This window comes from Rutidosis leptorrhynchoides, chromosome 4 (genome assembly GCF_046630445.1).
Source record: "Rutidosis leptorrhynchoides isolate AG116_Rl617_1_P2 chromosome 4, CSIRO_AGI_Rlap_v1, whole genome shotgun sequence".
NCBI lineage: Eukaryota > Viridiplantae > Streptophyta > Magnoliopsida > Asterales > Asteraceae > Rutidosis > Rutidosis leptorrhynchoides.
The window spans coordinates 296,188,829-296,260,917 of NC_092336.1; positions in this window are offsets into that span (position 1 = coordinate 296,188,829).

The following is a 72,089-nucleotide window of genomic DNA, read 5'->3' on the forward strand; positions in this document are numbered from 1 at the left end:
ACTTATTAAATATAAACGAATATTACTTGAAAATGGAACAATTGCAACTAAAATCTTATCTTTCTTGGGGGATTTTGCTATGAAATATATGTTCCTTTTTAGCCTTATCAATATCCCCACACTTGAGCGTTGCTTGTCCTCAAGCAATACAGTCTTGAAATAATATAATACATCACACGAATCACTTCTTTATTCTTCACACTTTGTACATCAGTGATTTTGATAGAGCGGTATAAACAATGATAGTAACGATATGGTTAAAGGTGGGTGTGTCATCCACAGTTGCCTTGGGTTTAGGACAACGACACTTGCAATCAAATAGCCGATTTACTTTCGGTTTCCAAAGCAAAGTGCACATTTGAAAGGCGGTTTACAGTCCCACATGACTATAAAAATTTAGATCCTTTAAGGAAATTGGATCTTTATGAAAACATTTGATCTTTTGAAAATTCAAGCTAGATTTTACCCTAGACAAGTTTTCTGATTTGATCCATCATCGGTGTTGCAAAATATATTTGTGGATCAATATTTTGGCTAAAACTTTTAGGTTCGTGTAATCCACTGCTATCCCGGTATCGGAAAGTACACATCCAGTTTACTTGTTCCGTATATTACCTTTCGGTAAACTACCGTCCGGTTGTAAAGGAAAGCGATGAACAAGAAACTGTTAAGGCAATGTCCCGTGACATGCAGATGATTATGGTCTTTTAACGTGTCGGATGCTAGAACTATCCTTGGTAGGAGCGATAGTAAAGATCATCCTATGATTTTTCGGTCTGGCACAAGGTCCTGTCTCTGACCATGCTATGCAACCACCGTTCTTACGGTTGACACCCGATTTGGTTCAGGTGACCTAATGAATTCCAGGTGAATTCCTAGGATTTTACGTTCAATGGTAATGAATGCATTGAAAATGGATTTTCAGAAAATAAATCGGTTTGTATTTTTGATCAAAATATTTTCTCGTTCAAGCTCGAGTTTAGATATCATTGAATTCCATGAGTTTGAATTCTCAATCTTTAAGGTCAATTTCAAGGATTGAGTAATATCAGTCTTAAAAGCTGATTTTTAATCTTTAAGGAGATTATCCTTTCTGGGGATCTGATTCATTAGTCTTATCAAGCTAATTTGCACGGTGCCTCCCCATTGTACGAGATAAATCCTTCTCATGGTTAGGATAAATCTGACCACATGGCGACCCTGTTTGATGCTGAGGTCCGTGGATTTCCTGCTGATTTTAGTGATGACTTTTCTAGATTTTTCGTCAACCTACAGCTGGTCTGGACGACAACTTCATGACCTAAATCAAGAAGCGCGTGTCTTTTTCGGAAGACTTTACTTCCTTTTAATGATGGAATTGATTCATCGTGTAGATCCATCTCTTTTTTCAAAAGTATTACAATAAATCGGGTAAAACAGTTAATTTAGTCCAAAACAAAAGCACATGCAATAAACTTTACACAAACATGTGATAGATAGTTTTTAATTGAATAACTTGGTATATTCTCCCCACACTTAGTTTCTTTCTTTGCCTTTTTATTCTCCTTTATTCTATTTTAAATGAATTCAAGCGTTTTGGGTTGTTTCTCAATTTATGTCCTTTTTGAGGTAACAATAATTTCAGTATTAACACCTAGTTTTCATCGTTCATAAATATATATAAACATGATTTTGATTTCATTTAGTTGAAAATTTTTCAAATTTTCGCAAAATTTGGCAAATAAACCAAGTGTAAACCCGAGAGAATTTATAACCCTTCCCCACACTTAAGATCATGCAATGCCCTCATTTGCATGAAATCAGACTCTAATTATAAATTCATGAGGGTGATTAGTGTAGAAAAGTTATTGGAAATACCGAGTTTGCAAACATGTTGTTTTATATCACATTTGATATTTTGCGTCTTGTCGTCAAAATTAGAAGCTTTTGCTGAACTTAATGACATTCTTTGAAAGTGCGCTGTTTTACCCTATTTTGTACATAACATAAAATACAAACATATATATACATATTTTTAAAGTTTGATATATTATCCCACGTTAAAAAATTTATAAAATATAATATATATATATATATATATATATTTTTTTTGCATACTTTAGATCAATAAAATTAAAAAAATAATGATAACAAAATTTATCGCCCCGTCCTCGGGTAAAGTAATTTCGGCTCAACGACCTAGTCTTCAACTCACGACGAATTTTAAAAATCATATTTTTAACTTAATGAAATAAAGTAAATTTTGTTTTTTAAAATCACAATAAAACATAAATTAAAATGCATATTAATTTCAAATAAAACCTAAAAAAAATAAAAATTCAGAATGGAGGGAGAAAACTAGTTCTTTAGTGTCTGCTAGCGGAAAAGACCAATCGGATTCCATTCTCGGAACTACACGAGAACAGAACAAATAACTTTAGACAGCATTATCTTTTTAGAACATTCGAATCTCCCCACACTTAGGTAGCCGTGGTGTCAAAATTGTGATTAACTTCATCGTTAATTTCTCTTGGTCCATAATCAACTTGCATATCTGTGACTTTTTCTTTAAGCCATTGACTAGCTTCTCCAGTAATATCCATAATTTCAACTAGTTTCGCCTTTTCTTTAGGTGACAGATTGGATACTAACCGGTTACATAACTTAAAGTTCCCCTTACTTCTAGCATCAATAGCCCGTTTAAAAAGTTTCTTCATTGAACTGTTAATAACGGGGTCATTTAATTTCGTATCAATAACGGGGTTCTTTGTTATTGGGTTATCATTAGGTGTTACTTCATTTTTCCCACACTTAGGCGTTTCATTATTGCTAAGCACTGCCGTTGGAGTTGGTAAAACAACATGGTTATTACCAATCGTTTTTATTGGTTCAACGGTTTTGGTTGGTGGAGGTTTAGATTTTCGAATCATAAAGGTGATCGATTTGTCACCACTTTTAAGTGTCATTCTTCCATTTCCTACATCAAATAACGCCCCGGTGAACGCAAAGAATGGCCGACCTAAAATTAGAGGAATGTTTGGGTCCTCTTCTATGTCAATGACAATAAATTCGACTAGAAAGGTTAAATTGCCTACTTGAACGGGTAGGTTGTCAGCAATTCCAACTGGGTGCTTAATGGTTTGATCAAAGAGTCGAACACTCATATCCGTTGGACTTAACTTACCTACACCTAATCTCTTATATAATGAAAGAGGCATAACACTCACACTTGAACCTAAATCTGCTAGTGCATCATACATGACACAGTCACTAAGTAGACAAGGAACAATAAATTCACCCGGATCACCTACCCTAGGTGGAGGATTTGGTGGAACTGTCTTCACCGGGTTTACTTCTACTGTTTTTGTTTCTTGCACTTTTTTATTCTTCTTCTTCTTCTTTCCAGAGGTATCACAAACTTTATTACCTATTACTTGCTCATACTCAACTCCTTTTCTTGGAAACGGGATGGGTGGTCTGTATGGTGCCACCACTGGCTTTACATACTCGGGTGGTGGTGGTGTAACTTCTTCATTGTTACTCTCATCTAAAACCTTCCCATCTTCTGGTGCTGGTTTTTCAGAATTCGTTGAAACCATATTAACATTCTCATTCCGAGGATTTACTTCAGTATTACTCGGTAGCTTTCCTTGTTCCCTCTCACTCATCATGCTAGCAAGAGTACCTACTTGTTTTTCTAGATTCAAAATGGAAGCTTGTTGAGTTCTAAATGACTGCTCAAACCTCTCATTCGTTTGGGTTTGAGTTTCAATAAATTGTGTTTGAGATTCAACTAGCTTAAATACCACTTCTTCCAGATTTGACTTCTTCTCGTCGGTTTGTTGTGGTGGTTTATACAAGCCAGGTCTTTGTTGATTGAAAGTGTTGTTTTGAGTTGGTTGGTTATTCGGACCTTGTTGGTTATACGAGTTATTGTCGGGTCCTTTTGGATTGTAAAGAATGTTTTGATTTCGATTGAAGTTTGGCCTTGGCGGTTGATAATTATTCTGATAACTATTTTCCAGCCTTTGGTTCATGTAGACAACATTCTCACGTTGTTCCATCGTTTGTTCAATGTGACAATCTTTCAATAAGTGTGGTCCACCGCATAGCTCACAACTGATTCGTATTGCGTGAATATCTTTATTCATCTTTTCCATTCGTCTTTCGAAAGCATCTATTTTTACGGAAACGGAATCAAAGTCATGGCTAGAATCGGCTCTAGCCGCTTTAGATGATCTAACGATATCTTTTTCTTGGTGCCACTCATGTGAGTGGGATGCGGTGTTATCAATAATTTTGTAAGCTTCGGTTGCGGTTTTCTTCATAATGGAACCACCAGCTGTTATGTCGATGTCTTTTCGTGTAGCAACGTTGACACCTTGGTAGAATATTTGTACTATTTGGTAAGTGTCTAAACCGTGTTGAGGACATCCTCTCAACATCCTTCCGAATCTTGTCCACGCCTCATATAATGTTTCATTTGGCCTTTGCGCGAACGTAACAATTTCTCCTTGAAGTCTCACGGCTTTAGATGCCGGAAAGAATTGTTTAAGAAATTTTTCAACTAAAACATCCCATGTGTCAATCGCCCCTTCAGGTAACGATTCTAACCAATCTTTGGCTTCTCCCTTTAAAGTCCAGGGAAACAACATGAGATAGATCTGCTCATCTTCCACTTCTCGGATTTTGAATAGTGTACAAATTCTTTTAAACGTACGAAGGTGTTCGTTAGGATCTTCATTCGGCGCACCACTGAATTGGCTTTGGTTAGTTACCATGTGTAGAATTTGTCCTTTGATTTCATAATCTGGCGCATTAACTTCTGGCTTAATAATGGCGTGACCTTGGCCCGTGCGTGTGGCTCTCATTCGATCTTCCATACTTAGAGGTTCCGTTACTTCCATAATTGAATTCGTTGAATCGGTATCACTAGATGATTCTGATTTAATGGTTCGTTCCTCAACAATCTCTGTTTGAATGATTGGTGGCTCCGGAGGAAAGTTTAGTGGTTCAGGATCTACGAACCGTTCCTGAATATTCTCTGGATTCTCAATTGTGAGGTTGGGTTCAAAAAATGGATTATCGGAAATTTGAACTGAAGTACTTGGTCGACTGGATGACGATTCTAAAGAAAAATCAACGGCGGTTATATTTGCTAAATGTCCTGATCTAGTTACAGGTGGTGAACGTACAAAAGGTGGTGAACGTCTTGCTCGGTGCATTCACTGAATATCCTATTAGTTTTTAAAAAGAAAGAAAAATTATAATAAGTTATCCAATCAATAGACTTTTCTGATTTTGCCCACGTTTCGAATAGCCAAAAGATGCAGCAGAGGGGCAGGATTCGTTTGGTCTCAATATAATTGAGTACTGTTTGGCTCCAATAACCCGGTCCACGTACAAATCCAACTATTACTACGAACCAGAAAATTTTGATGTCTATCAATTTAACCACTTAAAATAAATTTTCGTAATTTTAAGAAATTTAGAGAAGAAGTAGAAAAAAATTCTAAGTCCTAAAAACTAGAATGGCGAGAAATAAGAGAGAAAAAGATTGCGCGTCGAAAAGTGTCGAAAAATAAAAAGACGAAGAGTGGTTTGTAAACACGCGGTTAATCCAACCTTATAACGATCACTATCTTAAAATTAAAACTACAAATAGAGATTACTAATTGGAATTGTAATTGATACATAGGTAAAAGGCGTCGAAAAATAAAAATAAGAAAATAACTATGGCAAAACTAAACTTAATACTAAAAGTTGCGACTATAGTCTAAAAATCTAAAGGTAATAAAACTAAAAAAAACATTTTTTTTTATAGACAAAATTTTAAAAATATATATATATTTTTTTAATAATTTTTTTTTTTTTTTACGTTTTTTTTTTTACGTTTTTGTTTTTTTTTTTTACGTTTTTTTTTTTTTTTTTTTTCGTTTTTTTTTTAAATTTTTAAAAAAAAACGATTTTTTTTTTACAAATTTTTTTTTTAAAACGAATTTTTTTTTTTAAAAAAAAGATTTTTTTTTTTACACAAATTTTTTTTTTTTTTTTTTTTTTTAAAAAACGAAATTTTTTTTTTTAAAAAAAAACGATTTTTTTTTATTTTTAAAAAAAAACGATTTTTTTTACAAATTAATAATTTTTTTATAATTATAATTTTTTTTTCAAAACTTTTTTTTTTTTAATTCACTTACTATTCATAAATAGTAAATGAAAATAAATTAATTAATTTACTATTCACATGAAAGCGACATGATAGCAATTATTAATTATAAGTTACATAATATACCCCTGAAGTATTTAATAAATACGACTTTTTTTAAAATTTACGTATAAATTTTTGATTCTTAAATATTATTATATTATTATATTCTATTTCAATATTATTATATTATTATATTCTATTTCAATATTATTATATTATTATATTTTATTTCAATATTATTATAATTAAAAATATAGCGTTTTAGCGCTCCCCGGCAGCGGCGCCAAAAACTTGATGATGTAGCGTGAGGGTACGAAATAGTATTATTTTTAATACAAAATACTACAAAATATGACACAAGTTTTATTAATTTACGGATGGGATATACCTAAACCTTGCTACAACACTATAGGCAGTGTACCTAATCGTAGAGTAGTGTAGTTTTTAGTAAGTCCGGTTCGTTCCACAGGGAGCTGGTGAAGTTAACGCTATATTATTAAGTTTATTTGTAAAAATATATATATAAATAAGTAGTAGTATTATTATAAAATGGGGGTTTTACCGTTTAATGACCGGTTTGTCGATTTTAAGCGTAAAAATAAATGACAAAAATTAAAGTGCGTAAAATAAATTGCGATAAATAAAATGACAGTAAATAAAGATACGATGAGAAATATAATAAAAGAATTATGCTTATTTAAACTTCCGTAATCATGATGTTTGACGTGTTGATTTTAATTTATTACCATGGGTTAATTGTCCTTTGTCCTGGTTTATTTGATACATCTATCTGGTTTTTGTCCATAATAGTCCATCGGTCATAAATATAAAGTGCGAGTATCCTCGTCAAATTACCCTTATACCCGAAGTCAAATATTCCAACTGATTAAGGATTTAAACTGTGACGCAGTTATCACTTCTGTCAACAATTACACCAGTTATCACTGTATGTAATCCACCCCTGTTTTAATTAGTTTATGAATATTAATTCATCCACTTGATCAGAATGAATAATCAATTACCCAACCCAATTGATTAATTAAATTATTATAACAGATTCCATATGAACATCACTAAATAGGACAACCATAATCATTATTAATTATTAGGTTAATTAATTTGAAGATAGGTTCGACATACTCCAATGAGTTGTCACTCAATTAGACAATACCCCCCATCTATTAATAGTCAATAGTTCAATTTCCACAAGTGTCGGTCTTTTGCCCAAACCTTAATTATGGTACAAAGCCCAATTACCTAATTTTAGTAATTAGCCCAACATCATGATTACTTCGTTTTAAATAAGCATAATAATAACTTAGCTACGAGACATTAATGTAAAAAGGTTGAACATAACTTACAATGATTAAAAATAGCGTAGCGTTACACGGACAGAATTTCGACTTACACACTCAAACGATCTCTATCATAAATCTTATTATTATCATAATTTAAAATTAAAATTAAGATTATTGTTATATCTTATTAAGTTAACATTATGATAGAGATATAGAATATAGATATTGATAATAGATAGATGGATCGATATATAGATTTAGGATAGAAAAATGTATATTTCAATTGATCGTTACATAGCCTTTTATAGGCGAAATTAGAAATTGAATTTTCATTTACGACCCCTGAACTATGCTCAATTAACAACTTTTTATTATTTAATATTATTCTTATTATGAATTATTTAAATATTATATTTTATTCTTGTGCATAGTTGACTCGTAATTTTTACACCGTTGCGTCGAGCGTTGAGAGTTGGTTCATGTCCTGGTTCCGGATTTTCGAACGTCCTTTCGTACAATTTTATATCGTGTACTTTGCGTTTTGTAACTTGTACTCTTGTCATTTTTAGACGTTCTTCATCAATAATTTGAACCTTTTTGATTGTATCTTGTACTTTTGAGCTTTTTGGACCTTTGCGTCTTCAAATCTTCGTTTTCGCCTTTTGTCTTCGCACTTATTAAATATAAACGAATATTACTTGAAAATGGAACAATTGCAACTAAAATCTTATCTTTCTTGGGGGATTTTGCTATGAAATATATGTTCCTTTTTAGCCTTATCAAGTTGCTTCTGATTAAATATATGTTGGAGACTTTTGTGGTCTGTATATATAATACTTTTTACCCCATATAAATAATGCCTCCAAGTCTTTAATGCAAAAACAACAGCACCCAATTCCAAATCGTGAGTCGTATAATTTTGCTCGTGAATCTTCAATTGTCTAGACGCATAAGCAATCACCTTTGTTCGTTGCATTAATACACAACTGAGACCTTGCTTTGATGCGTCACAATAAATCACAAAATCATCATTCCCTTCAAGCAATGGCAATATAGGTGCCGTAGTTAGTTTTTTTTTTCCAATAACTGAAACGCCTTCTCTTGTTCATCCTTCCATTCAAATTTCTTCCCTTTATGCATTAATGCAGTCAAGGGTTTTGCTATTTTGGAGAAATCTTGGATGAATCTTCTATAGTAACCAGCCAATTCTAAAAATTGACGTATATGCTTCGGATTTTTTGGAGTTTCGCACTTTTCAACGGTTTCGATCTTTGCCGGGTCCACCTGGATACCTTCTTTGTTCACTATGTGACCGAGGATTTGAACTTCTTCCAACCAAAATGCACACTTTGAAAACTTAGCGTACAGTTTTTCTTTCCTCAATACTTCTAGCACTTTTCTTAATTGTTCTTCGTGCTCTTGATCATTCTTTGAGTAAATAAGTATGTCATCGATGAAAACAATGACAAACTTATCAAGATATAGCCCACACACTCGGTTTATAAGGTCCATGAACACAGTTGGTACGTTAGTCAATCCAAATGGCATAACCATAAAATCGTAATGACCATAACGCATCCTAAAAGCAGTTTTTGGAATATCATCCTCCTTTACTCGCATTTGATGATATCTAGAACGTAAATCAATTTTCGAATAAACCGACGAGCCTTGTAGTTGATCAAATAAGTCGTCAATTCTCGGCAGTGGATAGGGGTTCCATTTATATATATATATATATATATATATATATATATATATATATATATATATATATATATATATATATATATATATATATATATATATATATATATATATTTTGATGGTAAGTTTATTCAACTCTCTGTAGTCAATACACAACCTAAATGTACCATCCTTCTTCTTAACAAATAAAACAGGAGCTCCCCACGGTGATGTGCTTGGTCGAATGAAACCACGCTCTAAAAGTTCTTGTAATTGGCTCTGAAGTTCCTTCATTTCGCTGGGTGCGAATCTGTAAGGAGCACGAGCTATTGGTGCAGCTCCCGGTACAAGGTCTATTTGAAATTCAACGGATCGATGTGGGTGTAATTCCGGTAATTCTTTGGGAAATACATCGGAAAATTCTTTTGCGACGGGAACATCATTGATGTTCTTTTCTTCAGGTTTAACTTCCTCGACGTGTGCTAGAATGACGTAACAACCTTTTCTTATTAGTTTTTTACGCCTTCAAACTACTAATAAGATTTAATTTCGCGTTGTTCTTTTCTCCGTACACCATTAAAGGTTTTCCTTTTTCACGCATAATGCGAATCGCATTTTTGTAACAAACAACCTCTACTCTCACCTTTTTCAACCAGTCCATGCCAATTATTACATCAAAACTTCCTAACTCGACTGATATTAAATCAATTTTAAACGTTTCATCCCCCAGTTTAATTTCTCTCTCCCGACATATATTATCTGCTGAAATTAATTTACCGTTTGCTAATTCGAGTAAAAATTTGCTATCCAACGTCGTCAATGGACAACTTAATTTAGCACAAAAATCTCTACTCATATAGCTTCTATCCGCACCCGAATCAAATAAAACGTAAGCAGATTTATTGTCAATAAGAAACGTACCTGTAACAAGCTCCGGGTCTTCCTGTGCCTCTGCCGCATTAATATTGAACACTCTTCCACGACCTTGTCCATTCGTGTTCTCCTGGTTCGGGTAATTCCTAATAATGTGGCCCGGTTTTCCACATTTATAACAAACTACATTGGCATAACTTGTTCCGACACTAATTGCTCCGCCATTACTCGTTCCGACACCATTTATTCCTTTCGTTCTGTTAACCCCTGGTCCGTAAACCTCACACTTCGCCGCGCTATGACCATTTCCTTTACACTTGTTGCAAAATTTGGTGCAGAACCCCGAGTGATACTTTTCAAACCTTTGGCATAGCTGCTTCTGATTGTTGTTGTTGTTACGGTTGTTATTGTTGTTGGGATGATTGTTGTAGTTGATGTTGTTGTTGTTGTTGTTGTTATGCCATTTTGTTGTAGTTGCGATTGATGTTGCGATTGTTGGGATAGTTGTTGTTTTATTGGTGACTCTTATCACCGTTTTCCTCCCACTTTCTTTTGACTAGCTTCACGTTGGCCTCTTCGGCCGCCTGTTCTTTAATTCTTCCCTCAATCTGGTTCACTAGTTTGTGAGCCATTCTATTTGCCTTTTGTATGGAGGCAGGCTCGTGTGAACTTTTATCTTCTTGGATTCTCTCCGGTAACCCTTTCACAAACGCATCGATCTTCTCTTCCTCATCTTCGAACGCTCTCGGACACAATAGGTACAATTCTGTGAATCGTCTTTCGTACGAATTAATATCGAATCCCTGTGTTCATAACCCTCTAAGTTCTGACTTGAGCTTATTGACCTCGGTTCTGGGATGGTACTTCTCGTTCATCAAGTGCTTGAATGCTGACCATGGTAGCGCGTAAGCAGCATCTTGTCCCACTTGCTCTAGATAGGTATTCCACCATGTTAACGCAATACCTATAAAGGTATGCGTAGCGAACTTCACTTTATCTCCTTCAGCACATTTACTTATGGCAAACACCGATTCAACTTTCTCAGTCCACCATTTCAATCCGATTGGTCCTTCGGTCCCATCAAATTCTAAGGGTTTGCTGTCAGTGAATTCCTTGTAGGAGCATCCTACACGATTTCTTATTGTTGGTATGTAGCGCGGCCTGTACTGCGGCTATGTTAGAAGCAAGAAAGGCACGAAATTCCTCTTCGCTCATATTTAAGGTATGTCGAGTAGTCGGTGCCATTTCCTTCAAAATAGTTAAATGAAACAAGTTAATCATACAGAATATTAAGAGTAGTCAATAGTATCTCGTAGCATAATATGAACTCATTTATAAAAGGTTTTTCTTCATATTAGCATTTTATAAGTTTAAATTCGGGTACTACCTACCCGTTAAGTTCATACTTAGTAGCTAATATACAATTCAACTACTACAATTCCATATGAAAAATTGATTATAATAATATATCACATGCAAATATTCTTCAAACTTACAACTTCGCTATATTACATATAACATGAAATATAGTACACTATGATACAGGACAGTTTTGAAGATAAATCTAGATAATACGCGAGTTATTCAGCAAGGAAATAAAGACACGTAATTCATAAGTCCAGAAACAAGTCATGCATTTTGGTTTTACTAAGACGACTTCCCATCCTTGGTCTTGTGGAAAATAACCGGTATGACCATTGGCTAGGCAGCATGCTGTAATGACGTCAAAAGGACGAGGGTTTCGTAATGTCCAACAGCCCTGTAATAATCTAAAAACCTTGTTTCTCACCCCAACTACTGAATCCGTCACTTGTGGGAAAGTTTTATTTAAAAGCTGCAATCCGATGTTCTTTTTCTCACTTTGGTAAGAAGCGAACATCACTAACCCGTAAATATAACATGCTTCTTTATGTTGCATGTTAGAAGCTCTCTCTAATTCACGAAATCCTATGTTGGGATAGGTTGAGTCAAAATAGGTTCTTAACCCGTAGTGTAAAATTGCATTTGGGTTCCCCGCATTTAATGCTTTTAAGAAAACACGGCGTAAATTACGGTCTCCCCAATGTGATATACCCCACCTATCAAAGGAAAGCCTTTTATAAACTAAGGCATTTCTGGAAAGTCTTTCAAATGTTTGACAAGTTAATTTTGCCATAACTAAATGTGCTGATGAATTCTGACCAACTCTAGACAAGATTTCCTCAATCATATCCTCTGGTAGGTCTTCTAAAATATTCGGTTGTCTACCCTTAACGTCCATTTTGTTTTTATACTGTAAAATACACAAGGATTAGATTCGTAAAAGATAATTAACAAACAATAGAAACAATTTTTACATAGAACATAAAAGTACAAGCACACTACCATACATATAATACACAACATGATTACAACCCACTAATCTGAATCACTGGTTTCTTCTTCTTCGGACTTGGTTCATTTTCCTAATTTTCTAGGAATATACGATGTTCCTCTAATACGAGTCGTCGTTTTCCACATTGGTTTAGAAAAACCTGGTGGTTTAGAGGTTCTCGAGTTATTGTCACGATATTGAAAATACGGGTGTTGACGGTACATATAAAGTTCATCGGGGTCGGAATCAGATTTCTCTATTTTGATGCCTTTTCCCTTATTATTTTCTTTTGCCTCATTAAATTGGGTCAGGGTAATTTCTATAACATCATCGAAATCCTCATCAGGATCCGATTCATCGGAAAATTGGTAATTTTCCCAATATTTTGCTTCCTTAGCGGAAACACCATTGACCATTATTAACTTTGGTCCATTGGTTGAGGATTTTCTTTTATTTGACCGGTTTTCTGTGGTTCCTACTATTCCCCCTCCGGAACCTCTTCTTCTTCTGGTTCCTCTTCTTCCGGTTCCTCTTTTTCCGGTTCCGTTTCCTCTTCTTCCAGTTCTTCGGGAACTTGTGAATCTTGCCAATATATATTCGACTCTTCGTTTTTATTAGGTGAGTCAATGGGATTTGTGCTAGAGGTAGACATCTATCACACAATATCAAACATGTTAAGAGATTAATATATCACATAATATTTACATGTTAATAATATATAGTTTCCAATAAAAATGTTAAGCAATGTTTTTTAAAGAAAACACGGTCGAAGTCCAGACTCACTAATGCATCCTAACAAACTCGATAAGACACACTAATACAAATTTTATGGTTCGCTAAGACCAACGCTCGGATACCAACTGAAATGTCCCGTTCATATTGATTATAAATGTTCCATATTAATTGATTTCGTCGCGAGGTTTTGACCTCTATATGAGACGTTTTTCAAAGACTTCATTCATTTTTAAAACAACCATAATCTTTATTTTATCAATAAAGGTTTTAAAAACATTACGTAGATTATCAAATAATGATAATCTAAAATATACTGTTTACACATGACCATTACATAATGGTTTACAATAGAAATATATTACATCGACATATGTTTCTTGAATGCAGTTTTTACACAATATCATACAAACATGGACTCCAAATCTTATCCTTATTTTAGTATGCAACAGCGGAAGCTCTTAGTGTTCACCTGAGAATAAACATGCTTCAAACGTCAACAAAAATGTTGGTGAGTTATAGGTTTAACCTATATATCAAATCGTAACAATAGACCACAAGATTTCATATTTAAATACACATCCCATACATAGAGATAAAAATCATTCATATGGTGAACACCTGGTAACCGACATTAACAAGATGCATATATAAGAATATCCCCATCATTCCGGGACACCCTTCGAATATGATATAAATTTCGAAGCACTAAAGCATCTGGTACTTTGAATTGGGTTTGTTAGGCCCAATAGATCTATCTTTAGGATTCGCATCAATTAGGGTGTCTATTCCCTAATTCCTAGATTACCAGACTAAATAAAAAGGGGCATATTCAATTTCGATAATTCAACCATAGAATGTAGTTTCACGTACTTGTGTCTATTTTGTAAATCATTTATAAAACCTGCATGTATTCTGTAGTGATCCGAACTTTTCCATGTTTATATATATATTAAATGAAATTGTTATTTACATGATTAAGTGTTTCCAACTTATTAAGCAATCAAACTTGTTAAGACTTGATTAATTGAAATAGGTTTCATATAGACAATTGACCACCCAAGTTGACTGGTGATTCACGAATGTTAAAACTTGTAAAAACTATATGATGACATATATATGGTTATATATATAGTTAACATGATATTATGATAAGTAAAAATATCATTAAGTATATTAATAATGAACTACATATGTAAAAACAAGACTACTAACTTAATGATTTTGAAACGAGACATATATGTAACGATTATCGTTGTAACGACATTTAATGTATATATATCATATTAAGAGATATTCGTAGATCATAATATCATGATAATATAATAATTTAAAATCTCATTTGATATTATAAACATTGGGTTAACAACATTTAACAAGACCGTTAACCTAAAGGTTTCAAAACAACACTTACATGTAACGACTAACGATGACTTAACGACTCAGTTAAAATATATATACATGTAGTGTTTTAATATGTATTCATACACTTTTGAAAGACTTCAAGACACTTATCAAAATACTTCTACTTAACAAAAATTCTTACAATTACATCCTCGTTCAGTTTCATCAACAATTCTACTCGTATGCACCCGTATTCGTACTCGTACAATACACAGCTTTTAGATGTATGTACTATTGGTATATACACTCCAATGATCAGCTCTTAGCAGCCCATGTGAGTCACCTAACACATGTAGGAACCATCATTTGGCAACTAGCATGAAATATCTCATAAAATTACAAAAATATGAGTAATCATTCATGACTTATTTACATGAAAACAATATTACATATCCTTTATATCTAATCCATACACCAACGACCAAAAACACCTACAAACACTTTCATTCTTCAATTTTCTTCATCTAATTGATCTCTCTCAAGTTCTATCTTCAAGTTCTAAGTGTTCTTCATAAATTCTACAAGTTCTAGTTTCATAAAATCAAGAATACTTCCAAGTTTGCTAGCTTACTTCCAATCTTGTAGAGTGATCATCCAACCTCAAGAAATCTTTCTTATTTACAGTAAGATATCTTTCTAATATAAGGTAATACTCATATTCAAACTGTGATTCAATTTCTATAACTATAACAATCTTATTTCGAGTGAAAATCTTACTTGAACTGTTTTCGTGTCATGATTCTGTTTCAAGAACTTTCAAGCCATCCAAGGATCCTTTGAAGCTAGATCCATTTTTCTCATTTCCAGTAGCTTTATCCAGAAAACTTGAGGTAGTAATGATGTTCATAACATCATTCGATTCATACATATAAAGCTATCTTATTCGAAGGTTTAAACTTGTAATCACTAGAACATAGTTTAGTTAATTCTAAACTTGTTCGCAAACAAAAGTTAATCCTTCTAACTTGACTTTTAAAATCAACTAAACACATGTTCTATATCTATATGATATTCTAACTTAATGATTTAAAACCTGGAAACACGAAAAACACCGTAAAATCGGATTTACGTCGTCGTAGTAACACCGCGGGCTGTTTTGGGTTAGTTAATTAAAAACTATGATAAACTTTGATTTAAAAGTTGTTCTTATGGGAAAATGATTTTTCTTATGAACATGAAACTATATCCAAAAATCATGGTTAAACTCAAAGTGGAAGTATGTTTTCTAAAATGGTCATCTAGACGTCGTTCTTTCGACTGAAATGACTACCTTTACAAAAACGACTTGTAACTTATATTTTCGACTATAAACCTATACTTTTTCTGTTTAGATTCATAAAATAGAGTTTAATATGAAACCATAGCAATTTGATTCACTCAAAACGGATTTAAAATGAAGAAGTTATGGGTAAAACAAGATTGGATAATTTTTCTTGTTGTAGCAACGTGAAAATTGGTTACAAATCTATATTAATCATATCCTAGCTAACTTATATTGTATTATACATGTATTCTAATATATTATGTAATCTTGGGATACCATAGACACGTATGCAAATGTTTTGACATATCATATCGACCCATGTGTATATATTATTTGGAACAACCATAGACACTCTATATGCAGTAATGTGGGAGTTAACTATACAGGGTTGAGGTTGATTCCAAAAATATATATACTTTGAGTTGTGATCTAGCCTGAGACGTGTATACACTGGGTCGTGGATTGATTCAAGATAATATATATCAATTTTTTTCTGTACATCTAACGTTGGACAACTAGTTGTAGGTTACTAACGAGGACAGCTGACTTAATAAACTTAAAACATCAAAATGTTTTAAAAGTGTTGTAAATATATTTTGAATATACTTTGATATATATGTACATATTTGTTATAGGTTCGTGAATCGACCAGTGACCAAGTCTTACTTCCCGACGAAGTAAAAATCTGTGAAAGTGAGTTATAGTCCCACTTTTAAAATCTAATATTTTTGGGATGAGAATACATGCAGGTTTTATAAATGAATTTACAAAATAGACACAAGTACGTGAAACTACATTCTATGATTGAATTATCGAAATCGAATATGCCCCTTTTTATTAAGTCTGGTAATCTAAGAATTAGGGAACAGACACCCTAATTGACGCGAATCCTAAAGATAGATCTATTGGGCCTAACAAACCCCATCCAAAGTACCGAATGCTTTAGTACTTTGAAATTTATATCATATCCGAAGGGTGTCCTGGAATGATGGGGATATTCTTATATATGCATCTTGTTAATGTCGGTTACCAGGTGTTCACCATATGAATGATTTTTATCTCTATGTATGGGATGTATATTGAAATATGAAATCTTGTAGTCTATTGTTACGATTTGATATATAGGTTAAAACTATAACTCACCAACATTTTTGTTGACGTTTAAAGCATGTTTATTCTCAGGTGAATATTAAGAGCTTCCGCTGTTGCATACTAAAATAAGGACAAGATTTAGAGTCCATGTTTGTATGATATTATGTAAAAACTGTAATCAAGAAACATATGTCGATGTAATATATTTCTATTGTAAACCATTATGTAATGGTCGTGTGTAAACAGGATATTTTAGATTATCATTATTTGATAATCTACGTAAAGCTTTTAAACCTTTATTGATGAAATAAAGGGTATGGTTTGTTTTAAAAAGAATGCAGTCTTTGAAAAACGTCTCATATAGAGGTCAAAACCTCGCAACGAAATCAATTAATATGGAACGTTTTTAATCAATAAGATCGGGACATTTCAATATGAACTTATTTATAAAAGCTCTTTCTTCATATTAGCGTTTTATACTCTTTAATTCGGGTAGTACCTACCCGTTAAGTTTATACTTAGTAGCTAACATACCATTTGAACTACTACAATTCTATATGAAAAACTAATCACAAAAAAAAAAAAAAAATATCATATTCAAACCTTTATACAATAACTTGCAAACTTACAATACCGTTTTTTTTACATATAGCATGAAATATAGCACATAAAACTTTGATACAAAGTAGTTGCGAAGATAATTCTAGTTAATAAATAAGGCGTTCAGCAAAGGCAATAAAGACACGTAATTCATACGTCCAGAAACAAGTCATGCATTCTGGTTTTACTAATACCACTTCCCATCCTTGGTTTTGTGGAACATAACCGTTGTGACCGATAGTAAGACAATGTGTTGTAACGTCGTCAAAAGGATGAAGGTTACGTAATGACCAACAGTCTCGTAATAACCTAAAAACCTCATTTCTTACCCCAATTACCGACTCCGTCACTTGTGGGAACGTTTTGTTTAATAGTTGTAGCCCGATGTTGGTAAGAAACGTTCCCAATTACCAACATCGGGCTACAACTATTAAACAAAATGTTCCCACAAGTGACGGAGTCGGTAATTGGGGTAAGAAATGAGGTTTTTAGGTTATTACGAGACTGTTGGTCATTACGTAACCTTCATCCTTTTGACGACGTTACAACACATTGTCTTACTATCGGTCACAATGGTTATGTTCCACAAAACCAAGGATGGGAAGTGGTATTAGTAAAACCAGAATGCATGACTTGTTTCTGGACGTATGAATTACGTGTCTTTATTACCTTTGCTGAACGCCTTATTTATTAACTAGAATTATCTTCGCAACTACTTTGTATCAAAGTTTTATGTGCTATATTTCATGCTATATGTAAAAAAAAGCGGTATTGTAAGTTTGCAAGTTATTGTATAAAGGTTTGAATATGATAAATTTTTTTTTTTTTGTGATTAGTTTTTCATATAGAATTGTAGTAGTTCAAATGGTATGTTAGCTACTAAGTATAAACTTAACGGGTAGGTACTACCCAAATTAAAGAGTATAAAACGCTAATATGAAGAAAGAGCTTTTATAAATAAGTTCATATTGAAATGTCCCGATCTTATTGATTAAAAATGTTCCATATTAATTGATTTCGTTGCGAGGTTTTGACCTCTATATGAGACGTTTTTCAAAGACTGCATTCTTTTTAAAACAAACCATACCCTTTATTTCATCAATAAAGGTTTAAAAGCTTTACGTAGATTATCAAATAATGATAATCTAAAATATCCTGTTTACACACGACCATTACATAATGGTTTACAATACAAATATGTTACAACAAAATAAGTTTCTTGAATGCAGTTTTTACACAATATCATACAAGCATGGACTCCAAATCTCGTCCTTATTTAAGTATGCGACAGCGGAAGCTCTTAATAATCACCTGAGAATAAACATGCTTAAAACGTCAACAAAAATGTTGGTGAGTTATAGGTTTAACCTATATATATCAAATCATAATAATTGACCACAAGATTTCATATTTCAATACACATCCCATACATAGAGATAAAAATCATTCATATGGTGAACACCTGGTAACCAACATTAACAAGATGCATATATAAGAATATCCCCATCATTCCGGGACACCCTTCGGATATGATATAAATTTCGAAGTACTAAAGCATCCGGTACTTTGGATGGGGTTTGTTAGGCCCAATAGATCTATCTTTAGGATTCGCGTCAATTAGGGTGTCTGTTCCCTAATTCTTAGATTACCAGACTTAATAAAAAGGGGCATATTCGAGTTCGATAATTCAACCATAGAATGTAGTTTCACGTACTTGTGTCTATTTTGTAAATCATTTATAAAACCTGCATGTATTCTCATCCCAAAAATATTAGATTTTAAAAGTGGGACTATAACTCACTTTCACATATTTTTACTTCGTCGGGAAGTAAGACTTGGCCACTGGTTGATTCACGAACCTATAACAATATATACATATATATCAAAGTATGTTCAAAATATATTTACAACACTTTTAATATATTTTGATGTTTTAAGTTTATTAAGTCAGCTGTCCTCGTTAGTAACCTACAACTAGTTGTCCACAGTTAGATGTACAGAAATAAATCGATAAATATTATCTTGAATCAATCCACGACCCAGTGTATACGTATCTCAGTATTGATCACAACTCAAACTATATATATTTTGGAATCAACCTCAACCCTGTATAGCTAACTCCAACATTCACATATAGAGTGTCTATGGTTGTTTCGAAATATATATAGATGTGTCGACATGATAGGTCGAAACATTGTATACGTGTCTATGGTATCTCAAGATTACATAATATACAATACAAGTTGATTAAGTTATGGTTGAAATAGATTTGTTACCAATTTTCACGTAGCTAAAATGAGAAAAATTATCCAATCTTGTTTTACCCATAACTTCTTCATTTTAAATCCGTTTTGAGTGAATCAAATTGCTATGGTTTCATATTGAACTCTATTTTATGAATCTAAACAGAAAAAGTATAGGTTTATTGTCGGAAAAATAAGTTACAAGTCGTTTTTATAAAGGTAGTCATTTTAGTCGAAAGAACGACGTCTAGATGACCATTTTAGAAAACATACTTCCACTTTGAGTTTAACCATTATTTTTGGATATAGTTTCATGTTCATAATAAAAATCATTTTCTCAGAATAACAACTTTTAAATCAAAGTTTATCATAGTTTTTAATTAACTAACCCAAAACAGCCCGCGGTGTTACTACGACGGCGTAAATCCGGTTTTACGGTGTTTTTCGTGTTTCCAGATTTTAAATCATTAAGTTAGCATATCATATAGATATAGAACATGTGTTTAGTTAATTTTAAAAGTCAAGTTAGAAGGATTAACTTTTGTTTGCGAACAAGTTTAGAATTAACTAAACTATGTTCTAGTGATTACGAGTTTAAACCTTCAAATAAGATAGTTTTATATATATGAATCGAATGATGTTATGAACATCATTACTACCTCAAGTTTAGTAGGTAAACCTACTGGAAGTGAAAAGAAATGATCTAGCTTCAAAGGATCTTGGATGGCTTGAAAGTTCTTGAAGTAGGATCATGACACAAAAACAAGTTCAAGTAAGATTTTTACTCGAATTAAGATAGTTTATAGTTATAGAAATTGAATCAAAGTTTGAATATGAATATTACCTTGAATAAGAAAGATAACCTACTGTATATAACAAAGGTTTCTTGATCTTAGATGATTACTTGGAATGGATTAGAAAGCTTGGAAGTAAATTAGTAAACTTGAAGGGATTTTTGAAGTGTTCTTGAAGTGTTCTTCCTATGATGATTATAGCTTGATTCTTGAAGTGATTTTTGATGAAGATGATGATTAACTACTGGAAAAATACGTTCATAATAGTGTGTGTGTGTTGAGAGAGAATTAGAAAGAGAATTGGAAGTGAAATGGAGTGAATGATGAGTGGTAATTGGTGAGTGGTGAGTGGGGTTAAAAGGAGTTCTAGTTAGTTGACTAGCTCGTGGTAGAAGTTAAAATTGATTAGTCATACATGACATAATCAAGAGTGGAATCTCATGCTAGTTCCAATTGGTATATACCCATAGTAAGTACGTTTTGAAGCTGTGTATAATACGGGTAAGAATACGACTAGAATTCTTGATGAAAGAAAAGAATGGGAAAGTAACTGTAACCATTTTCGTTAAGTATGAGTGTTTTGATATATGTCTTGAAGTCTTCCAAAAGTATTTTAATACATCTAAATACACTACATGTATATACATTTTAACTGAGTCGTTAAGTCATCGTTAGTCGTTACATGTAAGTGTTGTTTTGAAACCTTTAAGTTAACGATCTCAATTAATGTTGTTAACCCATTATTTATTATATCTAATGAGATGTTAAATTATTATATTATCATGATATTATGATATATTAATATATCTTAATATGATATATATACATTTAAATGTCGTTACAACGATAATCGTTACATATATGTCTCGTTTCGAAATCCTTAAGTTAGTAGTCTTCTTTATATGTATATAACTCATTGTTAATATACTTATGGAGATACTTACTTATAAAAATCTCATGTTAACCATATGTATATCCATATATATTGTCATGTCGTTTTTACAAGTTTTAACGTTCGTGAATCGCCGGTCAACTTGGGTGGTCAATTGTCTATATGAAACATATTTCAATTAATCAAGTCTTTTTAAGTTTGATTGCTTAACATGTTGGAAACATTTAATCATGTAAATATCAATCTCAATTAATATATATAAACATGGAAAAGTTCGGGTCACTACAGTACCTACCCGTTAAATAAATTTCGTCCTGAAATTTTAAGCTGTTGAAGGTGTTGACGAATCTTCTGGAAATAGATGCGGGTATTTCTTCTTCATCTGATCTTTACACTCCCAGGTGAACTCGGGTCCTCTATGAGCATTCCATCGAACCTTAACAATTGGTATCTTGTTTTGCTTAAGTCTTTTAACCTCACGATCCATTATTTCGACGGGTTCTTTGATGAATTGAAGTTTTTCGTTGATTTGGATTTCATCTAACGGAATAGTGAGATCGTCTTTAGCAAAACATTTCTTCAAATTCCAGACGTGGAAAGTGTTATGTACAGCCGCGAGTTGTTGAGGTAACTCAAGTCGGTAAGCTACTGGTCCGACACGATCAATAATCTTGAATGGTCCAATATACCTTGGATTTAATTTCCCTCGTTTACCAAATCGAACAGCGCCTTTCCAAGGTGCAACTTTAAGCATGACCATCTCTCCAATTTCAAATTCTATATCTTTTCTTTTAATGTCAGCGTAGCTCTTTTGTCGACTTTGGGCGGTTTTCAACCGTTGTTGAATTTGGATGATCTTCTCGGTAGTTTCTTGTATAATCTCCGGACCCGTAATCTGTCTATCCCCCACTTCACTCCAACAAATCGGAGACCTGCACTTTCTACCATAAAGTGCTTCAAACGGCGCCATCTCAATGCTTGAATGGTAGCTGTTGTTGTAGGAAAATTCTGCTAACGGTAGATGTCGATCCCAACTGTTTTCGAAATCAATAACACATGCTCGTAGCATGTCTTCAAGCGTTTGTATCGTCCTTTCGCTCTGCCCATCAGTTTGTGGATGATAGGCAGTACTCATGTCTAGACGAGTTCCTAATGCTTGCTGTAATGTCTGCCAGAATCTTGAAATAAATCTGCCATCCCTATCAGAGATAATAGAGATTGGTATTCCATGTCTGGAGACGACTTCCTTCAAATACAGTCGTGCTAACTTCTCCAACTTGTCATCTTCTCTTATTGGCAGGAAGTGTGCTGATTTGGTGAGACGATCAACTATTACCCAAATAGTATCAAAACCACTTGCAGTCCTTGGCAATTTAGTGATGAAATCCATGGTAATGTTTTCCCATTTCCATTCCGGAATTTCGGGTTGTTGAAGTAGACCTGATGGTTTCTGATGCTCAGCTTTGACCTTAGAACACGTCAAACATTCTCCTACATATTTAGCAACATCGACTTTCATACCCGGCCACCAAAAATGTTTCTTGAGATCCTTGTACATCTTCCCCGTTCCAGGATGTATTGAGTATCTGGTTTTATGAGCTTCTCTAAGTACCATTTCTCTCATATCTCCAAATTTTGGTACCCAAATCCTTTCAGCCCTATACCGGGTTCCGTCTTCCCGAATATTAAGATGCTTCTCCGATCCCTTGGGTATTTCATCCTTTAAATTTCCCTCTTTTAAAACTCCTTGTTGCGCCTCCTTTATTTGAGTAGTAAGGTTATTATGAATCATTATATTTATAGATTTTACTCGAATGGGTTCTCTGTCCTTCCTGCTCAAGGCATCGGCTACCACATTTGCCTTTCCCGGGTGGTAACGAATCTCAAAGTCGTAATCATTCAACAATTCAATCCACCTACGCTGCCTCATATTCAGTTGTTTCTGATTAAATATGTGTTGAAGACTTTTGTGGTCGGTATATATAATACTTTTGACCCCATATAAGTAGTGTCTCCAAGTCTTTAATGCAAAAACAACCACGCCTAATTCCAAATCATGCATCGTATAATTTTGTTCGTGAATCTTCAATTGTCTAGACGCATAAGCAATCACCTTCGTTCGTTGCATTAATACACAACTGAGACCTTGCTTTGATGCGTCACAATAAATCACAAAATCATCATTCCCTTCAGGCAATGACAATATAGGTGACGTAGTTAGCTTTTTCTTCAATAACTGAAACGCTTTCTCTTGTTCATCATTCCATTCAAATTTCTTCCCTTTATGCGTTAATGCAGTCAAGGGTTTTGCTATTCTGGAAAAGTCTTGGATGAACCTTCTGTAGTAACCAGCTAGTCCTAAAAACTGGCGTATGTGTTTCGGAGTTTTCGGGGTTTCTCACTTTTCAACAGTTTCTATCTTTGCCGGATCCACCTTAATACCTTCTTTGTTCACTATGTGACCGAGGAATTGAACTTCTTCCAACCAAAATGCACACTTTGAAAACTTAGCGTACAATTCTTCCTTCCTCAATACTTCTAACACCTTTCTCAAATGTTCACCGTGTTCTTGGTCATTCTTTGAGTAAATAATTATGTCATCAATGAAAACAATGACAAACTTGTCAAGGTATGGTCCACACACTCGGTTCATAATGAAATGTCCCGTTCTTATTGATTAAAAACGTTCCATATTAATTGATTTCGTTGCGAGGTTTTGACCTCTATATGAGACGTTTTTCAAAGACTGCATTCATTTTTAAAACAAACCATAACCTTTATTTCATAAATAAAAGTTTAAAAAGCTTTACGTAGATTATCAAATACTGATAATCTAAAATATCCTGTTTACACACGACCATTACATAATGGTTTACAATACAAATATGTTACATCGAAATCAGTTTCTTGAATGCAGTTTTTACACAATATCATACAAACATGGACTCCAAATCTTGTCCTTATTTTAGTATGCAACAGCGGAAGCTCTTAGTATTCACTTGAGAATAAACATGCTTTAAACGTCAACAAAAATGTTGGTGAGTTATAGGTTTAACCTATATATATCAAATCGTAACAATAGACCACAAGATTTCATATTTCAATACACATCCAATACATAGAGATAAAAATCATTCATATGGTAAACACCTGGTAACCGACATTAACAAGATGCATATATAAGAATATCCCCATCATTCCGGGACACCCTTCGGATATGATATAAATTTCGAAGTACTAAAGCATCCGGTACTTTGGATGGGGTTTGTTAGGCCCAATAGATCTATCTTTAGGATTCGCGTCAATTAGGGTGTCTGTTCCCTAATTCTTAGATTACCAGACTTAATAAAAAGGGGCATATTCGATTCCGATAATTCAACCATAGAATGTAGTTTCACGTACTTGTGTCTATTTTGTAAATCATTTATAAAACCTGCATGTATTCTCATCCCAAAATATTAGATTTTAAAAGTGGGACTATAACTCACTTTCACAGATTTTTACTTCGTCGAGAAGTAAGACTTGGCCACTTTGATTCACGAACCTATAACAATATATACATATATATTAAAGTATGTTCAAAATATATTTACAACACTTTTAATATATTTTGATGTTTTAAGTTTATTAAGTCAGCTGTCCTCGTTAGTAACCTACAACTAGTTGTCCACAGTTAGATGTACAGAAATAAATCGATAAATATTATCTTGAATCAATCCACGACCCAGTGTATACGTATATCAGTATTGATCACAACTCAAACTATATATATTTTGGAATCAACCTCAACCCTGTATAGCTAACTCTAACATTCACATATAGAGTGTCTATGGTTGTTCCGAAATATATATAGATGTGTCGACATGATAGGTCGAAACATTGTATACGTGTCTATGGTATCTCAATATTACATAATATACAATACAAGTTGATTAAGTTATGGTTGGAATAGATTTGTTACCAATTTTCACGTAGCTAAAATGAGAAAAATTATCCAATCTTGTTTTACCCATAACTTCTTCATTTTAAATCCGTTTTGAGTGAATCAAATTGCTATGGTTTCATATTGAACTCTATTTTATTAATATAAACAGAAAAAGTATAGGTTTATAGTCGGAAAAATAAGTTACAAGTCGTTTTTGTAAAGGTAGTCATTTCAGTCGAAAGAACGACGTCTAGATGACCATTTTAGAAAACATACTTCCACTTTGAGTTTAACCATAATTTTTGGATATAGTTTCATGTTCATAATAAAAATCATTTTCTCAGAATAACAACTTTTAAATCAAAGTTTATCATAGTTTTTAATTAACTAACCCAAAACAGCCCGCGGTGTTACTACGACGGCGTAAATCCGGTTTTACGGTGTTTTTCGTGTTTCCAGGTTTTAAATCATTAAGTTAGCATATCATATAGATATAGAACATGTGTTTAGTTAATTTTAAAAGTCAAGTTAGAAGGATTAACTTTTGTTTGCGAACAAGTTTAGAATTAACTAAACTATGTTCTAGTGATTACGAGTTTAAACCTTCGAATAAGATAGTTTTATATATATGAATCGAATGATGTTATGAACATCATTACTACCTCAAGTTTAGTAGGTAAACCTACTGGAAGTGACAAGAAATGATCTAGCTTCAAAGGATCTTGGATGGCTTGAAAGTTCTTGAAGTAGGATCATGACACAAAAACAAGTTCAAGTAAGATTTTTACTCGAATTAAGATAGTTTATAGTTATAGAAATTGAATCAAAGTTTGAATATGAATAATACCTTGAATAAGAAAGATAACCTATTGTATATAACAAAGGTTTCTTGATCTTAGATGATTACTTGGAATGGATTAGAAAGCTTGGAAGTAAATTAGTAAACTTGAAGGGATTTTTGAAGTGTTCTTGAAGTGTTCTTCCTATGATGATTATAGCTTGATTTTTGAAGTGATTTTTGATGAAGATGATGATTAACTACTGGAAAAATACGTTCATAATAGTGTGTGTGTGTTGAGAGAGAATTAGAAAGAGAATTGGAAGTGAAATGGAGTGAATGATGAGTGGTAATTGGTGAGTGGTGAGTGGGGTTAAAAGGAGTTCTAGTTAGTTGACTAGCTCATGGTAGAAGTTAAAATTGATTAGTCATACATGACATAATCAAGAGTGGAATACCATGCTAGTTCCTATTGTTATATACCCATAGTAAGTACGTTTTGAAGCTGTGTATAATACGGGTAAGAATACGACTAGAATTCTTGATGATAGAAAAGAATGGGAAAGTAACTGTAACCATTTTCGTTAAGTATGAGTGTTTTGATATATGTCTTGAAGTCTTCCAAAAGTATTTTAATACATCTAAATACACTACATGTATATGCATTTTAACTGAGTCGTTAAGTCATCGTTAGTCATTACATGTAAGTGTTGTTTTGAAACCTTTAAGTTAACGATCTCAATTAATGTTGTTAACCCATTGTTTATTATATCTAATGAGATGTTAAATTATTATATTATCATGATATTATGATATATTAATATATCTTAATATGATATATATACATTTAAATGTCGTTACAACGATAATCGTTACATATATGTCTCGTTTCGAAATCCTTAAGTTAGTAGTCTTGTTTATATGTATATAACTCATTGTTAATATACTTATGGAGATACTTACTTATCATAATCTCATGTTAACCATATGTATATCCATATATATATCATCATGTCGTTTTTACAAGTTTTAACGTTCGTGAATCGCCGGTCAACTTGGGTGGTCAATTGTCTATATGAAACATATTTCAATTAATCAAGTCTTAACAAGTTTGATTGCTTAACATGTTTGAAACATTTAATCATCTAAATATCAATCTCAATTAATATATATAAACATGGAAAAGTTCGGGTCACTACAGTACCTACGCGTTAAATAAATTTCGTCCCGAAATTTTAAGCTGTTGAAGGTGTTGACGAATCTTCTGGAAATAGATGCGGGTATTTCTTCTTCATCTGATCTTCATGCTCCCAGGTGAACTCGGGTCCTCTATGAGCATTCCATCGAACCTTAACAATTGGTATCTTGTTTTGCTTAAGTCTTTTAACCTCACGATCCATTATTTCAACGGGTTCTTCGATGAATTGGAGTTTTTTGTTGATTTGGATTTCATCTAATGGAATAGTGAGATCTTCTTTAGCAAAACATTTCTTCAAATTCGAGACGTGGAAAGTGTTATGTACAGCCGCGAGTTGTTGAGGTAACTCAAGTCGGTAAGCTACTGGTCCGACACGATCAATAATCATGAATGGTCCAATATACCTTGGATTTAATTTTCCTCGTTTACCAAATCGAACAACGCCTTTCCAAGGTGCAACTTTAAGCATGACCATCTCTCCAATTTCAAATTCTATATCTTTTCTTTTAATGTCAGCGTAGCTCTTTTGTCGACTTTGGGCGGTTTTCAACCGTTGTTGAATTTGGATGATCTTCTCGGTAGTTTCTTGTATAATCTCCGGACCCGTAATCTGTCTATCCCCCACTTCACTCCAACAAATTGGAGACCTGCACTTTCTACCATAAAGTGCTTCAAACGGCGCCATCTCAATGCTTGAATGGTAGCTGTTGTTGTAGGAAAATTCTGCTAACGGTAGATGTCGATCCCAACTGTTTCCGAAATCAATAACACATGCTCGTAGCATGTCTTCAAGCGTTTGTATCGTCCTTTCGCTCTGCCCATCAGTTTGTGGATGATAGGCAGTACTCATGTCTAGACGAGTTCCTAATGCTTGCTGTAATGTCTGCCAGAATCTTGAAATAAATCTGCCATCCCTATCAGAGATAATAGAGATTGGTATTCCATGTCTGGAGACGACTTCCTTCAAATACAGTCGTGCTAACTTCTCCATCTTGTCATCTTCTCTTATTGGCAGGAAGTGTGCTGATTTGGTCAGACGATCAACTATTACCCAAATAGTATCAAAACCACTTGCAGTCCTTGGCAATTTAGTGATGAAATCCATGGTAATGTTTTCCCATTTCCATTCTGGGATTTCGGGTTGTTGAAGTAGACCTGATGGTTTATGATGCTCAGCTTTGACCTTAGAACACGTCAAACATTCTCCTACGTATTTAGCAACATCGGCTTTCATACCCGGCCACCAAAAATGTTTCTTGAGATCCTTGTACATCTTCCCCGTTCCAGGATGTATTGAGTATCTGGTTTTATAAGCTTCTCTAAGTACCATTTCTCTCATATCTCCAAATTTTGGTACCCAAATCCTTTCAGCCCTATACCGGGTTCCATCTTCCCGAATATTAAGATGCTGCTCCGATCCTTTGGGTATTTCATCCTTTAATTTCCTTCTTTTAAAACTCCTTGTTGCGCCTCCTTTATTTGAGTAGTAAGGTTATTATGAATCGTTATATTCATAGATTTTCCTCGAATGGGTTCTCTGTCCTTCCTGATCAAGGCATCAGCTACCACATTTGCCTTCCCCGGGTGGTAACGAATCTCAAAGTCGTAATCATTCAACAATTCAATCCACTTACGCTGCCTCATATTCAGTTGTTTCTGATTAAATATGTGTTGAAGACTTTTGTGGTCGGTATATATAATACTTTTGACCCCATATAAGTAGTGCCTCCAAGTCTTTAATGCAAAAACAACCGCGCCTAATTCCAAATCATGCATCGTATAATTTTGCTCGTGAATCTTCAATTGTCTAGACGCATAAGCAATCACCTTCGTTCGTTGCATTAATACACAACCAAGACCTTGCTTTGATGCGTCACAATAAATCACAAAATCATCATTCCCTTCAGGCAATGACAATATAGGTGCCGTAGTTAGCTTTTTCTTCAATAACTGAAACGCTTTCTCTTGTTCATCCTTCCATTCAAATTTCTTCCCTTTATGCGTTAATGCAGTCAAGGGTTTTGCTATTCTGGAAAAGTCTTGGATGAACCTTCTGTAGTAACCAGCTAGTCCTAAAAACTGGCGTATGTATTTCGGAGTTTTCGGGGTTTCCCACTTTTCAACAGTTTCTATCTTTGTCGGATCCACCTTAATACCTTTTTTGTTCACTATGTGACCGAGGAATTGAACTTCTTCCAACCAAAATGCACACTTTGAAAATTTAGCGTACAATTCTTCCTTCCTCAATACTTCTAACACCTTTCTCAAATGTTCACCGTGTTCTTGGTCATTCTTTGAGTAAATAAGTATGTCATCAATGAAAACAATGACAAACTTGTCAAGGTATGGTCCACACACTCGGTTCATAAGGTCCATGAACACAGCTGGTGCATTAGTTAAACCAAACGGCATGACCATAAACTCGTAATGACCGTAACGTGTTCTGAAAGCAGTCTTTGGAATATCATCTTCTTTCACCCACATTTGATGATACCCGGAACATAAGTCAATCTTTGAATAAACAGACGAGCCTTGTAGTTGATCAAATAAGTCGTCGATTCTCGGTAGTGGGTAGCGGTTCTTGATGGTAAGTATGTTTAACTCTTGGTAGTCGATACACAACCTGAATGTACCATCTTTCTTCTTGACAAATAAAACAGGAGCTCCCCACGGTGATGTGCTTGGTCGAATGAAACCACGCTCTAAAAGTTCTTGTAATTGGCTTTGCAGTTCTTTCATCTCGCTGGGTGCGAGTCTGTAAGGAGCACGAGCTATTGGTGCAGCTCCTGGTACAAGATCTATTTGAAATTCAACGGATCGATGTGGGGGTAATCCCGGTAATTCTTTCGAAAATACATCGGGAAATTCTTTTTCGACGGGAACATCATTGATGCTCTTTTCTTCAGTTTGTACTTTCTCGACGTGTGCTAGAACAGCATAGCAACCTTTTCTTATTAGTTTTAGTGCCTTCAAATTACTAATAAGATGTAGCTTCATGTTGCCCTTTTCTCCGTACACCATTAAGGGTTTTCCTTTTTCTCGTATAATGCGAATTGCATTTTTGTAACAAACGATCTCTGCTTTCACTTCTTTCAACCAGTCCATACCGATTATCACATCAAAACTCCCTAACTCTACTGGTATCAAGTCAATCTTAAATGTTTCGCTAACCAGTTTAATTTCTCGATTCCGACATATATTATCTGCTGAAATTAATTTACCATTTGCTAATTCGAGTAAAAATTTACTATCCAAAGGCGTCAATGGACAACTTAATTTAGCACAAAAATCTCTACTCATATAGCTTCTATCCGCACCCGAATCAAATAAAACGTAAGCAGATTTATTGTCAATAAGAAACGTACCCGTAACAAGCTCCGGGTCTTCCTGTACCTCTGCCGAATTAATATTGAAAACTCTTCCGCGGCCTTGTCCATTCGTGTTCTCCTGGTTCGGGCAATTTCTAATAATGTGGCCCGGTTTTCCACATTTATAACAAACTACATTGGCATAACTTGCTCCGACACTACTTGCTCCGCCATTACTCGTTCCGACACCATTTGTTCCTTTCGTTCTATTAACCCCTGGTCCGTAGACCTCACCATTCGCCGCGCTATGACCATTTCTTTTACACTTGTTGCAAAATTTGGTGCAGAACCCCGAGTGATACTTTTCACACCTTTGGCATAGCTGCTTCTGATTGTTGTTGTTGTTGCGGTTGTTATTGTTGTTGGGATGATTGTTGTAGTTGTTGTTGTTGTTGTTGTTGTTGGGCCGTTTGTTGTAGTTGCGATTGATGTTGTGATTGTTGGGATAATTGTTGCGATTATTATTGTGATTGCTGTTGTTGTTGTATTGGTGATTCTTATCACCGTTTTCCTCCCACTTTCTTTTGACTTGCTTCACATTGGCCTCTTCAGCCGTCTGTTCTTTAATTCTTTCCTCAATCTGGTTCACTAGTTTGTGAGCCATTCTACATGCCTGTTGTATGGAGGCGGGCTCGTGTGAACTTATATCTTCTTGGATTCTTTCCGGTAATCCTTTCACAAACGCGTCGATCTTCTCTTCCTCTTCTTCGAACGCTCCCGGACACAATAGGCACAATTCTGTGAATCGTCTTTCGTAAGTGGTAATATCAAATCCTTGGGTTCGTAACCCTCTAAGTTCTGTCTTGAGCTTATTGACCTCGGTTCTGGGATGGTACTTCTCGTTCATCAAGTGCTTGAATGCTGACCATGGTAGTGCGTACACATCGTCTTGTCCCACTTGCTCTAGATAGGTATTCCACCATGTTAACGCAGAACCTGTGAAGGTATGCGTAGCGTACTTCACTTTGTCCTCTTCAGTACACTTACTTATGGCAAACACCGATTCGACCTTCTCGGTCCACCGTTTCAATCCGATCGGTCCTTCGGTTCCATCAAATTCCAAAGGTTTGCAGGCAGTGAATTCTTTGTAGGTGCATCCTACACGATTTCCTGTACTGCCAGATCCAAGGTTATTGTTGTTATGTAGCGCAGCCTGTACTGCGGCTATGTTTGAAGCTAGAAAAGTACGGAATTCCTCTTCATTCATATTCACGGTGTGTCGAGTAGTCGGTGCCATTTCCTTCAAAATAGTCAAATGGAACAAGTTAATCATACAGAATATTAAGAGTAGTTAATAGTATTTCGTAGCATAATATGAACTCATTTATAAAAGCTTTTTCTTCATATTAGCGTTTTATAAGTTTAAATTCGGGTAGTACCTACCCGTTAAGTTCATACTTAGTAGCTAATATACAATTCAACTACTACAATTCTATATGAAAAACTGATTATAATAATATTTCTCGTTCAAACTTTTATACAATATTTTACAAACTTACAATACCACTTATTTTACATAAAGCATGAAATATAGCACACAATAACTTTGATACAAGATAGTTGTGAAGATAATTCTAGCTAGTACACAAGTCGTTCAGCAAAGGCAATAAAGACACGTAATTCATACGTCCAGAAACAAGTCATGCATTCTGGTTTTACTAGGACTACTTCCCATCCTTGGTCTTGTGGAACATAACCGTTATGGCCGTTGATAAGACAGCGTGTTGTAACGTCGTCAAAGGGACGAGGGTTACGTAATGTCCAACAGTCCCGTAACAATCTAAAAACCTCATTTCTTACCCCAATTACCGACTCCGTCACTTGTGGGAACGTTTTGTTTACTAGTTGTAGGCCGATGTTCTTGTTCTCACTTTGGTGAGAAGCGAACATTACTAATCCGTAAGCATAACATGCTTCTTTATGTTGCATGTTAGCCGCTTTTTCTAAATCACGAAGTCCAATATTCGGATATATTGAGTCAAAATAATTTCTTAACCCATTGCGTAAAATAGCATTTGGGTTCCCCGCAATATATGCGTCAAAGTAAACACATCGTAACTTATGGATTTCCCAATGTGATATCCCCCATCTTTCGAACGAAAGCCTTTTATAAACCAAGGCATTCTTGGAACGTTCTTCGAATGTCTTACAAACTGATCTCGCCATAAATAGTTGTGCCGAAGAATTCTGACCTACTCTAGACAAGATTTCATCAATCATGTCTCCGGGTAGGTCTCTTAAAATATTGGGTTGTCTATCCATTTTGTGTTTTTTATACTGTAAAATAGACAAGAGTTAGATTCATAAAAAAAAATACTTATTAATACAAGCAATTTTTACATATATCATAAAGCATAAGCACACTATATTACATATATTACACCACACGAATACAACTATCTTATTCCGACTCGCTTGTTTCTTCTTCTTCGGTTTTGGTTCATTTTGCCAAGTTTTCCACATTGGTTTAGAAAAACCTGGTGGTTTAGAGGTTCCCGGGTCATTGTTACAACTTAAGGACTTCGGGGGTTGACGATACATATAAAGTTCATCGGGGTTGGAATTAGATTTCTCTATTTTTATGCCCTTTCCCTTATTATTTTCTTTTGCCTTTTTAAATTCAGTTGGGGTAATTTCTATAACATCATCGGAATTCTCGTCGGAATCCGATTCATCGGAGAATTGGTAATCCTCCCAATATTTTGCTTCCTTGGCGGAAACACCATTGACCATAATTAACCTTGGTCGGTTGGTTGAGAATTTTCTTTTACTTAACCGTTTTATTATTTCCCCCACCGGTTCTATTTCTTCATCCGGTTCCGATTCTTCTTCCGGTTCCGATTCTTCTTCCGGTTCCGACTCTTCTTCCGGTTCCTCTTCGGGAACTTGTGAATCAGTCCACGAATCATTCCAATTTATATTTGACTCTTCATTATTATTAGGTGAGTCAATGGGACTTGTTCTAGAGGTAGACATCTATCACATAATATCAAACGCGTTAAGAGATTAATATATCACATAATATTCACATGTTAAAAATATATAGTTTCCAACAAAATTTGTTAAGCAATCATTTTTCAAGTAAACACGGTCGAAGTCCAGACTCACTAATGCATCCTAACAAACTCGATAAGACACACTAATGCAAAATTCTGGTTCTCTAAGACCAACGCTCGGATACCAACTGAAATGTCCCGTTCTTATTGATTAAAAACGTTCCATATTAATTGATTCCGTTGCGAGGTTTTGACCTCTATATGAGACGTTTTTCAAAGACTGCATTCTTTTTAAAACAAACCATACCCTTTATTTCATCAATAAAGGTATAAAAGCTTTACGTAGATTATCAAATAATGATAATCTAAAATATCCTGTTTACACACGACCATTACATAATGGTTTACAATACAAATATGTTACAACAAAATAAATTTCTTGAATGCAGTTTTTACACAATATCATACAAGCATGGACTCCAAATCTCGTCCTTATTTAAGTATGCGACAGGGAAAGCTCTTAATAATCACCTGAGAATAAACATGCTTAAAACGTCAACAAAAATGTTGGTGAGTTATAGGTTTAACCTATATATATCAAATCATAATAATAGACCACAAGATTTCATATTTCAATACACATCCCATACATAGAGATAAAAATCATTCATATGGTGAACACCTGGTAACCGACATTAACAAGATGCATATATAAGAATATCCCCATCATTCCGGGACACCCTTCGGATATGATATAAATTTCGAAGTACTAAAGCATCCGGTACTTTGGATGGGGTTTGTTAGGCCCAATAGATCTATCTTTAGGATTCGCGTCAATTAGGGTGTCTGTTCCCTAATTCTTAGATTACCAGACTTAATAAAAAGGGGCAAATTCGAGTTCGATAATTCAACCATAGAATGTAGTTTCACGTACTTGTGTCTATTTTGTAAATCATTTATAAAACCTGCATGTATTCTCATCCCAAAAATATTAGATTTTAAAAGTGGGACTATAACTCACTTTCACAGATTTTTACTTCGTCGGGAAGTAAGACTTGGCCACTGGTTGATTCACGAACCTATAACAATATATACATATATATCATAGTATGTTCAAAATATATTTACAACACTTTTAATATATTTTGATGTTTTAAGTTTATTAAGTCAGCTGTCCTCGTTAGTAACCTACAACTAGTTGTCCACAGTTAGATGTACAGAAATAAATCGATAAATATTATCTTGAATCAATCCACGACCCAGTGTATACGTATCTCAGTATTGATCACAACTCAAACTATATATATTTTGGAATCAACCTCAACCCTGTATAGCTAACTCCAACATTCACATATAGAGTGTCTATGGTTGTTCCGAAATATATATAGATGTGTCGACATGATAGGTCGAAACATTGTATACGTGTCTATGGTATCTCAAGATTACATAATATACAATACAAGTTGATTAAGTTATGGTTGGAATAGATTTGTTACCAATTTTCACGTAGCTAAAATGAGAAAAATTATCCAATCTTGTTTTACCCATAACTTCTTCATTTTAAATCCGTTTTGAGTGAATCAAATTGCTATGGTTTCATATTGAACTCTATTTTATGAATCTAAACAGAAAAAGTATAGGTTTATAGTCGGAAAAATAAGTTACAAGTCGTTTTTGTAAAGGTAGTCATTTCAGTCGAAAGAACGACGTCTAGATGACCATTTTAGAAAACATACTTCCACTTTGAGTTTAACCATAATTTTTGGATATAGTTTCATGTTCATAATAAAAATCATTTTCTCAAAATAAAAACTTTTAAATCAAAGTTTATCATAGTTTTTAATTAACTAACCCAAAACAGCCCGCGGTGTTACTACGACGGCGTAAATCCGGTTTTACGGTGTTTTTCGTGTTTCCAGGTTTTAAATTATTAAGTTAGAATATCATATAGATATAGAACATGTGTTTAGTTAATTTTAAAAGTCAAGTTAGAAGGATTAACTTTTGTTTGCGAACAAGTTTAGAATTAACTAAACTATGTTCCAGTGATTACGAGTTTAAACCTTCGAATAAGATAGTTTTATATATATGAATCGAATGATGTTATGAACATCATTACTACCTCAAGTTTAGTAGGTAAACCTACTGGAAGTGACAAGAAATGATCTAGCTTCAAAGGATCTTGGATGGCTTGAAAGTTCTTGAAGTAGGATCATGACACAAAAACAAGTTCAAGTAAGATTTTTACTCGAATTAAGATAGTTTATAGTTATAGAAATTGAATCAAAGTTTGAATATGAATATTACCTTGAATAAGAAAGATAACCTACTATATATAACAAAGGTTTCTTGATCTTAGATGATTACTTGGAATGGATTAGAAAGCTTGGAAGTAAATTAGTAAACTTGAAGGGATTTTAGAAGTGTTCTTGAAGTGTTCTTCCTATGATGATTATAGCTTGATTCTTGAAGTGATTTTTGATGAAGATGATGATTAACTACTAGAAAAAAACGTTCATAATAGTGTGTGTGTGTTGAGAGAGAATTAGAAAGAGAATTGGAAGTGAAATGGAGTGAATGATGAGTGGTAATTGGTGAGTGGTGAGTATGGTTAAAAGGAGTTCTAGTTAGTTGACTAGCTCATGGTAGAAGTTAAAATTGATTAGTCATATATGACATAATCAAGAGTGGAATCCCATGCTAGTTCCTATTAGTATATACCCATAGTAAGTACGTTTTGAAGCTGTGTATAATACGGGTAAGAATACAACTAGAATTCGTGATGAAAGAAAAGAATGGAAAAGTAACTGTAACCATTTTCGTTAAGTATGAGTGTTTTTATATATGTCTTGAAGTCTTCCAAAAGTATTTTAATACATCTAAATACACTACATGTATATACATTTTAACTGAGTCGTTAAGTCATCGTTAGTCGTTACATGTAAGTGTTGTTTTGAAACCTTTAAGTTAACGATCTCAATTAATGTTGTTAACCCATTGTTTATTATATCTAATGAGATGTTAAATTATTATATTATCATGATATTATGATATATTAATATACTAATATATCTTAATATGATATATATACATTTAAATGTCGTTACAACGATAATCGTTACGTATATGTCTCGTTTCGAAATCCTTAAGTTAGTAGTCTTGTTTATATGTATATAACTCATTGTTAATATACTTATGGAGATACTTACTTATCATAATCTCATGTTAACCATATGTATATCCATATATATATCGTCATGTCATTTTTACAAGTTTTAATGTTCGTGAATCGCCGGTCAACTTGGGTGGTCAATTGTCTATATAAAACATATTTCAATTAATCAAGTCTTAACAAGTTTGATTGCTTAACATGTTGGAAACATTTAATCATGTAAATATCAATCTCAATTAATATATATAAACATGGAAAAGTTCGGGTCACTACACATATTACGCTACGAAATACTATTGACTACTCTTGATATTCTATATGATTAACTCGTTTCATTTGACTATTTTGAAGGAAATGGCACCGACTACTCAACACACCTTGAATATGAGCGAAGAGAAATTTCATGCCTTTCTTGCTTCAAACATGGCCGCAGTACAAGCAGCGCTACATACCAACAATAACCTTGGATCTAGCAGTACAAGAAATCGTGTAGGATGCACCTACAAAGAATTCACTGCCTGCAAACCTTTGGAATTTGATGGAACCGAAGGACCGATCGGATTGAAACGGTAGACCGAGAAGGTCGAATCGGTGTTTGCCATAAATAAGTGTACTGAAGAGGACAAAGTGAAGTACGCTACGCATACCTTCACAGGTTCCGCATTAACATGGTGGAATACCTATCTAGAGCAAGTGGGACAAGATGATGCTTACGCACTACCGTGGTCAGCATTCAAGCACTTGATAAACGAGAAGTACCGTCCCAGAACCGAGGTCAATAAGCTGAAGACGGAACTTAGAGGGTTACGAACCCAAGGATTTGATATTACCACGTATGAAAGACGATTCACAGAATTATGCCTATTGTGTCCGGGAGCGTTCGAAGATGAGGAAGAGAAGATCGACGCATTTGTGAAAGGATTACCGGAAAGAATCCAAGAAGATATAAGTTCACACGAGCCCGCCTCCATACAACAGGCATGTAGAATGGCTCACAAACTAGTGAACCAGATTGAAGAAAGAATTAAAGAACAGACTGCTGAAGAGGCCAATGTGAAGCAAGTCAAAAGAAAGTGGGAGGAAAACGGTGATAAGAATCACCAATACAACAACAACAGTAATTACAACAATAATCGCAACAACTATCCCAACAATCGCAACATCAATCGCAACTACAACAAACGGCCCAACAACAACAACAACAACAACAACAACAACAACAACAAAAACATCAACTACAACAATCATCCCAACAACAATAACAACCGTAACAACAACAACAACAACAATCAGAAGCAGCTATGCCAAAGGTGTGAAAAGTATCACTCGGGGTTTTGCACCAAATTTTGCAACAAGTGTAAAAGAAATGGTCAGAGCGCGGCGAAGTGTGAGGTCTACGGACCAGGGGTTAACAGAACGAAAGGAACAAATGGTGTCGGAACGAGTAATGGTGGAGCAAGTAGTGTCGGAGCAAGTTATGCCAATGTAGTTTGTTATAAATGTGGAAAACCGGGCTACATTATTAGGAATTGCCCGAACCAGGAGAACACGAATGGACAAGGTCGCAGAAGAGTTTTCAATATTAATGCGGCAGAGGCACAGGAAGACCCGGAGCTTGTTACGGGTACGTTTCTTATTGACAATAAATCTGCTTATGTTTTATTTGATTCGGGTGCGGATAGAAGCTATATGAGTAGAGATTTTTGTGCTAAATTAAGTTGCCCATTGACGAATTTGGATAGTAAATTTTTACTCGAATTAGCAAATGGTAAATTAATTTCAGCAGATAATATATGTCGGAATCAAGAAATTAAACTGGTTAGCGAAACATTTAAGATTGACTTGATACCAGTAGAGTTAGGGAGTTTTGATGTGATAATCGGTATGGACTAGTTGAAAGAAGTGAAAGCAGAGATCGTATGTTACAAAAATGAAATTCGCATTGTACGAGAAGAAGGAGAACCCTTAATGGTGTACGGAGAAAAGGGCAACACGAAGCTACATCTTATTAGTAATTTGAAGGCACAAAAACTAATAAGAAAAGGTTGCTATGCTATTCTAGCACACGTCGAGAAAGTACAAACTGAAGAAAAGAGCATTAATGATGTTCCCGTCGCAAAAGAATTTCCCGATGTATTTCCGAAAGAATTACCGGGATTACCCCCACATCGATCCGTTGAATTTCAAATAGATCTTGTACCAGGAGCTGCACCAATAGCTCGTGCTCCTTACAGACTCGCACCCAGCGAGATGAAAGAACTGCAAAGCCAATTATAAGAACTTTTAGAGCGTGGTTTCATTCGACCAAGCACATTACCGTGGGGAGATCCTGTTTTATTTGTCAAGAAGAAAGATGGTACATTCAGGATGTGTATCGACTACCGAGAGTTGAACAAACTTACCATCAAGAACCGCTACCCACTACCGAGAATTGACGACTTATTTGATCAACTACAAGGCTCGTCTGTTTATTCAAAGATTGACTTACGTTCCGGGTATCATCAAATGCGGGTGAAAGAAGATGATATTCCAAAGACTGCTTTCAGAACACGTTACGGTCATTACGAGTTTATGGTCATGCCGTTTGGTTTAACTAATGCACCAGCTGTGTTCATGGACCTTATGAACCGAGTGTGTGGACCATACCTTGACAAGTTTGTCATTGTTTTCATTGATGACATACTTCTTTACTCAAAGAATGACCAAGAACACGGTGAACATTTGAGAAAGGTGTTAGAAGTATTGAGGAAGGAAGAATTGTACGCTAAGTTTTCAAAGTGTGCATTTTGGTTGGAAGAAGTTCAATTCCTCGGTCACATAGTGAACAAAGAAGGTATTAAGGTGGATCCGGCAAAGATAGAAACTGTTGAAAAGTGGGAAACTCCGAAAACTCCGAAACACATACGCCAGTTTTTAGGACTAGCTGGTTACTACAGAAGGTTCATCCAAGACTTTTCCAGAATAGCAAAACGCTTGACTGCATTAACACATAAAGGGAAGAAATTTGAATGGAAGGATGAACAAGAGAAAGCGTTTCAGTTATTGAAGAAAAAGCTAACTACGGCACCTATATTGTCATTGCCTGAAGGGAATGATGATTTTGTGATTTATTGTGACGCATCAAAGCAAGGTCTCGGTTGTGTATTAATGCAACGAACGAAGGTGATTACTTATGCGTCTAGACAATTGAAGATTCACGAACAAAATTATACGACGCATGATTTGGAATTAGGCGCGGTTGTTTTTGTATTAAAGACTTGGAGGCACTACTTATATGGGGTCAAAAGTATTATATATACCGACCACAAAAGTCTTCAACACATATTTAATCAGAAACAACTGAATATGAGGCAGCGTAGGTGGATTGAATTGTTGAATGATTACGACTTTGAGATTCGTTACCACCCGGGGAAGGCAAATGTGGTAGCCGACGCCTTGAGCAGGAAGGACAGAGAACCCATTCGAGTAAAATCTATGAATATAATGATTCACAATAACCTTACTACTCAAATAAAGGAGGCGCAACAAGGAGTTTTAAAAGAGAGAAATTTAAAGGATGAAATACCCAATGGATCGGAGAAATATCTTAATATTCGGGAAGACGGAACCCGGTATAGGGCTGAAAGGATTTGGGTACCAAAATTTGGGGATATGAGAGAAATGGTACTTAGAGAAGCTCATAAAACCAGATACTCAATACATCCTGGAACGGGGAAGATGTACAAGGATCTCAAGAAACATTTTTGGTGGCCGGGTATGAAATCCGATGTTGCTAAATAAGTAGGAGAATATTTGACGTGTTCTAAGGTCAAAGCCGAGCATCAGAAACCATCAAGTCTACTTCAACAACCCAAAATCCTGGAATGGAAATAGGAAAACATTACCATCTAAATTGCCAAGGACTGCAAGTGGTTTTGATACTATTTGGGTAATAGTTGATCGTCTTACCAAATCAGCACACTTCCTGCCAATAAGAGAAGATGACAAGATGGAGAAGTTAGCACGATTGTATTTGAAGGAAGTCGTCTCCAGACATGGTATACCAATCTCTATTATCTCTGATAGGGATGGCAGATTTATTTCAAGATTCTGGCAGACATTACAGCAAGCATTAGGAACTCGTCTAGACATGAGTACTGCCTATCATCCACAAACTGATGGGCAGAGCGATAGAAACGCTTGAAGAAATGCTACGAGCATGTGTTATTGATTTCGGAAACAGTTGGGATCGACATCTACCATTAGCAGAATTTTCCTACAACAACAACTACCATTCAAGCATTGAGATGGCGCCGTTTGAAGCACACTATGGTAGAAAGTGCAGGTCTCCGATTTGTTGGAGTGAAGTGGGGGATAGACAGATTACGGGTCCGAAGATAATACAAGAAACTACCGAGAAGATCATCCAAATTCAACAACGGTTAAAAACCGCCCAAAGTCGACAAAAGAGCTACGCTGACATTAAAAGAAAAGATATAGAATTTGAAATTGGAGAGATGGTCATGCTTAAAGTTGCACCTTGAAAAGGTGTTGTTCAATTTGGTAAACGAGGGAAATTAAATCCAAGGTATATCGGACCATTCAAGATTATTGATCGTGTCAGACCAGTAGCTTACCGACTTGAGTTACCTCAACAACTCGCGACTGTACATAACACTTTCCACGTCTCGAATTTGAAGAAATGTTTTGCTAAAGAAGATCTCACTATTCCGTTAGATGAAATCCAAATCAACGAAAAACTACAATTTATCGAAGAACCCGTCGAAATAATGGATCGTGAGGTTAAAAGACTTAAGCAAAACAAGATACCAATTGTTAAGGTTCGATGGAATGCTCGTAGAGGACACAAGTTCACCTGGGAACGAGAAGATCAGATGAAGAAAAAATACCCACATTTATTTCCAGAAGATACGTCAACACCTTCAACTGCTTAAAATTTCGGGACGAAATTTATTTAACTGGTAGGTACTGTAGTGACCCGAACTTTTCCATGTTTATATATATATATTAAATGAAATTGTTATTTATATGATTAAGTGTTTCCAACATATTAAGCAATCAAACTTGTTAAGACTTGATTAATTGAAATAGGTTTCATATAGACAGTTGACCACCCAAGTTGACCGATGATTCACGAACGTTAAAATTTGTAAAAACTATATGATGACATATATATGGTTATATATATAGTTAACATGATATTATGATAAGTAAAAATATCATTAAGTATATTAATAATGAACTACATATGTAAAAACAAGACTACTAACTTAATGATTTTGAAACGAGACATATATGTAACGATTATCGTTGTAACGACATTTAATGTATATATATCATATTAAGAGATATTCATACATCATAATATCATGATAATATAATAATTTAAAATATCATTTGATATTATAAACATTGGGTTAACAACATTTAACAAGATCGTTAACCTAAAAGTTTCAAAACAACACTTACATGTAACGACTAACGATGACTTAACGACTCAGTTAAAATGTATATACATGTAGTGTTTTAATATGTATTCATAAACTTTTGAAAGAATTCAAGACACTTATCAAAATACTTCTACTTAACAAAAATTCTTACAATTACATCCTCGTTCAGTTTCATCAATAATTCTACACGTATGCACCCGTATTCGTACTCGTACAATACACAGCTTTTAGATGTATGTACTATTGGTATATACACTCCAATGATCATATCTTAGCAGCCCATGTGAGTAACCTAACACATGTGGGAACCATCATTTGGCAACTAGCATGAAATATCTCATAAAATTACAAAACTATGAGTAATCATTCATGACTTATTTACATGAAAACAAAATTACATATCCTTTATATCTAATCCATACACCAACGACAAAAAATACCTACAAACACTTTCATTCTTCAATTTTCTTCATCTAATTGATCTCTCTCAAGTTCTATCTTCAATTTCTAAGTGTTCTTCAAAAATTCTACAAGTTCTAGTTTCATAAAATCAAGAATACTTCCAAGTTTGCTAGCTTACTTCCAATCTTGTAGAGTGATCATCCAACCTCAAGAAATCTTTCTTATTTACAGTAAGATATCTTTCTAATACAAGGTAATACTCATATTCAAACTTTGATTCAATTTCTATAACTATAACAATCTTATTTCGAGTGAAAATCTTACTTGAACTGTTTTCGTGTCATGATTCTGCTTCAAGAACTTTCAAGCCATCCAAGGATCCTTTGAAGCTAGATACATTTTTTTCATTTCTAGTAGCTTTATCCAGAAAACTTGAGGTAGTAATGATGTTCATAACATCATTCGATTCATACATATAAAGCTATCTTATTCGAAGGTTTAAACTTGTAATCACTAGAACATAGTTTAGTTAATTCTAAACTTGTTCGCAAACAAAAGTTAATCCTTCTAACTTGACTTTTAAAATAAACTAAAAACATGTTCTATATCTATATGATATGCTAACTTAATGATTTAAAACCTGAAAACACTAAAAACAACGTAAAACCGAATTTACGCCGTCGTAGTAACACCGCGGGCTGTTTTGGGTTAGTTAATTAAAAACTATGATAAACTTTGATTTAAAAGTTGTTCTTCTGGGAAAATGATTTTTCTTATGAACATGAAACAATATCCAAAAATCATGGTTAAACTCAAAGTGGAAATATGTTTTCTAAAATGGTCATCTGGACGTCGTTCTTTCGACTGAAATGACTACCTTTACAAAAATGACTTGTAACTTATATTTTCGACAATAAACCTATAATTTTTCTGTTTAGATTCATCAAATAGAGTTCAATATGAAACCATAGCAATTTGATTCACTCAAAACGGATTTAAAATGAAGAAGTTATGGGTAAAACAAGATTGGATAATTTTTCTTGTTGTAGCAACGTGAAAATTGGTAACAAATCTATATTAATCATATCCTAGCTAACTTATATTGTATTATACATGTATTCTAATATATTATGTAATCTAGAGATACCATAGACACGTATGCAAATGTTTTGACATATCATATCGACCCATGTGTATATATTATTTGGAACAACCATAGACACTCTATATGCAGTAATGTGGGAGTTAGCTATACAGGGTTGAGGTTGATTCCAAAAATATATATACTTTGAGTTGTGATCTAGCCTGAGACGTGTATACACTGGGTCGTGGATTGATTCAAGATAATATATATCAATTTTTTTCTGTACATCTAACGTTGGACAACTAGTTGTAGGTTACTAACGAGGACAGCTGACTTAATAAACTTAAAACATCAAAATGTATTAAAAGTGTTGTAAATATATTTTGAATATACTTTGATATATATGTACATATTTGTTATAGGTTCGTGAATCGACCAGTGGCCAAGTCTTACTTCCCGACGAAGTAAAAATCTGTGAAAGTGAGTTATAGTCTCACTTTTAAAATCTAATATTTTTGGGATGAGAATACATGCAGGTTTTATAAATGATTTACAAAATAGACACAAGTACGTGAAACTACATTCTATGGTTGAATTATCGAAATCGAATATGCCCCTTTTTATTAAGTCTGGTAATCTAAGAATTAGGGAACAGACACCCTAATTGATGCGAATCCTAAAGATAGGTCTATGGGCCTAACAAACCCCATCCAAAGTACCGGATGCTTTAGTACTTTGAAATTTATATCATATCCGAAGGGTGTCCCGGAATGATGGGGATATTCTTATATATTCATCTTGTTAATGTCGGTTACCAGGTGTTCACCATATGAATGATTTTTATCTCTATGTATGGGAAGTATATTGAAATATGAAATCTTGTGGTCTATTGTTACGATTTAATATATATAGGTTAAACCTATAACTCACCAATATTTTTGTTGACTTTTAAAGCATGTTTATTCTCAGGTGAATATTAAGAGCTTTCGCTGTTGCATACTAAAATAAGGACAAGATTTGGAGTCCATGTTTGTATGATATTATGTAAAAACTGCATTTAAGAAACATATGTCGATGTAATATATTTCTATTGTAAACCATTATGTAATAGTCGTGTGTACACAGTATATTTTAGATTATCATTATTTGATAATCTACGTAATGCTTTTGAAACCTTTATTGATAAAATAAAGGTTATGGTTGTTTTAAAAATGAATGCAGTTTTTGAAAAACGTCTCATATAGAGGTCAAAACCTCGCAACGAAATCAATTAATATGGAACGTTTATAATCAATATGAATGGCACATTTCATATTCTCATCCCAAAAATATTAGATTTTCAAAGTGGGACTATAACTCACTTTCACAGATATTTCCTTCCTCGAAAATAAGAGTTGGCCACGGATCGATTCACGAACCTATACAAATATGTACATATATATCAAAGTATGATCAAAATATAATTACAACCATTTTTATTATGTTTTAAAGATTTGAGTGTATTAAGTCAGCTGTCCTCGTTAGTAACTGTAACATCCCGCATTTTTCCGTTAAATTATTTTAACGCCCGTCTTTTTCTTTTTAAATAATACCCTTCGTATCTAGATTCGTATCCTTTGTTATGTAACATTTTAAATATTCTCGTTATCGGATCTCAATATCTCCCGTACTCCCGTGTAACTTAAAATAAATCGTTTGGTTATATCCCGCACCCGATTTGAACTCGAAGGACTAAAGTCGCCAAAGGGTCAAACTAGTGACTAGGTCAACTAGTCAACCCTTCTCCTCCATCCATTCATTTCACCTCCTTCTTCCTTTTTGATACTTTCAAACTCTCCCAACATTCAAACCTTAAATCATCATCCAAATCCGTTCAAGCGAGCTTCAATCCAAACAAACTACATATTCTTGATCCTCTCATCATCCTCTTCGATTTGATGCTAACCACTTCGATTTTGGGTAACATTTCTTAAACACTAGATTTCTTTAAATTCGTGTTCTTGACTTAAAAGTATGTTAATTGGTGTCTATGGCTCATTGTGATGTCGTGTATGTAATTTGTATGCTCGATTTGTTATTTTTGGGAGTAACTAGTTCATTATGAAAATTGCTTGCTAAATCCTTGATTTTGGAAGATCAAATGTTGTTGGATTGTTAAAGTACATGTTTTAATAGTGTTACTAGTATCTTTAGCTTCGTTTTGATGTATAGGTTGATTAAGGAAACATCAAACTCATGACTATTGATTTTTGTGAATTTTCGTTAGAGTTTGATAGACTTTAAATGAACTTTTGATGATTTGAATGCCATGAAATGTTGTTAGTAAGTGTTTAGTTGTATTACATGTTTCATTACCTTCAAAACGGCATATCATATGTATAAATTGGATTCCCGAAACTTGAATTGCAATTGATGAACTTGAAACCTTGTTTTGGAACGTTTAACGAACTTTCGACGAGATTTTTGTTGTCTAAAATGATAAATTTGATTTAGGAAATGTATCTAGTTGTGTTCCTTGTCGAAAGAGCTTTCCGGTGATATAAAATACATGTCTTGATTGTTTGCGGATCATAAACTAGGATTGATTGAAGTTTGGCTCGTGCCTTGTGTTTTCTGCAAACAGGACCTGTAAGCCTTTTGGGACGCCGTCCCAACCTCCTAGACGCCGTCCCACCCTTCATATTGGGACGCCGTCCTGACAATTGGGACGCCGTCGCACTCTTCATATCAGGACACCGTCCTGATTTTTGGGACACCGTCCTGATACACTAAAATGGGCTGTTTGCTTTGATATTTTGACGTAAAATGTTTGCTATGCTACGGACCTCCGATTAACATGAAACTTGGCCAACATGCTCATATATGATTATATAACTTAGAAAAATTGTCGGATACCCAACCCGACCCCGTTGACTTTTCCGTTGACTTTGACCCGACCAAGTTTGACTTTTTGTCAAACTTAACCAAATACTTATGCAACCTTTCTAACATGATTAATTACTTGTAACTTGCATGAAACTTGACTAGTTGATTTACATGTTAATATAATCGAGTCGTAACGAGCCATAGGACTAATTGAACATCTTTGACCGTTTGTGCTTACCGATATTGATATAACCTATATGTTTAGGTCAAGACTAGCTTTGTCTTTGCACGCGTTTACTTGTTGAAGTACTTTATTAACTCTCGCGCTCAAGGTGAGATCATAGTCCCACCTTTTCAACAACTTTTATACTTTTAAATCGTGGGCTGAGAAAACATATACTTTGTTACATCTTGTACTTGAAGGTATTTCGTATGCCCGAGAGACATATTAAATTAATGTGGCTGACGTGTTATGATCCAAGTCGGGTCATACCCAATAACAAACTTACCGACACCTTATTTGTATTTGATTTTAACGATTGGTTCATTGATCAAATACGCGACACTTGAACTTTAAGAAAAATGGTTTTCTTAAATATTACTTGATGTGTATTATATAAATTATGGAATAATTTATATATTATGGATTTAATTATTTATAGGTTAAATAATTAATTTATTTATGTTACATTTTATATATAAATTGGTTTTATATAATAAAATGTATATAATAAATGGAAGTTTTATAAAATGTGTTTTATAAAATCTAATTTTATAAAACAAACCATTTTATTTAAAAGAATTGGAAGTGGCATGGGAGTATGGAGTAAGCATGCTCTTTTGACTTGTCTTTTACCATGTTACTTCCATTCTAAGTGCATATTAACCAAGGCTCTCTTGGAGACCAAAAACACACATGCATTTACACATCAAAAGTAATCAAAAAACTGCATTTTCTCCTCCCATTTCTGCTGCCAGAACCGTGGGGTTTAAGGGGATTCAAGGGGTTCTTAATTTGGTTTTTGGAAGCTAAATTCAAGTGTCAATAAATCCTAACCAAAGCTAGGGTGTTGGTGCACAAGTTTGGGGTATAACAACTTGAGGTTTCACACTTTTGGAGCTCCATTCATCATCATCATCTTCATCATTTACTAGCAAGCTTGGAGTAGGTATAATCTCTTTACTTGCTTGTAGTTTGTAAGTATATATCACAACTTGATCCTAATTGGGATTTAACTTTAATTGGTTAAAGTTTGACAAGTCTAAAATTGGTAATCAACATGCTTCCGCTTTCTTAATTCTTAAAATGGTTTAAGTATATTATGAACTTGTTAAATCCCAACAATGGTATCTAGAGCCGAAGTTGTTGAAATATGCTTCGAGATGGTTATTAAACCCACTATAATTTTGCATTCTATGAACATGCATGAAGTAGAATGTAAAATTTTGGGTTTTGGGTGGTTGTCATTTTGGCCAAAATCACTAGTGATTCTGCATTCTGTACTGCCAATCACTTGTGATTCTGTACTGCCAATCACTTGTGATTCTGTGTTGCCGATCACTTGTGATTCTGTATTGCCAATCACTTGTGATTCTGTGTTGCAGATCACTTGTGATTCTGTGTTTCCAATCACTTGTGATTCTGTATTGCCTATCACTTATGTTGATGATGTTCACAATCTAAGCCTTGACCTTGTGTTTGATTGCATGCATGGTTGATTGATATTTATTCAATTGGTTTGTAATAATATTTATTCATTTGGCATGTAAAAATTCATTTGGTTATGTAATTTATTTTATATTTGGTATGTAAAATAGATTAGGTTGTAATTTCATTTTTTTTAGACAAAATGTATTAGGATATATTTTGTAAAATGATGAAGAATGATGAAGACTTGAAGAACACATGAAGAAGCATTTGGATGCAAGGTTAAGTGGGAGATTTGAAATCTCCTACTTTGTGTAATTACCCCTTATCCGGTGGCATTTGTTTTCGGCTAAACAAATGTCTACCAAAATGGCTTGATTGTGAACATATTTGTTTTGCATGCATGGTTGTTTATTGTATGATTGTGGATTGTATGTTTGTATGCTACAAGTTAATCACACAAGTTAACAACAAGCAAAATGGAAATTTAATTGGTTAAATTATACATTAATTAACGACATGCAAAACGACAATTTAAATGGTTAAATTAAAAACGGCTAAAAGGACATTAATAATCGGTTATTAAGAAAATGATAAGGATCATATATATGGTTTATATCATGTAATTGGTTTAATTACAAGACATGAAAATAGTTTTCATAAGTACCATGCACTAAATGCATGTTAGTGTATGGCATAAATGTTTTCTCAAACTAGAATTAATGAAAACTTAAAATCCCTTACTAAAACAAGGTAAACAAGTTTAACGCCATCCTTTTGTGGGAACACTTGAACATAGTAGGGAACTCATAATGGGATAAAGGTCACCTAACCATTATGAACTAACTAATATGCTTAAGGTAAAATTCGCATGCTTGTGGGATAAAGGTCACCTAACCACTTGTATGTTAATTTTACATGTTTACACAAGTAGGACGACTTGATTTGGGAATCATGAACTTAGGGTCACCGAAGCATGAGGAACAAATAGGCGTTGATGGGATAAATATGCCATGCAAAAGGATTGCATGATCCTATAATTTAGAAGTTGCAAAAGGATTGCAATTGTCATATAGATGACTACCTAGCTAAATCAAATAACGGGATAAAGGTCACCTAACCGAAATTTGATTTACCGTTGGATTCTAAGATTTAATAAAACAATTAATAATAAAAGGGTATTGTTTATTAAATTTAAAATCGATACTTAAAAGGACTTTGTTAAATTTTGTAGATGGCCGCAAATAACAACAACATGCAAAATGCACCACTTAACCTAAACAACCTATCGTTAAGGTCTCTCCTCGAGAAAGACAAACTCAACCATACAAACTTTATGGATTGGTTCCGTAATCTTAGGATTGTCCTCAAACTTGAGGACAAAGCGTATGTGTTGGAGGACCCTATTCCCGACCAACCGGATGAGGAAGATATAGAGGGCATGGCTTATTATGACAAGTATTGCGCCGATTCGGTGCAAGTCGCTTGTCTAATGCTTGGGACTATGATACCCGAACTCCAAAAGGATTTCGAACATCATAGTGCATATGACATGATTACGCAATTGAAGGAGATGTTCCTTCAACAAGCACGTGTCGAGCGCTTCGAAACGGTTCGAGCGCTACATGCATGTCGTATGGATGACACCCAATCCGTCTCCTCTTATGTCCTCAAAATGAAGAGCCTTATTGATCGTGCTAACCGTCTTAACCTAAACATATCAAATGAGTTAGCCACCGATCTTATCCTTAATTCCCTATCAAAAAGGTTTGATCAATTTGTAATTAATTACAATATGAATGGGATGGATAAGAGCATAGGTGAGCTTCACGGTATGCTTAGAACGGCGGAAACTAGCATGGGTAAAAGGGCTTTACCCGTGTTAGCAATCGATCAAGGTGGGTCCAAAGGTAACACCTCTAAGCCAAAGGTGGCTAAGAGAAAAGGACCCGCCTATCAAGGCAAAGGGAAGGGGAAGATGGTTACCCCAACCATCAACAAGGCCAAGAAGCAAAAGGTCACCGAGAAGGCAAACCCCAAGGAAGACCCATGTTTCGGTTGCGGTGAGATGGGTCATTGGAAACGAAACTGTCCGGTCTACCTTAAGGAGTTGAAGGACAAGAGGGATGCAGGGCAAACCTCAGGTAATATATATATGGTATATATAGAGCTAAGTATTACTTCTTCTAATACATGGGTATTAGACACTGGATGTGGAACTCATATTTGCAATTCTTTGCAGGGGTTCAAAAGAAGTGATCATAAGGCGGGAACATCAAGTCTCTATATGGGCAATGGTGCAAAGGTGCATGTTAAAGCTCAAGGAGATTTTATTTTGAAGCTTCCAAGTGGATTGGAACTTATTTTAGAAAATGTTTTGTATGCTCCGGATTTGTGCAGAAACATTATTTCTATTTCTCGCTTAAAACAATGTGGTTACGTTGTTAATTTTATTGATGATGATATTCATGTTTCTAAAGATAATGTATTCTATTTCAAGGCTTCGCCTTCAAATGGAATTTATGAATTGGTTCATGATGACACATCATCTAGTAGCTCAATGTACCATACAAGCACCAAGAAACTCAAAAGGGATTTGAGTGATTCCTACTTATGGCATTGTCGCCTTGGTCACATAAACAAGAACCGAATACATACACTTCAAAAGAATGGACTTTTGAAATCAAATGAAATGGATTCGTTTGAAGTATGTGAATCTTGTTTACAAGGCAAGATGACTAAAGCACCTTTCAAAGGGACCTATGAAAGGGCTAAAGATTTATTGGGATTAATACATTCGGATGTATGTGGACCCTTTAAACCCATGACTAGGAAAGGTGAAAGATACTTTGTTACTTTCATTGATGACTTTAGCCGTTTCGGATATGTCTACTTATTAAGACACAAGGACGAAACGTTTGAAGCATTCAAAGAATATCAAAATGAAGTACAAAATCAACTCAATAAGACAATTAAGGTACTACGTACCGATAGAGGAGGTGAATACCTAAGCGATGCCTTCCAAGATCATCTTAGGAGTTGTGGGATTATCTCACAACTTACTCCACCCGGAACACCCCAACTTAATGGAGTTTCCGAAAGGAGGAACCGAACCCTAATGGATATGGTTCGATCTATGATGGCAAGAAGCTCGTTGCCTCTATCATTTTGGGGTTATTGTCTAAGCTCCGCGGCTCGTATTTTAAATATGGCCCCAACCAAGAAGGTGGAACGAACTCCTCATGAGATGTGGTTTGGAAAACCTCCTTCTCTTTCATACTTGAAAGTATGGGGATGTGAAGCTTATCCTAAGCGTTATGTAGCAAATAAGCTACATGCTCGATCCACAAAGTGTATCTTCATAGGATATCCCAAAGATGACATGGGATATTACTTCTATGATCCATCCGAGCAAACCGTATTTGTTGCTCGGAAAGCGGAATTCCTTGAAACCAAGTTCCTTATGGAAGGTGATGGTGAAAGGAAGATAGATCTTGTAGAGGTACAAGATCAAGCCGATGATACACAATTGGTTGGCACTAGTACTTAACATGAGGATGTTGAAAATGATCAAGTGGATGATCAAGATACACAAGACGTTCGAAGATCTAGTAGGATTAGTAATCCTCCCGAGAGATATGGGTTTCTCGTGGAAGGTTGCTATACGGTTGATTTGGATGAACCAACAAACTACAAAGATGCTTTATCAAGAATTGATAAAGATAAATGGCAGGAAGCCATGAACGCCGAGATGCAATCCATGTATGAAAACCAAGTTTGGGAACTTGTTGTGCAACCTCCTAGCTCCAAGCTAGTTGATTGCAAATGGCTTTTCAAGAAGAAAAGTGACATACATGGAAACTTGGATACATACAAAGCTAGACTTGTAGCAAAAGGTTTCACTCAAACTCAAGGGGTTGATTATGATGAAACTTTCTCGCCAGTGGCAATGCTAAAGTCTATTAGGATATTATTTGCCATTGCTGCTCACTACGACTATGACATATGGCAAATGGATGTCAAAACCGCTTTCCTAAATGGATATCTTATGGAAGATGTCTATATGGTTCAGCCTGAAGGTTTTGTTGATCCAAAATATCCTAAAAGGGTATGCAAATTAAAGAAGTCAATCTACGGATTGAAACAAGCATCTAGAATGTGGAATCATCGTTTTAATGAGGAAGCCGAGAAATTTGGCTTCATTAAAAATGGTGATGAAGCTTGTGTATATAAGAAAGCTAGTGGGAGCACTATCATGTTCCTTGTACTATATGTGGATGATATATTATTATTTGGGAATGATATTACCACAATGCAAGGAGTCAAAACTTGGCTAAAGAGTTGCTTCTCCATTAAGGATCTTGGAGACGCACAATACATATTGGGGATAGGGATCTATAGGAATAGATCCAAGAGATTGATAGGTTTAAGTCAAAGTACATACATTGATAAAATCTTGAAAAGGTTCAAGATGGAAAACTCTAAGAAAGGTTTGGTACCTATTCAAAGAGGAACCGTTCTAAATTCATCTCAGTGTCCTACCACGAAAGATGAACAAGAGAGAATGAAGAAAGTCCCATACGCATCTACTATTGGGTCTATCATGTATTCGATGATATGTACGAGACCGGATGTGTCATGCGCTCTAAGCTTGACAAGTAGATACCAGAATAACCCAGGAAACAGTCATTGGATTGCTGTTAAAAGTATATTGAAATACCTTAGGAGAACTAAGGATATGTTCCTAATATATGGGTCTGGTGAGGAAGAACTCGCCGTAAAAGGTTACGTGGACGCGAGTTTCCAAACTGATCGAGATGACTCTCGATCACAATCCGGTTATGTCTTCATGTTAAATGGTGGTGCAGTCTCTTGGAAGAGTTCAAAACAGGATGTTGTTGCGTTATCCACTACAGAGTCGGAGTACATTTCCGCCTCACTGGCAGCTCAGGAAGCTGCATGGATGAAGAAATTCATCGACGACTTAGGAGTGGTCCCTTCCATTCAGGACCCTCTTGAGATCTTTTGTGACAACGAGGGTGCCATTGCTCAAATCAAGGAACCTCGTGCTCATCAAAAGACTCGTCACATTGAGCGGAGATTCAACTACATCAGGGATGAGGTTGAAAAGGGAAAGATATGTATTCACAAAGTTCACACAGATCAAAATGTTGCGGATCCACTCACGAAGCTTTTACATGGACCAAAACATGAGGGACATGTTTGTGCATTAGGGCTTCGATATTCTAGTAATTGGAATTAATCTATTTTATGTATTGTAACGGAACGAATTAGTTCAAACTCATCAATATAATTATGGTATTAATTTAATTATGAGTCATGTTCCAATTTTGCATATTTTATCCATGAATAAACTATTATTCTAAATTCCGTAGTCGATCACATTTGTGGGAACAAGTGTGAGGTTTAGACTATTATGAACTCGGATTGGTATACATTCATAGGTTGAATGTGGGGCAAGGTTGCAACCAAGGTTCATAGATATTTGTGGGAAACAAATATTGGAAGACCCGCTCTCAAGAATTACTGTATAGAGCCTTTGTGGTTGATCACATGTAGTCTTGAGTAAAGGCGAATATCATTGTATCCTCTGACCTGAGATACATATTGGGTTCAGATATTCACCAAGTACTGTGCCTTGATTCTTTCCTTCGCTATTCTGAAACATGGTAGTACATAAGGAAGAACTCAGGTATATTACAAAGTGTATATCTAGGACGTATGTAGTCAAGATGGAATTTGTCCCTCTTATTTGTTGAAAGTCGGATGTCTAAGGCCTGAAAAGTTAAATCTATAAGAGAGTGATCACTCTGTATCTCTTGGATTTAACATGACATCTAGGACGAAAGGAAATAATGAAAGATTCACCTAATCATATTCGAGATGGGAACTCGAAAGGGATGATGTTATTGAATGGCACAAAGTCATAACATATTAGGGGTGATGGACGGTGTGTTAGGCTGTATCCATCACTTGCATTAATTTCTTATGTTTCTCGTGCAAGTGGGAGATTGAAGGTATTTCGTATGCCCGAGAGACATATTAAATTAATGTGGCTGACGTGTTATGATCCAAGTCGGGTCATACCCAATAACAAACTTACCGACACCTTATTTGTATTTGATTTTAACGATTGGTTCATTGATCAAATACGCGACACTTGAACTTTAAGAAAAATGGTTTTCTTAAATATTACTTGATGTGTATTATATAAATTATGGAATAATTTATATATTATGGATTTAATTATTTATAGGTTAAATAATTAATTTATTTATGTTACATTTTATATATAAATTGGTTTTATATAATAAAATGTATATAATAAATGGAAGTTTTATAAAATGTGTTTTATAAAATCTAATTTTATAAAACAAACCATTTTATTTAAAAGAATTGGAAGTGGCATGGGAGTATGGAGTAAGCATGCTCTTTTGACTTGTCTTTTACCATGTTACTTCCATTCTAAGTGCATATTAACCAAGGCTCTCTTGGAGACCAAAAACACACATGCATTTACACATCAAAAGTAATCAAAAAACTGCATTTTCTCCTCCCATTTCTGCTGCCAGAACCGTGGTGTTTAAGGGGATTCAAGGGGTTCTTAATTTGGTTTTTGGAAGCTAAATTCAAGTGTCAATAAATCCTAACCAAAGCTAGGGTGTTGGTGCACAAGTTTGGGGTATAACAACTTGAGGTTTCACACTTTTGGAGCTCCATTCATCATCATCATCTTCATCATTTACTAGCAAGCTTGGAGTAGGTATAATCTCTTTACTTGCTTGTAGTTTGTAAGTATATATCACAACTTGATCCTAATTGGGATTTAACTTTAATTGGTTAAAGTTTAACAAGTCTAAAATTGGTAATCAACATGCTTCCGCTTTCTTAATTCTTAAAATGGTTTAAGTATATTATGAACTTGTTAAATCCCAACAGTACTACTTACTTTTATGTTTTGAACACAAGTGTGAAAACAAACATTCCACGTGCGAGTTAGAACAAAAATGCCTCAATTCGATTATCATTAGTTACACTTGCAGGGTGTAAGCGAGAACTTATATTGTGTGGCCATACGGGTTTAACAAACCCTCATTCGGACGGTTCGCTACCGTTATGCGGATGAAATATATTTTTGTGTTTTAGTGTGAGTTCTAGCACTGTGTGATGGGGTAACGTTGGTTAAGTTTTGATAATTGAGTGCTCGCGTATAACAACACTTTTGGAATGCAAATGATTTGGATAATCTACGTTATGGAAATACAAAATCTTGTGGTTCAAAAACAACGTTTAATACTTACTAAACCTATGATTTCACCAACGTTTTCGTTGACAGATTCTTCTATATTTTCTCAGGTTTTGAATGCTTAGTGATACATGCTTCCGCACTCTTTTGATGCTTGCTTGGATGTCGAGTATACATGCATTTTGGAGCATCTTTTGAACTTATTTAAACTGTGTCGCATAGTTTTCATTTGTACTTATAACGTTGTAACTTAACTTGTGGTCAATTATCTTTGTAAACTTTGAAACAATCTTTACACTTGAATGGATGCGACATATTTTGGGTCAAACGTCTGTTTTAAAGACTTATGACCAGGTAATGGGACCTACGTAGTCGACGCCGTCACTTGACGATTTGTCGGGGTCGCTACAAGTGGTATCAGAGCCTTGGTTGTAGGGATTTAGAATTCATTTGTGTCCACCCCGAGTCATAGGGTACATAGGTGAATCTAGACTACAACCGGCATATAGACTGAAGTAGGAATTACTTGACTATTTGTGCATCTATACTCGAACTCTTCTATCATATCTAAATCGTATTCGATCTTGATCTTACGTTGATAAATTTTGTTGACGCGCCACCTTGACTTTATGAGGTAATGTTAAATGCACATGAGAATCAGGGTAATATAATTTCCGGGATTATATTACGGTGATTCATATGGACATTCCGACATTATGACATAAAGAATTTAAGGCGAGTCAAGGAAAATTTTCTCTACATCATCATTCCCTATCATGATTAGTATTATTGAGAATACTAATCAACGATATTCTTGTGTCTTGAAGGAACAATGCCTCCCCGTCGCGGGCCACGTAATGAAACTTCCGAACAAGCTTTTCAACGCATGATAGCCACGGCCATAGGTGCGGTAATTCAAACGAGGGTTGCTCCTACAAAACTTTCATGGGGTGCAAACCTCACACCTTCGATGGGACCGGAGGACCGGTTGTGCTCACCCGATGGTTTGAGCAAACAGAAGCCGTTTTTAGCATAAGCGGTTGTCGGGACCAAGACAAAGTCAAATATTCCACCCACACTTTTGCCGGTATCGCCCTCACATGGTGGAATACGTATGTGCTGTCGGTGGGTATCGATGAAGCTCACACTCTCTCATGGGCCGACTTAAAGAAAAAGATGATCACCGAATACTTCCCGCGCGAAGAGACCCGTAAGCTCGAACATGAACTAAGAACTTTAAAAGCGGTCGGGAATGACCTAAAGGCATATAATCAACGATTTTCTGAGCTATCCTTGATGTGCCCAAACCTCGTGACCCCCGAACCTCTAAGGGTTGAACTTTACATGGATGGTCTTCCCAAGAGCATCAAACAAGGAGTAATGTCATCCAAACCCAGTAATCACCAAGAGGCCCTGAATATGGCCCGTCAATTGATCGAAACGGTAGACGAGATTGAAGTGCCGGCACCTAAAGCCGAGGATGAGTCGGGTGACAACAAAAGAAAATGGGAAGCCCCCCAATCGAGTAACTACAACAACAACTTTGCCAAGGAACCTCTCACCCCCGTCGGCAAGAAAAGTTATGCCGGGACACGACCTTTTTGCAACAAATGCCACAAGCATCATTTTGGTGAATGTGGCAAGCTAATTTGCCATCGGTGCCAAGGTAGTGGTCATATTGCCAAGTATTGTGGAAGTACCGCCCCCGTCACTCAAAAGGGGCCCGACGCACCAAAGCCGAGTATTTGCTACAAATGTGGCCAATCGGGTCATTTTAGGAATGAATGCCCAAAGAATAAAGCAAAAACCAACGCGCGCCGTTGAACTTACAACATCGACACCTAGGATGCCCGAGACGATGATGGACTAGTCACGGGTACGTTTCTTCACAACAAACCGTATATTTCATACTTATTCGATTCGAGTACCGTTAGACGTTTTATAACCAAGGATTTGACTCGTGCTCTTTATATTCCACCTCTTTCCCCCAGATACTACTTAGACGATTTAAGTGACCGACGGAAAATATTGTGTGCCTATAAATTTTATCGGAGAATATGCGTTAAGAAATTGGACTCGACACCTATAGAACTAAGGAACTCAAAACCTATTGATTAAGGAGAAATTGTTGCCCTACATTTATGTATAGATTATTGTGAACTAAGTAACTTTCGGTTGGAAACCAATACTCTCTTCCTCGTATCCATTACCTCATGATTATTTGCGTGGATTCCGTGTATTCCAAATCGACCTCCGTTCTGGTTATCATCAATTGGGGGTTAAGGGAGACGATGTCTCCTAAGCCATTTTCCGAGCTCGCAACGTTAGTTGTAAATCCCTCTTAGTACCGTTTGATTTATTTAGGACTCCGTCCGTATTCATGAACCTCCTAAACCACGTATGCAACTTATCTAGACAAATCTGTTATCATATTTATAGATGACATCTTAACTTATTCAAGTAAAGAAGGCAAACGAACAACATCATCATCTTACGCTCGAACTTTGAGAAAAGAGCAACTCTATACCAAATTCTCCGAGTGAGAATTTCTGTTAAACGAAGTCAAATTTTCTAGACCATGATGTTAATGGTCAAGGCATTACAATCAATCTCGAAATCAAGCCACACGTAATCATGAAACTCTCTCAACTCAGACTTGTATTTGTAAAATCTTAGATCTCGCCTGTTATCACCGAAGATTCATTTCTGACTTTTCTCGTGTTACCCGACTTTTAAACTCGTTAACTCACTAAGGGAAAACTTTAAACCTCTCCGTGTTCGAACCTTGAGCGTGATTCTTCACACCAACATTTCTAGTTAAAATCGTATAGCAACAGATGGAACTCAAACATGGAAATATTTCTACATGAACGCCGAAAGGCATACTCTCTCGACTCAAAATTAACGTAACTAAAATTCGTTATTTTGCACGAAGAATTCGAATACTAAACTGTAGATCCGATCAACTTTCTCGTCATCACGTACCACACACATACCTCTGTTATTTCACCGTTACTGTCTGATATTACTGGAATTTAAGATAACACACAATCCAACGATACTTCACTCTTCTTTGACTTAACGTCCTTGTGTTTCTGATAATCGGTCAACTATTATTCAACCCCGAACTATACAATTACGTGTACTATCTTGTTTCTCTTCCAGACTTCAATTTTCGACAACTAGAGGCGCGTTATGGCAACCTCGAGATGTAAGCTCATCCTATTCTCAGTCCTCATTTCACTCCTATCTTTATCGCTCGCATTACCGTTTAAGGAAACTCCTTGTAACATTTCTCCATGGATAGAGAAACTCCTCACATTACATTAGTATTCGCCACGAGGGTGAATAGTCCTAACGAACATTTTTTTTTTTTGAACCCTAACTAACTTGTTCAAACATATCTTAAGAGATTCTATTCCAACACGGTGTATCCTTGTCAATTATCCCGTATCGAAATACTCGTTTCACTTCTAGTTTTACAAGAAACCCTGGAGACCCGCTTAGACATGAGTACCACGTACCACCCACAAACCGATGAACCGAGCAAACGAACGATTTACGTCTTGGAAAGACATGTCACAAACTCGTATTGTCACCTTTAGTAGATCACTCGTACAACAGTAGTTACCACTCGTGTGTTCACCCGCACTTTCCGAAACCCTATATGACCGCTAATGTCGTACCCCTGTTCATTTAACCAACGCATGTGGCAAACAAAACACAGAATCTGAACTCAATCAAGAAACAACAATTGAGATCATTCAAGTCCGAGAAGGGCTCGAGACAACCCATAGTCACCAAAAGAGTTATACCAAACTTAGATGAAAACCTCACAAAATCCCTGTAACAGTGTAATATTGAGAACCCGCACCTTGGAAAGGTGTAATCCGTTTCGGGAATCAGGGAAAGTTAAACTCGCGACACGTTAACCCTTTTGAAACCTTGGGGCGTATTGGAACCGCTTCCTACGGTTTGGAACTTCTGACTCAATTAAGTTTCCGCTTACCCTGTGTACCATGTAACAAACTTAGAAACGTGTCCTGCGGAACAGGAACGTGCAATCCTGCTAGATACATCAACTATCGATGACAAACTTCTCTTCATAGGAAAACCAGTTGAAACCAGGGATCGTAAAAACCGAACCTTAATACAACGAAATACCCTAACTATCCAAATTCATGAGAACACTCAAGGACGTGCCTTCACTTATTCATAACATTGACAACGTAAAGTATCGAGTAAGAGATATCGACTACTACTTCCAACTAAATTTCGGGACGAAATTTCTTTTGAGGTGTGGATAATGTAACATCCCGCATTTTTCCGTTAAATTATTTTAACGCCCGTCTTTTTCTTTTTAAATAATACCCTTCGTATCTAGATTCGTATCCTTTGTTATGTAACATTTTAAATATTCTCGTTATCGGATCTCAATATCTCCCGTACTCCCGTGTAACTTAAAATAAATCGTTTGGTTATATCCCGCACCCGATTTGAACTCGAAGGACTAAAGTCGCCAAAGGGTCAAACTAGTGACTAGGTCAACTAGTCAACCCTTCTCCTCCATCCATTCATTTCACCTCCTTCTTCCTTTTTGATACTTTCAAACTCTCCCAACATTCAAACCTTAAATCATCATCCAAATCCGTTCAAGCGAGCTTCAATCCAAACAAACTACATATTCTTGATCCTCTCATCATCCTCTTCGATTTGATGCTAACCACTTCGATTTTGGGTAACATTTCTTAAACAATAGATTTCTTTAAATTCGTGTTCTTGACTTAAAAGTATGTTAATTGGTGTCTATGGCTCATTGTGATGTCGTGTATGTAATTTGTATGCTCGATTTGTTGTTTTTGAGAGTAACTAGTTCATTATGAAAATTGCTTGCTAAATCCTTGATTTTGGATGATCAAATGTTGTTAGATTGTTAAAGTACATGTTTTAAAAGTGTTACTAGTATCTTTAGCTTCGTTTTGATGTATAGGTTGATTAAGGAAACATCAAACTCATGACTATTAATTTTTGCGAATTTTCGTTAGAGTTTGATAGACTTTAAATGAACTTTTGATGATTTGAATGCCATGAAATGTTGTTAGTAAGTGTTTAGTTGTATTACATGTTTCATTACCTTCAAAACGGCATATCATATGTATAAATTGGATTCCCGAAACTTGAATTGCAATTGATGAACTTGAAACCTTGTTTTGGAACGTTTAACGAACTTTCGACGAGATTTTTGTTGTCTAAAATGATAAATTTGATTTAGGAAATGTATCTGGTTGTGTTCCTTGTCGAAAGAGCTTTCCGGTGATATAAAATACATGTCTTGATTGTTTGCGGATCATAAACTAGGATTGATTGAAGTTTGGCTCGTGCCTTGTGTTTTCTGCAAACAGGACCTGTAAGCCTTTTGGGACGCCGTCCCAACCTCCTAGACGCCGTCCCACCCTTCATATTAGGACGCCGTAATGACAATTGGGACGCCGTCCTACTCTTCATATCAGGACACCGTCCTGATTTTTGGGACACCGTCCTGATACACTAAAATGGGCTGTTTGCTTTGATATTTTGACGTAAAATGTTTGCTATGCTACGGACCTCCGATTAACATGAAACTTGGCCAACATGCTCATATATGATTATATAACTTAGAAAAATTGTCGGATACCCAACCCGACCCCGTTGACTTTTCCGTTGACTTTGACCCGACCAAGTTTGACTTTTTGTCAAACTTAACCAAATACTTATGCAACCTTTCTAACATGATTAATTACTTGTAACTTGCATGAAACTTGACTAGTTGATTTACATGTTAATATAATCGAGTCGTAACGAGCCATAGGACTAATTGAACATCTTTGACCGTTTGTGCTTACCGATATTGATATAACCTATATGTTTAGGTCAAGACTAGCTTTGTCTTTGCACGCGTTTACTTGTTGAAGTACTTTATTAACTCTCGCGCTCAAGGTGAGATCATAGTCCCACCTTTTCAACAACTTTTATACTTTTAAATCGTGGGCTGAGAAAACATATACTTTGTTACATCTTGTACTACTTACTTTTATGTTTTGAACACAAGTGTGAAAACAAACATTCCACGTGCGAGTTAGAACAAAAATGCCTCAATTCGATTATCATTAGTTACACTTGCAGGGTGTAAGCGAGAACTTATATTGTGTGGCCATACGGGTTTAACAAACCCTCATTCGGACGGTTCGCTACCGTTATGCGGATGAAATATATTTTTGTGTTTTAGTGTGAGTTCTAGCACTGTGTGATGGGGTAACGTTGGTTAAGTTTTGATAATTGAGTGCTCGCGTATAACAACACTTTTGGAATGCAAATGATTTGGATAATCTACGTTATGGAAATACAAAATCTTGTGGTTCAAAAACAACGTTTAATACTTACTAAACCTATGATTTCACCAACGTTTTTGTTGACAGATTCTTCTATGTTTTCTCAGGTTTTGAATGCTTAGTGATACATGCTTCCGCACTCTTTTGATGCTTGCTTGGATGTCGAGTATACATGCATTTTGGAGCATCTTTTGAACTTATTTAAACTGTGTCGCATAGTTTTCATTTGTACTTATAACGTTGTAACTTAACTTGTGGTCAATTATCTTTGTAAACTTTGAAACAATCTTTACACTTGAATGGATGCGACATATTTTGGGTCAAACGTCTGTTTTAAAGACTTATGACCAGGTAATGGGACCTACGTAGTCGACGCCGTCACTTGACGATTTGTCGGGGTTGCTATAGTAACCTACAACTAGTTGTCCACAGTTAGATGTATAGAAATAAATCGGTATATATTATCTTGAATCAATCCACGACCCAGAGTATACAGGTCTCAGGCTAGATCATAAATCAAAGTATATATATTTTTGGAATCAACCTTAATCCTGTATAGCTAACTCCAACATTACTGCATATAGAGTGTCTATGGTTGTTGCAAATAATATATATACATGGGTCGATATGATATGTCAAATCATTTGCATACGTGTCTATGGTATCCCAAGATTACATAATATATTAGAATACATGTATAATACAATATAAGTTAGCTAGGATATGATTTGTATAGATTTGTTAAACATTTCCCGTAGCTAAAAAGATCAAAAATATCCAATCTTGTTTTACCCATAACTTATTCATTTTAAATCCGTTTTGAGTGAATCAATTTGCTATGGTTTCATATTGAACTCTAATTTAAGAATCCAAACAGAAAAAGTATAGGTTTATGGTCGGAAATTTAAGTTACATGTCAATTACTAAAGAGGTAGTCATTTCCGTCGAAAGACCGACATCTTGATGACCATTTTGAAAAACATACTTTCTCTTTGAGTTTAACCAAGATTTTTGGATATAGTTTCATGTTCATATGAAAAATCATTTTCCCAGAGGAACAACTTTTAAATCAAAGTTTATCATATTTTTTAATTATCCGAACCAAAACAGCCCCCGGTTTCACTACGACGGTGTATATCCGATTTTATGGTGTTCATCGTGTTTTCAGGTTTTAAATCATTAAGTTAGCATATCATATAGATATAGAACATGTGTTTATTTGATTTTAAAAGTCAATTTAGAAGGATTAACTTTTGTTTGCGAAAAAGTTTAGAATTAACTAAACTATGTTCTAGTGATTACAAGTTTAAACCTTCGAATAAGATAGCTTTATATGTATGAATCGAATGATATTATGAACATCATTACTACCTCAAGTTTTCTGGATAAAACTACTAGAAACGAGAAAAATGGATCTAGCTTTAAAGGATCCTTGGATGGCTTGAAAGTTCTTGAAACAGAATCATGACACGAAAACAGTTCAAGTAAGATTTTCACTCGAAATAAGATTGTTATAGTTGTAGAAATTGAATCAAAGTTTGAATATGAATATTACCTTGAATTAGAAAGATAACCTACTGTAAATAATAAAGGTTCCTTGATCTTAGCTGATTACTTGGAATGGATTAGAAAGCTTGGAAGTAGACTTGCAAACTTGGAAGTATTCTTGATTGTTATGAAACTATACTTATGGAATTTATGAAGAACACTTAGAACTTGAAGATGGAACTTGAGAGAGATCAATTAGATGAATAAAATTGAAGAATGAAAGTATTTGTAGGTGTTTTTGGTCGTTGGTATATGGATTAGATATAAAGGATATGTAATTTTGTTTTCATGTAAATAAGTCATGAATGATTACTAATATTTTTGTAATTTTATGAGATATTTCATGCTAGTTGCCAAATGATGGTTCCCACATATGTTAGGTGACTCACATGGGCTGTAAAGAGCTGATCATTGGAGTGTATATACCAATAGTACATACATCTAAAAGCTGTGTATTGTACGAGTACGAATACGGGTGCATACGAGTAGAATTGTTGATGAAACTGAACGAGGATGTAATTATAAGCATTTTTGTTAAGTAGAAGTACTTTAATATGTGTCTTGAAGTCTTTCAAAAGTGTAAGAATACATATCAAAACACAACATGTATATACATTCTAATGAAGTCGTTAAGTCTTCGTTAGTCGTTACATGTAAGTGTTGTTTTGAAACCTTTAAGTTAACGATCTCAATTAATGTTGTTAACCCAATGTTTATTATATCAAATGAGATATTAGATTATTATATTATCATGATATTATGATGTATGAATATCTCTTAATATGATATATACATTAAAATATCATTACAACGATAATCGTTACATATAAGTCTCGTTTCGTAATTCTTGAGTTAGTAGTCTTGTTTTTACATATGTAGTTCATTGTTAACACACTTAATGATATATTTAAATATCATTTTATCATGTTAAATATAGTGTATCAATATCTTAATATGATACATATGTATTTAGTAGACGTTATCATAACGATAATGGTTATATATATCATTTCGAGTTTCTTAACTTAGTAATCTCATTTCTTATGTATATCACACATTGTTAATATACTTAGTGAGATAATTACTCATCATAATCTCATGTCAACCATATATATATATGACTATATATATACCACAACATGTAGTTTTTACAAATTTGTAACGTTCGTGAATCGCCAGTCAACTTGGGTGATCAATTGTCTATATGAAACTTATTTCATTTAATCAAGTCTTAACAAGTTTGATTGCTTAACACGTTGGAAACATTTAGTCATGTAAATATCAATCTCAATTAATATATACGAATGCAATGTTTGTAAAATGTATCATATAGAGGTCAAATACCTCGCAATGTAATCATATGTTATTGTATTCATTCTTATGGATTAGGACGAGTCTTTACATGTGGTATCAGAGCGGTGGTCTTAGCGAACCAAGTCTGCATTAGTGTGTCTAACTGATAGTTGTTAGGATGCATTAGTGAGTCTGGACTTCGACCTTAGTTGCATGTCAAAAGATTTTGCTTATCATTTCTTATCGGAAATTACCTGCTTATCATTCTTAAGTCTAGACACATCTTACTGCATTGATTGCATGAATAGTGGATAGACAAAATTCATATTTTAGCGTATCTGCTAATTCGTATCTTAGCGTTTCTGTTACTGTAAACTTTTCCTGACATATTCCGTAAATTCCTCGGTAATCTACGAAACCTTTTACTCTATATATATACATATTCTATGTAATTAGAATACCATCCGATAGCTGGAAATTATTTCATATTGAAAAGTCCTTTATTTAATCGTACGAAATGGAACTCACCACTAGTTCAAGTCTCTCGAATTCTGATATGGAGTTTCACTCAAGCTCTGAAAGCAGTGTGACCGGAATGGACCAACCAATCAGCCATCATCTATTCTGGATGAATTGGGGATGGGTTCGTAGCCTCCTTAATCATTGGAGATAAGAAGAAGGCGATCCTTCCCATCTACCACATTGCCCTCTTGGCGAAGAACCCGAAGCACTTACCGGCGAACCTGTTCGAGACACCATTTTCTCTCTCATTTCCAGAGTATCTCGTCACGATTATATACTATCTCAAATTCTGAATCTTATTCATCCGCTCGTCCGAACCGACAATCATCCCAGAGTAATACAAGAAGTCAACGAACTTCGTGCTCGAGTAATCAATTTGGAAAACATGGTGAAAAACTTACCAGCTTCAGCAGCAACACCGGCATCAACAGTACCACCATCACCAACGTTAAGAGAACCATTACCACCACTAACAACATCCGCATCTCACACCTCAACATCATAATCTGTACCTCGAACATCAATGTCATTCACACCGTAGATACCAAGGAGTACCAGCAACATTAATCGATGAAGTATTGATTCATAACTTCATTGTAGAAGCATTCTGCGGCGATTATGTAATCTCTAGAGTATTAGAGACTATCTATTCTAGCTCAATCCGAAAAGCAAATGAGATTAATATTATATTAACAAATTAAATCCATGATTACATCTGAAGAAAATATATATGTATATATGTTTTCATAAAGATTGTAATTAAAAATTCTTTTGGTACAAACTGTTAATGGTGAAAATATTTTAACGGGTAGGTAATACCCGAGGAATATTTAGATTTCACATTAATAAGTTACACTGTACATTCTTTCAAATCTGATTCAACAGACATTTACTATCCTACTTACATCTACAGATATACATATCCGTTCACTGCAGAATAACCATTTTCATTCAACTTCATATTTGGATTTTGACTTATCAGAATTCAACAAGTGGCATAATAAAGAAAATGTTGGACAAAATAAAATTTGTTAGAAACAAATAAATTAACTATGAGAAATTTTGTTAAGAAACTACGCTAACAAAATCCTAGCTAACAGTTCCTAATTCCTTATTACATTATAATTATAGCAATTTAATTATCGCAATTTTAATTCTTGCAATTTTATTTATCTTCATTTAATTTCTGTTATTTATTTTACGCACTTTAAATATTGGAACACGTATACAATATTTTTGTAGTGACCCGAACTTTTCCATGTTTATATATATTAATTGAGATTGATATTTACATGACTAAATTTTTCCAACGTGTTAAGCAATCAAACTTGTTAAGACTTGATTAAATGAAATAAGTTTCCTATAGACAATTGATCACCCAAGTTGACCGGCGATTTACGAACGTTACAAAATTGTAAAAACTACATGTTGTGGTATATATAGACATATATATATGGTTTAAATGAGATTATGATGAGTAATTATCTCACTAAGTATATTAACAATGTGTGATATACATAAGAAATGAGATTACTAAGTTAAGAAACTCAAAATGATATATATAATGATTATCGTTATGATAACGTCTACTAAATACATATGTATCATATTAAGATATTGATACATTATATTTAACATGATAAAATGATATTTAAATATATCATTAAGTGTGTTAACAATGAACTACATATGTAAAAACAAGACTACTAACTCAAGAATTACGAAACGAGACATATATGTAACGATTATCGTTGTAACGATATTTTAATGTATGTATCATATTAAGAGATATTCATACATAATAATATCATGATAATATAATAATTTAACATCTCATTTGATATAATAAACATTGGGTTAACAACATTAATTGAGATCGTTAACTTAAAGGTTTCAAAACAACACTTACATGTAACGACTAACGAAGACTTAACGACTCCATTAGAATGTATATACATGTTGTTTTTTGATATGTATTCTTAAACTTTTGAAAGACTTCAAGACACATATCAAAGTACTTTTACTTAACAAAAATGCTTACAATTACATCCTCGTTCAGTTTCATCAACAATTCTACTCGTATGCACCCGTATTCGTACTTGTACAATACACAGCTTTTAGATGTATGTACTATTGGTATATACACTCCAATGATCAGCTCTTAGCAGCCCATGTGAGTCACCTAACACATGTGGGAACCATCATTTGGCAACTAGCATGAAATATCTCATAAAATTACAAAAATATTAGTAATCATTCATGACTTATTTACATGAAAAAAAATTATATATCCTTTATATCTAATCCATATACCAACGACCAAAAACAACTACAAACACTTTCATTCTTCAATTTTATTCATCTAATTGATCTCTCTCAAGTTCCATCTTCAAGTTCTAAGTGTTCTTCATAAATTCCATAAATATAGTTTCATAAGAATCAAGAATAGTTCCAAGTTTGCAAGTCTAATTCCAAGCTCTCTAATCCGTTCCACGTAATCATCTAAGATCAAGGAACCTTTGTTATTTACAGTAAGTTATCTTTCTAATTCAAGGTAATATTCATATTCAAACTTTGATTCAATTTCTACAACTATAACAATCTTATTTCGAGTGAAAACTTTACTTGAACTGTTTTCGTGTCATGATTCTGCTTCAAGAACTTTCAAGCCATCCAAGGATCCTTTGAAGCTAGATCCATTTTTCTCATTTCTAGTAGTTTTATCCAGAAAACTTGAGGTAGTAATGATGTTCATAACATCATTCGATTCATACATATAAAGCTATCTTATTCGAAGGTTTAAACTTGTAATCACTAGAACATAGTTTAGTTAATTCTAAACTTGTTCGCAAACAAAGGTTAATCCTTCTAACTTGACTTTTAAAATCAACTAAACACATGTTCTATATCTATATGATATACTAACCTAATGATTTAAAACTTGGAAACACGATGAACACCATAAAATCGGATATAGACCGTCGTAGTGAAACCGGGGGCTGTTTTGGTTTGGATAATTAAAAACTATGATAAACTTTGATTTAAAATTTGTTCTTCTTGGAAAATGATTTTTCATATGAATTTAAAACTATATCCAAAAATCTTGGTTAAACTCAAAGTGAAAGTATGTTTTTCAAAATGGTCATCAAGATGTCGTTTTTTCGACGGAAATGACTACCTCTTTAGTAATTGACATGTAACTTAAATTTACGACTATAAACATATATATTTTCTTTTGTATTCTCAAATTAGAGTTCAATATGAAACCATAGCAATTTGATTCACTCAAAACGGATTTAAAATGAAGAAGTTATGGGTAAAACAAGATTGGATATTTTTTGATCTTTTTAGCTACAGGAAATGTTTAACAAATCTATACAAATTATATCCTAGCTAACTTATATTGTATTATACATATATTCTAATATATTATGTAATCTTGGGATACCATAGACACGTATGCAAATGTTTTGACATATCATATCGACCCATGTATATATATTATTTGGAACAACCATAGACACTCTATATGCAGTAATGTTGGAGTTAGCTATACAGGGTTGAGGTTGATTCCAAAAATATATATACTTTGAGTTGTGATCTAGCCTGAGACATGTATACACTGGGTCATGGATTGATTCAAGATAATATATATATCGATTTATTTCTGTACATCTAACTGTGGACAACTAGTTGTAGGTTACTAACGAGGACAGCTGACTTAATACACTCAAATCTTTAAAACATAATAAAAATGGTTGTAATTATATTTTGATCATACTTTGATATATATGTACATATTTGTACAGGTTCGTGAATCAATCTGTGGCCAAGTCTTATTTCCGAGGAAGGAAATATCTGTGAAAGTGAGTTATAGTCCCACTTTTAAAATCTAATATTTTTGGGATGAGAATACATGCAGGTTTTATAAATGATTTACAAAATAGACACAAGTACGTGAAACTACATTCTATGGTTGAATTATCGAAATCGAATATGCCCCTTTTTATTAAGTCTGGTAATCTAAGAATTAGGGAACAGACAACCTAATTGATGCGAATCCTAAAGATAGATCTATTGGGCCTAACAAACCCCATCCAAAGTACCGGATACTTTAGTACTTCGAAATTTATATCATATCCGAAGGGTGTCCCGGAATGATGGGGATATTCTTATATACGCATCTTGTTAATGTCGGTTACCATGTGTTCACCATATGAATGATTTTTATCTCTATGTATGGGATGTGTATTGAAATATGAAATCTTGTGGTCTACTGATACGATTTGATATATATAGGTTAAACCTATAACTCACCAACATTTTTGTTGACGTTTAAAGCATGTTTATTCTTAGGTGAATACTAAGAGCTTCCGCTGTTGCATACTAAAATAAGGACAAGATTTGGAGTCCATGTTTGTATGATATTGTGTAAAAACTGCATTCAAGAAACATATGTCGATGTAATATATTTCTGTTGTAAACCATTATGTAATGGTCGTGTGTAAACAGTATTTTAGATTATCATTATTTGATAATCTACGTAATGTTTTTAAAACCTTTATTGATAAAATAAAGGTTATGGTTGTTTTAAAAATGAATGCAGTCTTTGAAAAAAGTCTCATATAGAGGTCAAAACCTCGCAACGAAATCAATTAATATGGAACGTTTATAATCAATATGAACGGGACATTTCAGTTGGTATCAGAGCGTTGGTCTTAGAGAACCAGAAAATTTGCATTAGTGTGTCTTATCGAGTTTGTTAGGATGCATTAGTGAGTCTGGATTTCGACCGTGTTTTCTTTAAAAATGATTGCTTAACATTTTTGTTGGAAACTATGTATTATTAACATGTAAATATTATGTGATATATTAATCTCTTAACATGTTTGATATTGTGTGATAGATGTCTACCTCTAGCACAAATCCCATTGACTCACCTAATAATAACGAAGAGTCGAATATATATTGGCAAGATTCACAAGTTCCCGAAGAACCGAAAGAAGAGGAAACGGAACCGGAAGAAGAGGAACCAGAAGAAGAGGAACTAGAAGAAGAGGAACCAGAAGAAGAAGAGGTTTCGGAGGGGGGAATAGTAGGAACCACAGAAAACCGGTCAAATAAAATAAAATCCTCAACCAATGGACCAAAGTTAATAATGGTCAATGGTGTTTCCGCTAAGGAAGAAAAATATTAGGAAAATTACCAATTTTCCGATGAATCGGATCCTGATGAGGATTCCGATGATGTTATAGAAATTACCCCGACCCAATTTAATGAGGCAAAAGAAAATAATAAGGGAAAAGGCATCAAAATAGAGAAATCTGATTCCGACCCCGATGAACTTTATATGTACCGTCAACACCCGTATTTTCAATATCGTGACAATAACCCGGGAACCTCTAAACCCCCAGGTTTTTCTAAACCAATGTGAAAAACTACGAATCGTATTAGAGGAACATCATATATCCCTAGAAGATTAGGAAAAAGAACCAAGTCCGAAGAAGAAGAAACCAGTGATACAGATTAGAGGGGTGTGAGCATGTTGTGTAATAAATGTATTGTAGTGTGCTTGTACTTTTATGTTCTATGTAAAAATTGCTTGTATTGTTTGTTATTACTTATCTAATCCTTGTCTATTTTACAGTATAAAAACAAAATGGACGTTAAGGGTAGACAACCGAATATTTTAGAAGACCTACCAGAGGATATGATTGAGGAAATCTTGTCTAGAGTCGGTCAGAATTCATCAGCACATTTAGTTATGGCGAAATTAACTTGTCAAACATTTGAAAGACTTTCCGGATAAGCCTTAGTTTATAAAAGGCTTTCCTTTGATAGGTGGGGTATATCACATTGGGGAGACAGTAAGTTACGCCGTGTTTTCTTTAAAGCATTAAATGCGGGGAACCCAAATGCAATTTTACGCTACGGGTTAAGAACCTATTTTGACTCAATATATCTCAACATAAGATTTTGTGAATTAGAAAGAGCTTCTAACATGCAACATAAAGAAGCATGTTATGCTTACGGGTTAGTGATGTTCGCTTCTTACCAAAGTGAGAAAAAGAACATCGGATTGCACCTTTTAAATAAAAATTTCCCACAAGTGACGGATTCAGTAGTTGAGGTGAGAAACAAGGTTTTTAGATTATTACGGGGCTGTTGAACATTACGAAACCCTCGTCCTTTTGACGACATTACAACATGCTGCCTAGCCAATGGTCATAACGGTTATTTTCCACAAGACCAAGGATGGGAAGTCGTCTTAGTCAAACCAGAATGCATGACTTGTTTCTGGACTTATGAATTACGTGTCTTTATTTCCTTTGCTGAACAACTTGCGTATTAACTAGATTTATCTTTAAAACTGTCCTGTATCATATTGTACTATATTTCATGTTATATGTAATATAGCGAAGTTGTAAGTTTGAAGAATATTTGTATGTGATATATTATTATAATCAGTTTTTCATATGGAATTGTAGTAGTTGAATTGTATATTAGCAACTAAGTATGAACTTAACGGGTAGGTAGTACCCGAATTTAAACTTATAAAACACTAATATGAAGAAAAAGCTTTTATAAATGAGTTCATATTATGCTACGAGATACTATTGACTACTCTTAATATTCTGTATGATTAACTTGTTTCATTTGACTATTTTGAAGGAAATGGCACCAACTACTCGACACACCTTGAATATGAGCGAAGAGGAATTTCGTGAATTTCTTGCTTCAAACATAGCCGCAGTACAGGCCACGCTACATACCAACAATAACTCTGAAT